This window comes from Euphorbia lathyris, chromosome 8, assembly GCF_963576675.1.
Source record: "Euphorbia lathyris chromosome 8, ddEupLath1.1, whole genome shotgun sequence".
Taxonomy (NCBI): Eukaryota; Viridiplantae; Streptophyta; class Magnoliopsida; order Malpighiales; family Euphorbiaceae; genus Euphorbia; species Euphorbia lathyris.
In genome coordinates this window covers 26,903,335-26,975,423 of record NC_088917.1, presented here as the reverse complement: position 1 = coordinate 26,975,423, position 72,089 = coordinate 26,903,335, and the positions used below count along the sequence as shown (strand labels likewise).

At 35.2% G+C, this 72,089-nt stretch overlaps 3 protein-coding genes across 4 annotated transcripts; 1 reads left to right on the top strand and 2 right to left on the bottom strand.

Moving 5' to 3' along the window:
- Positions 1-19,236: 19,236 nt before the first annotated feature.
- LOC136202329 (uncharacterized) lies at positions 19,237-24,114 on the top strand. The gene is made up of 8 exons (XM_065992884.1): positions 19,237-19,456; positions 19,535-19,721; positions 20,564-20,756; positions 21,045-21,248; positions 21,653-21,949; positions 22,037-23,173; positions 23,274-23,503; positions 23,657-24,114. Exons 1-6 carry the CDS (start codon positions 19,238-19,240, stop codon positions 23,007-23,009), a joined length of 2,073 nt encoding a protein of 690 aa, XP_065848956.1. The 5' UTR covers position 19,237; the 3' UTR covers positions 23,010-23,173; positions 23,274-23,503; positions 23,657-24,114.
- Positions 24,115-24,244: 130 nt separating this feature from the next.
- On the bottom strand, positions 24,245-29,468 carry LOC136202328 (beta-galactosidase-like). The gene is made up of 19 exons (XM_065992883.1): positions 29,244-29,468; positions 28,608-28,703; positions 28,398-28,510; positions 28,238-28,304; positions 28,053-28,142; positions 27,792-27,935; positions 27,588-27,676; positions 27,411-27,516; positions 27,232-27,316; positions 27,030-27,148; positions 26,767-26,928; positions 26,490-26,665; positions 26,285-26,394; positions 26,088-26,197; positions 25,865-25,975; positions 25,612-25,722; positions 25,302-25,507; positions 24,897-25,215; positions 24,245-24,738 (listed from the first exon to the last, which is right to left on the bottom strand). Exons 1-19 carry the CDS (start codon positions 29,403-29,405, stop codon positions 24,628-24,630), a joined length of 2,487 nt encoding a protein of 828 aa, XP_065848955.1. The 5' UTR covers positions 29,406-29,468; the 3' UTR covers positions 24,245-24,627.
- A 15,959-nt stretch (positions 29,469-45,427) lies between these two features.
- On the bottom strand, positions 45,428-50,977 carry LOC136202454 (beta-galactosidase-like). Of its 2 annotated transcripts, none has more exons than XM_065993085.1 (19): positions 50,685-50,977; positions 50,471-50,566; positions 50,255-50,367; positions 50,112-50,178; positions 49,925-50,026; positions 49,627-49,770; positions 48,980-49,068; positions 48,780-48,885; positions 48,600-48,687; positions 48,289-48,407; positions 48,028-48,189; positions 47,752-47,927; positions 47,448-47,557; positions 47,250-47,359; positions 47,044-47,154; positions 46,669-46,779; positions 46,381-46,586; positions 45,900-46,233; positions 45,428-45,828 (listed from the first exon to the last, which is right to left on the bottom strand). In XM_065993085.1, exons 1-19 carry the CDS (start codon positions 50,838-50,840, stop codon positions 45,718-45,720), a joined length of 2,511 nt encoding a protein of 836 aa, XP_065849157.1. In that variant the 5' UTR covers positions 50,841-50,977; the 3' UTR covers positions 45,428-45,717. The 2 variants fall into 2 exon arrangements, with proteins under 2 accessions (XP_065849157.1, XP_065849158.1); XM_065993086.1 differs by having other exon boundaries at positions 49,934-50,026.
- Between the last annotated feature and the right edge of the window lie 21,112 nt (positions 50,978-72,089).

The following is a 72,089-nucleotide window of genomic DNA, read 5'->3' as shown; positions in this document are numbered from 1 at the left end:
GGCGCTTGTCCCAGATGAGAAGCTGGTCAAGAAACTCTCCCAGTTTAAAGACGCCTCTGTTCAGGCGTACTATGATGAGCTAGCGAAACTTCAGTTCGGACCCATCCGAACAGTTTGCTGGGAATCCCTAAAAAGGCTAAAGCTCGAGGATCGTGTACGCACCCTCATGAAGTCTGGTCATTTTGAATGTTTCTTTGAAATGACAGAACCGGCCTATCGGGAACTAACACTCGAGTTCTTGGCCACCTTTAAGCACAACGCTGAGATAACCGAACCTGACGAAGAGGGAAAATTTAGCTTCAGGCTCATGGGTCACTCCTAAAGGCCTTCGCTTAACTTGTTCAACCAGATGCTTGGTGCTGCCGACGATGATGATCTAGAATCCGATAGCTATAAAGAGGCATTCACCACAACGCCTGATGTTTTCGACCCTGTGGCCTTTTGGGAATCACTCTCAGGACAGAAACATTATGACGGCAGTTCGACCAAGGCATCCAATATCGATGATTACGCTGTTCGGTATTTACACAAGTTGATCTCTGGTACAATCTTCGCCCGGAAAAACCAAGCCACCATGCCACATACAGATCTCACCGCGTTGTGGAGTATGGCAGTTGGACCGAGAATGAATTTGGGATTCTGGTTTGGAGAGTACATCCGCGCTTTTTCTAAGAAAAACTCGTCGGTCATCTATTGTGGAAGCATTGTCACCAGAATTGCGGAGTCAATCGGGGTTTTTAAACCTGAAGACCACTCTCGTCTCACGATTGTGAATCACCCTGACCCAATTGATCTCAAGAGCCTCCAAAAGATGTTATTCGGAAAAATTGTGAACGGGAAGTGGGTCTAGATGTCTGATTTTGTTACATCTCGGCAGACTGAGAGCCGGAAAAGGAAAAGCGAGCCTACTTTATCAGTGTCGTCAGATTCCGAGCAAGTCGAGAAGCCGAAAGACTTGGACTTTTATAAGAAATGTGCAAAGATGACCTGCGAGGATGTAATGGATCGATTCAATGCCCTGTTTGCCCAGAATCTGGCAAACCGCGAAATGATATTCGCCATGGAGCAAAAGTACGCATCGCAACAGGGCGAGATCGATATGCTCAAGAGCCTTTGCATTGAGGAGCATGCCAAAGAAAGTCCCTCTGATTTCTCTGTAAAAAGTCCGGTAAGACAAGTGCCCGAAACACCTGCCAGTGCCAATGTTAAGGTTAACGCTGCTGCCTCCTCGAAGGAGGAGGGTATTCCTGCCCCTGTGGATAGAGAGGTTAACTCCTCTCTTTCCCATCACGCCTGATCTGTCCCAATATTCGCTGTCCTAGCATCTGGTAACCTCTAAAACCCTTACTCTATCATGTTTTGGTCCGCCTATTTTGTAGTCACCTTATCTACAATCTGCTGCCGTAATTAATAACATTGAGGACAATGTTTTGTTTTCTTTTGGGGGTGGGGATTGTGTGCACCACAATTTATGCGGAAATAACATGATAAATGCTGTTAATCGGTTTGTTTAATTTAGTGATTTGATGTAGAACAAATATCCCTTGAGAATCCTTATGCATATCCTTGGTAATTATTGTCTGCTTCCATTGTTTTCTTTCCGCTTATGTTTGTTCCATCTAGAGAATTGCTTGGTGTTATGTAGGAATCATAGAGCAGACTGTGCATGCTATTTGGTGTTAGGTTGTGTTAATTGCTTGTTTGTACTTCGTGTTCTTTAATTCAGGAAGTTCCAAAATTTTTGAAATCTTTAATTCCTCTGTCAAAATTAGTAATCATGGCCTTACTGCAATTTTTCCCCGAAAATAGTGAGAACTTGAGCCTTATAATGCATCCATAGTATGCTTTGTTTTTTTTGAGTGGGCCAGCACTCACTATCTTTAGGGAGAATTTGCCTTGGTGCCCTGATGAAACGGTGATTGGTTCTGATTTTCATAGGAGGAAAAAGGCATTTAGTTATTCCCTCCGCTACACAAAAGGCACCTGTGCTATGCACCCCAATTATTAGGATAACCAAGTCGAGCCATTACCTGCTCTTTCTGAATAACCACGAATGATAGCCCTCTCCCTTCACTTATAACTCTAAAAAAACCCTGAGTTCTGTCTTATGTTTCGAATTGCCAATTGTTTAAAATAAAAATCATGTGCTTAAGTTATGCGAATATAGGCAATTGAGCAAACATCGCTCAAGGAAAAGATTGAATGAACTAGGGAATATAATGTGGGGAGGAAGGAACCTTTATTAATAGTCAAAAGAGTACTGGGTTATGAGGGAACAGGTTGTGTAGATAAAGTGTGTGTAAACTGCAATCATGATAGGCTGCGTATGTTAAATATAGTGCAAAAAGACAGAATTCATACACTGAAATAGCTTTTCACTGTCAAACCAGAGCCCAAGCCTAACATTACAACCTTTATAAAGTCCTTTGGACTATGACTGGAGGAACTTTGACCCTTTGATTCGGGACCAATAGGCAAACTCGCACCTTAAGGGTGTGGTGTCTGAGCTGAGGAGTGAAATCGCATTTGTTTTCCTATGGCAAAAAGATGCCATGCGAGAGTGAGTGAATTATTCCTTTCCTTAGTGAGGCATGTCTGGCTGTTGGTAACTCCTTGTGAAAGAGGAACTCTAAATTTTAAGATTTGAGGAATTTCTTGAGCAAAAAGGACACAACTTTTAAAACAAGCTTTTACTCTTCGATGAAACCTTAGCATGCATCTGTTCATCTCCTAATTGTTCCAAGCGTTCTGTGTTTCTTTACTCGTCTTTCTCATTCATTAAACTAATTTCATTCCTAACCCTTTTTCTGATTCCTTCTTACAATTTGTTGCTTGAGGACAAGCAAAGGTTCGATTTGGGGGTATTTGTTAGGCATGAAATTGACTAAGTTTAACAGATAATTTATAAGGGAATTCGGGTATTTTTATATCATTTTGTAAGGAATAAGGGCTAATTAATGTCCTTGTGCAGATAAGCAAAGAAAAATGCTAAACTCGCTGAAAACAGCTTGTTTCGCTAATGCCAACGAGGAGTGGAGCCCTACTTGTTTCCAGCGGTTAAACGCCGGATTATCTAATGACGGACAGCAACAGATCGTTGGTGGCAGTGAAAGGAAAGTGGCAGGATAGCAGGTGAAAGTGTGTGGCGATGGGATTGCCAAAAGTAGCAAGATGATTTGAAGTCTCACCCCCTTGAGTGTTCAAGGGTTAATCTAAAAGTTAATCATTTTAGTTTATTTTAATTGTAGTAAGTAGTTGACTTTGTTTGTAAAAAGGGTACGAAAGTTGTACCAGTTTTGAATAGTCTCTGTCTTTTCCCTTTAAATAGGAAAAGCAGAGAAGGTTTTAGGGATCAGATATTTTTTTAGTTTTAGTTTTTTGTGACAAGTAGAATAGAAGGAAGAAGAGAGCTCTCATGGAGTCTCAAGCTGTAACAAGAATCTTCTTCTGCTCACTGCTCGATATGAGTGAGTAGACATTTTGAACGGGCACGGCATGGCCGGCCCGGTGATGTAAGTTTTACAACGTTTTTATGAATATTTAGTATTTTGCCAATGTTGTGATCAATGAGGGTTTAACTTTCTTGCGTAAGCATGTATGTATGTGTTAGATGAATGTTAGGACACTGCTTTCATCTTCACCGATATCTCTATTGATCTCCCAACTTCGAAGCTGACAAGTTAGAAGGTTGTGTCAAGGGTTTTCTCATCTAGAAATGCAGTTTTGTTCTTAATGCTAGAAAGAACGTATCTTTAGGACGCTAAAGATGTTAGTAAATCTTAGGAGTTTGAGAACACACGACAGTTGACTCAAACTCACTTAAAAACTGATACTTTGGCTTCGTTGGCATTATCTTTTATTCATCGAATGTTGTAAGATGTAGCACACCGTGTTCGGTCATGTCAAGCCTGTTCTATTCCCTTAATCTTTGAAAAGTAACCTTATTTCCTTGATTTATTATTCTGCCTGAGTCATTAAACAACCAATATCAAACAAACAACCATAAAGGAAGGCACTTTTGTAACACACACTGTTTAGCAACGATTTCCCATATTTATTTGAATCACAATCCCTGTGGAGACGATACTCACTTATCACTTTATTACTTGTATCTAGTGCACTTGCTAGAGTCTGTTTAGAGGACACCAGTCAGGTTTGTCTTCTTCTCGCAGGTTTCATCTTCTTGTGCCAGTTTGTCTTTTAGCGAAAGAACAGTTGACCCATGCATCTCGAAATTGGCTTTTGCGTAATTCCAAGGTTTCTATTATTGGTGCAGACAGTTTTTGGAGCTTGTCTTTTAGCAAACGGATCATTCGCGCTGTCTTGAAGATTACTCAGCATGACTTTGATACCCACTGTCTTCGATTGTTGCTAATTCAGATACTGAGTTCTCTTTTACTCAGCTTTCATGGTCAGCTTCGTTCTGCAAGACATAGTTCTCAAGAAGACTCCTCTACTTTTAATACTGAGTTGCGTTCCATTCAGCTTTGTTGATTAGCTTGATCTTCAAGCTTTTGTTATGAAGATGACTTTTCTTTTATCACGCTGAGTTACACTCCACTCAGCTTGTGCTGTTTTCTTATGCTGTCTTCGTCCTGTCTTACTTTTTATTTCTATTTCAATTTATATTTTATACTCAACATTGAACAAACATATTAGTACAATTAAATCAAAGCACTTAAATTTAATTGTCCCTTAATCATGGATTAACTTAAATAATTTTGTCAAATCAAAATCATGTGGAAAGGTGTTTCAACAAGAACCTCTTCCTATAGTAGAATCTCATTCAGTTTAATTTGAAGATTTTTTCCCAGTCGAAGAAGTCCCCTTGCCCGATGAGGGCTTTCTGCGCCCCATCAAGTCGGTCGAATACTCGTCTCTTCCAGTAACCAAGATTCCCAAACACTGATTTGTTTCAGGCCTGAAGCTCTAGAGTAAGTGGGCCTAGACTATCCATGACACCTACGTTGGTCGATTAAGCAGCATCAAAAGATTCTCGAAACTTGGCATGTTTTAGTCATGCGGCTTAGAACCGAAATGGTTGAACCACTAGAGTAAGAGAATGATTCTTGAGGCATATTAGGAGTGGGCAATGATCCGAACGATGGTGTAGGAGATGTCTTATCATTGCTTCAGGGAATAGGCATCTCCAACTAGTGTTACAAAGTGCACGATCAAAGCGACAAGGAACCCTTATTTTCAGGTATGATCCTTTATACCATGTAAAACACATCCCCTAAAACCCCAAGCAATTAACTCCATACAATTAATCTAGTCCGAAAATAAAGTGACACAGTCCATTACCCATCTCGACCCATCCTGCTTCTCATCAACTGTTTTGTATAATTAAAATCCCCAATGATCAACCACGGGGTTGTAATGTCTTCCTGCAACTGTAGTAGTTCTTCCATAAATTTTCACTTAAATACCATTCGTGGACAAACATAGACAAAAATTACAGCAAATTTCATGTTATGTAAGGCACTACTAATACAACGCAAATGTGCATGAAGAAACTGTTGATTTACAGTTGTCACTGTGAGATTGAGACGATCATTATGCCAAAAGACCTAGATGCCCCCATAAAAGCCCTCAGGCTCAACATATCCACTTTAGGAAAATTAAGTTTTTAACACAGACTGAGTGCTCTCTCACTCGGAAGTCGGGTCTCCAACAGAACAAAAATGTTGGGATCATAAACCGCTAGAATATGTCGACTACTACGAAGAAACTCAGTCAGAAAATACCAACATGGTCAATCACCTGGACATGGTAGAATCTTTCCCAACTATCGCCCTTGTAGTATCGGGCTGCCTCGTTGATCCAAAAACCATCTGACTCCCTACAACCAGGCTGCTCAATAGAATATTAGGTTGAGAAACATCCGCTCTGCTCCATTTTGACTAGTTAAGCAAAATCGAATTGCCTCCAAATCAATCATTAGATCAGATGCCTCATTACATAGCTCCCAAAAAATGTTCTGATTTGTAATGTCACAAAGAGGCGTAGAGGAACTAGCCCATTTTCCACTCCATATCCGTATACCATACGTAGAAGTGAATATGCTAGAGATCAGTGCGTGGTTCTCCCTAGGCATAGGCCTTTGTCCTTTTCCTGGACTTACCAAGAACTCACCCTGTTAGAAACCACTCATGAGAAATATGGTACAGCTGCTTCTGTCACAGTCGCATCATCCACTCCCCCCATATACTTGCTTCTGTAGCTTGCTATTTTAACATCACTTTGGGACCATCATCCATGGATCGTACTCCACCTCCGACACCCCAACCGTCTCACTCGAAGATGCCGCATTAGCAACCCCAGTAACCTCAGCTACCCCCTATCATGCCATGGCTTCAGCACCAGCCTCTGATTCTCGCATAACAGTACTAGTAGAGAGAACGCTTGGAAAGATACATGCATCCTTTGAATGCTCGTATCGAGCATATTTGGTGCACGCCATATGTAAGCCTTCATATTCAATCCGATAGGTAGAGTTATTCGCATCAAATTCAGCAATCAAAGGTTTCATCAGGTCAATTTCAACACAAACATGGGCAAACCGCCCTTTGGTGGCTTTAATCGTGTTCTTGTCGACTTTAATCGTTTTGTCTATAGAGTTTGCAATGGCCATAACAAAGTCAACATTATACAATTGGACAAGAAATTCGGAAAGTGAACCCAAACCATCATAGATGCAATAGTTGCTGATTCTGCTTTGAACTCAGGTGACCAGGTTTTGACTGACAAATAGTGCCCCTAGATAGTCCACGGTCCACCCAAACCACACTCTCTTTATCATTTAAATCTTAAAACTGAACCAGATGGAACCCATATCCTATGTCCATGATATCAACATCCCATTTCGGTCTCCAAAGGTCCAAAGCACGTTTTTGTAAAGCAATGTAACGCAAATTTCATCCAAGGACCTTAGCAATCAAAGCATCTTTCCACAGGGCAACCCATTTATCCAAAACTTGAGGCGTCACAATGAAACTAGGTTTCAGCGGGTTGTCAAGAGAGATAGAAATTGCACCTTCTACGATAAGATGTTTATACACACGGGGTTCTTCGACGACAACATTCCCAATTAACGAATCACGGTAGGAGACAGTGTCGGTCGAATCCATAATGGTGTCCCCACCGCCATCATCCGGCGGTCTGAGGTGCCGTGTATGCATCCAAAGTTGCAACGATTTCTTTTTTTTAAAATCTTTATTTAATGACTTTTTGAACACACCGTGTTTTTTAATTACTCTATAAAAGTTATAATTGAATGCATCAAGATTTTTATTGACTTTTTAAAAGTTTTTTAACAAAATTATTAAACACCTCAAGACTTTTACGGAGTCCTTCAAGATCTGGATTGAATACCTCAAGACTTTTAAAGACTTTAAAAGTTTTTTAAAATCTTAATTGAATACGATATTTTAAGAGAAACACTTTCTTATTTTCAACTATATGTATGAACAAATTAGATCGCATTATATTTTTGAAGGTGAATATTGAAAACTTTTATCATACTCTTAAATTACAATTGATTAATTAAAAGAATAACACACAATTATATACTACTTCTTAGGAGACAATAGATACTAAGAAATAAATTTATATAATCAATTGGTTGATTATGTGTATTATTGAGTATTATAGAATATTTTTGTGAATAGTAGTAATTATTAAACATGATTATGGGATGTAATCTCTCTTGGAAGTGTTACTTTTAATCCTAAAATTAGGAGTCCTTAATTGTTCTAATCTAACTTTGTTTAAGATAATGATGGATCATTAAAGATGATTTGGAAGTAATATATGATTTGAGGTAAAGGCAATACATACCAAATTATTTTATAGATCTTGGTGGGCATTAATCATCATCATCATTGTGTTTATTGCTAATGACCCATTTTTTTTATTAATTAATTTTAATTTTATGATTTTATCTCTTCGAGAAAGATTTTTAAATTACTATAATATGTTTTCTTTTGTGTTATCCAATAAGAATCTGAAACGTTCTCAAAATCTACATTAGTCAATGCTTAAAGTTATTATTACCCAAATCATTAAAAATGTCTAAATTATATAAAATATTTGCAAATTGCATATAAAATAAATTGGTCATTATTATAAAAAAATTGTGACAACATACTACAATATAAAATAGATAAGTGATTTTTGGAAAAGTATTAATTTAGACTTTATCTATAAAATAATATTATAGATTTAACATTTAAAAAATGATAGTATCAATTTAGGTAATATAATATGATATGTCATTTATATTACTCTGTAAGTTCTATACATTATACGTGGAGAGAAATGAAAACTTAACAGAGTAATATAAATAATGTGCCATGTTGTGTTATTGAGATCTAAATTATTACCATTTTTTAAACGTAAAACATATGTTAATGCTATTTTATACGTGAAGTCTAAATTAATACTTCTCTAAAAACTATAAATCTATTTTGGTACCTTACGAAAAAATGGTCATTTAATTTGTATTAATATCATCTTGCGGTTTAGATTGTTAAATTATATTTGTAGTCCTCAACTTGTAGTCATTTTTACTTTAGTACTTGAACTTCAATTTTGCATATAAAAATACTTGAACTTACTAGTGTCTCATCATTTTGTTATTCTAAAGTAATTGCTGAAATACTTTAATGATATTATTGAGCAAACAAGACTTTTAAATAGGACATAACACAATCTAAAAGCAACGTTAAAATATATATAGAATATAGAGTCAGTTACGTGTAACAAAGAAACTGACTTGAACTAGTCTACTGAAAGTGGTTCCTATAAATTAGGAACTTATTAAAACAGATTAACAGAAATAAGTTGAGTCAACCCTAACATTGCATCTCCTAAACTGATATTATTCATAACCAGTTTACTTTTTTGCGAACTCCCAATTATTCTCACAGTCGTTCAAAGGCTTCCAACTTTAATGACTTAGTCATGATGTTTATCATTTGCCTTTCACTTCCATATTGAATAAGCTCAACAACTCTGTCTTTAGTACGATCTATGAGAAAGTAGAATTTTACATCAATATGCTTGCTCCTTTCATAAAGAACTGGATTTTTTTACAATTTGATAATTGAGTTGTTGTCACATAAAATTGTTGTACATGTGAGGTTGTGCTACTCCAAACTGCTATAAGATTCTTTTTGTTCACATATTCTAACACACACAGTAAACTGCAACAATAAAGTGGTAGAGAGTGTCACTACTGGCTGCTTATTAGGTTCCCATGAAACCGCTCTTCCATTCAAGAGGAACGCATATCTACTAGTGGTTCTTCTGTCATTATTGTCGCCGATGTAATAATTATCTATATACATAATTAACTCATTCTTACCTCCTCTCTTGTAGAATAAACCAAAACACTTGGTTCCTTTTAAATAAATTATGACCCTTTTTGTTGTACGCTTATGCTGCTATGAGGGATTAGCCATGAATACGCTTAATAGGCACACAACATATATGAGATCAAGTCTTCTGACAGTTATATACATGAGACTCTTGATGAGTTGTTTATACAGTGTTCCATCTACTATTACCCCTCAATCATTCTTTGATAGTTTAACACTATGAACTATTGGATTTTTGACAAAATTATATTCTTGAAGATTGAATATCTCAAGTAGCTTACCAGCATATTTCTTGTGTATGATAATTATTCCTTCATCCTTTTGACTTACTTCTACACACAGAAAGTATTTCATCTTCCCCAAATAAGTTATATCAAATTCTTTTTTCATGGAAGTTTTAAACTTTACAATCATGTCAAAATTATTACCATTAAAGATAAGACCGTCTACATAAAGACTGAAAATTAAAACTTTGTTACCCCTTTCTATTTTGACAAAGAGTGTATGCTCGTAGTTGCATTTCAAAAATCCCTCCTTGATGAAGTAGGCCTTAATTTTGTTGTACCAAGCACGTGGTGCTTGCTTCAAGCTGTAGAGTGCCTTATTCAACTTATACACTTTATTTTATTCTCCCAACTTGAAATATCCTTGAGAGGTTGATCAACATATATATCTTCCTTCATCTTTATTCGGTGTTTATCTCTTGGCTCTATTGCTTTGATTGTGTTTTTGAGAAACTTGTCTAGCTTTCCTGCCTCATCCATCTTGATAATCTTTACAGCCAGTTGTCTACCATCCTCAATGTCATGGCCTTCGTTCTTATGAAATTCATAATATATAGCATTATGCCTTCGGCCTGATGACTTCAGCTTTGGTGGATATTGGATGTGCTGCCTATTTGATTATATCTAGTACAATATCTCCTTCCTATGAGAACTTAGAGGAGTATAGTTTTGTTTTGTCTGGTATTTAGATCTCATATGCTCCTCTTTGCTCATGTCGTTCTTTAGCTCCATTGGATGATGAACTGGTCCCAACTTATCCTTTAACAACATATTCAAGCGATGGCCATCCCATTTGAAAAATTGTACGCTATTCATCAAATCTGGATATGTCTTCTGTCTACGCATAGTTAACCCTCTTGATAAATCTTTACTTCGACAATTACTTGTCATGGCTTCCACCACTCCATCAACATTTAGATGTTTAACATGGATGGTCGTTCACTGAAACCACTATACTCATTCTTTCAGAGACTCGCTTGGCTCTTGCACAAAACTCTTTCGACATCTGGTTAAACAATCTGATGGAACCTGAAAGCAACTGATCATACCACTAGGCCATAAAATCTTTGAATGTTGTGGGAAAAAGTCTGCACATGAAGGCATCAGTAGCTATCATCATTTGTATTTCCCTACAATTTCTTTTACATGTAAAGTAGGGTAAATCATACCGTTATAATATTTGAGCAATGGATATTTAAATCCACCCAGCATGGGCTGATTCACAATCTCCGGCATAAAGTAGAGTATCCACATTTGTGGTCTATGGTAGGCTTGATTCCTAGCCTTCATCCTTCATTGCATGTCGAATATCTTTTTTTGATGAGATTATAGACATCCTCTTTTAAGGAAGTTGCTTCATCCACTTTAGGTTTTGGTTCTGAACAATGATTTCTTTGCTCTAGAGATCTCGATTTAGTTGAATTACGATGATTAGCTTTATAACAATATATCAAAGACTTGGTGGAGTCATGATAAGCTCTTTGATGTCGCTTTGGGGACCTAGAGCCTTTTACCTGAGGTGACTGCTTAGGAGGTGTCGGTGAATGATAACTTCTTCGGTATATCAGACTAACAGTCTTTTTTTCGATCTACCTCTAACTATCTCAAGCTGAGATTCCTCTGAGGCCTCTCTCTTCCATGGACAGGTTCAGACGTTGTGATGTCTTGTAGAACAAGTTGTAGAACCATCCATGTATGCATGTCTATTCACCTCATCTGTCTCCTTGAGCTCCGCTCCCATAACTTCCATCTGCATTGCATGCTCTGCCATTAAAATAGTCATGAACTCTTGAACGAATCCCATATTATATATTGTTGGGGTTTAATGTCCTATAAACAATTGTTCCAGGATATAAACCTAATGTAAATGAATTGTTCTTTATGTCATTTGTTTTAATAAGATATGGTTTCATAACTGTATAAAGGCAACCTCTTTTAAAGAACTAAATAAGTCTAATAAAAGGAAATCCCTGAGTTTATTTAAAGTGATTATAAAGTGTTCATACAAGCATGAAGTGAGACAAAACATTATAATAAACTAATAAACTTAAAGCCACCCCAAGTCAAGTGATATGTTTTGAATAGGGATTGACATAACACTGTTGAGACTTGCATGTAACAATGTTTTCTGTCGAGACAAAGAGCTGATCTCACAAGTTTCAGATATGCAGATACCTGGACAGTTACATGGATCCAATGAAATGAGTTCATTAGGACTGGGGACCCGACTTAAGATAATAGGATGGGTAGATTTATCCTTGTCACCTGTTCATCTCATTGGTATTAATAGGTATAAGTAATCCTAAGACTCAAAGGAATGTTAATTAGTGATTATGGATTATGGAATGTGATACTTTGATCTTGTTGTAACACGATCCATAACAGGGATGACTTTGGGGTGTGTACGGCAGACGTTGGGTATCACAGGAAGTAATTGCAGGATAGTTATACATTGGATTGAGCATTTGTCACTCCTGATAAATGGGAGATGCGTCCAAGGATCGCTTGTGGAAGACTTAACTCTAAATCCTTGCAAGGTGATAGCTTAAGACTTGAAATGCAGATTTCACTTAACCTATCTAATTGGAGTTAACTCGGTCTGTACAAGTAAAACGAACGTCTCGCTATATATGACTTGACATTATCCATAGTCATAAGATTCTGTTCAAGGATGTAGTTGATGAAGGATCGAATTATATTGTAACTAATACAGAAAGGTTAACGACAAAATCAACCTGTCTTCTTATAGCTCTGGGGGAATGTTTCAGATCTGCTAATCATAGTTTGCGTACTCATTCCGTTATACAAAGATTAAATATAATTCTGAGAAAATTAATTTAATGGTTGTATACGGCTAGAAGCAATAAGAACCTAATGGGTCACACATAAGACTTGGAACCCAAAAGAGAAACATATGTTAATTAATTGACGGAAGCCCAACTGAGTCCACTAAGGCCCATTAGCATAGGGGGGCGATTTATGTGTTATAAACACATAAAGGAATTAATTTAATTTAAACAATTATAATTAGATTATGATTATGAATTAAATTAATTATAGGATAAATAAGTTAGGAGGTTTAATGAGATTAAATTGCTTCTATTATTATCATATCAATAAGTTATTATTATCTTTATATTTAAATATAATTATAGATAATAACAATAAGAGTTTTATTCTGAATTAAATTCTTATTCAGTAACTTAATTCTATCTGACTAGGGTTTAGATGGAAGAGGCTATATATACCCCCATTTATTGTAAATTTCGGTCAGCCCTAGCTATCCCGGAGAGAGTGAATTTCGACCCCCTACTGTAGTGGATCATCGTTCACCGCTTTGCTTTCGATCAATCGATTTTCATCTCTTCCTTTTACTCCTTGATCTTGTGTTGATTAATTAGAGGCAATCTACTTTGGTTGCTATTATACGGTTGAGTTCTAACTTTGTTTGAATTGTGTTTTTTGTTTTGTGCTCGTGAACTCGGAGTAAGAGTTGAGGGCACTTCGATTGCAACAGTAGATAGAACATCAAAAGGTATTTCCTTCTATCCCTCTTTATATGAAATAACGATTAACGTATCTTGGTTAAAGGAAATAGGTTAAAAAATTTATATTTCCGCTGCCAAACGTTTGCCTATTTTCCTTCATATATGAGGTCCATTGTCATTTCATCCATGAACCGACACTGCCAAACCTTTGCCTATTTTCCTTCATATATGAGGCTCCAATGTATTGTTACTAGCATCTACGAGGCCATGATTATGTGCGACCGAAGTACTTAGAATATCAGAGATTGACTGAAGAACTGACTGCACTATAAAACTATTTAAGTGAGACATGACACGAAGTAGGTTCCACATTCACTACATCGAATGATGTCTGTCAATCTACATAATGTGACGATCAAGTTGAACTGGAACCACAACAAAATGAGCAAATTGTCAGAGAGGGATCGAAGTCTGACATCTCTTCTCCGATGCTTAAGTCAATATTTTACTTAGAGAGTAAATAAACTTAAAAACATAATTCAGATGAATGTGATTATGTACCTTGTGCTCTTTGAGGAATGACTATTTATAGATAACTGAAATGTACTTACTATTAAGTAGCCTTCCCGGTGTAAACAATTGATTAGCTTTTACTCCGCGCGGCTTTCTATTTTATGTGTTTTACGACGTTAGGAATTAGGAACACATCTTTAGAATCTGGCATCGTGATTGGTCCACGTGTACATGTGATTACACTTTATACGTAAAGCTCCATTTTCATCCACGTGTCCGAACCTTAATTTCATATGATATACTGTATAATGTATAAATGACTTAATTAAGATGAGTGAAATTGGGAGAAATACTAATATTTATGAAATAAAGAAAGGGAGAGTAAGACAAATGGAGAAGTAGGTGGTTGTACATAGGTAGGAAATTAATTAATACTACTACTCCACATTAGGAGAATTGACTTTTGGTCAAATATTCATTTATTATAGTAATGATTCTGTAATCAAATAAACCTTAATTAATACACATTAATTATCAGGTCAATTTCTGCAGTCCCCAAAAAATTGATTACTAGACAACAGATTCGTCCTACTCCTACTTCTACTGCTTGGAAGAGTGCTTTCTTTAATACTCCATATCGTCTCCCGTGACCCTTATTTTCTTCTTCACTTCAACCTTGGATTTTGGATCCAAATAACTCCTTCCTCTTCATCACATAAATATAAGGGTTAATTTGTGGTTTCAAGTTTTGGTAAATAAATGTTTGTGGTTTGATTTCTAGTAAATAAATACCTATGGTATGCTCCGTTTTTCGAAAACGCGGAAACGATAAAGACACCGTCTATATGCTGACGTGGCCAAAGGTAATTTAGTCAATAAAAATTAATTTCAAATAAATTATTGTGGTTTGCGTGTTTTTTTTCGCAAATAGGTACATGTGGTTTGCATATTTTTGCAAATAGATACCTGTGGTTTGGATGTTTTTGCAAATAGGTATCCGTGGTATAACAAACCATAAACAAACGCTTAATTTAGGCAAATATTGTGGTTATTTGCCTAAATTAAACATTTGTTTATGGTTTGTTATACTACGAGTATTTGTCTAAATTAAGCTTTTGTTTATGGTTTGTTATACCAGGAGTACCTATTTACAAAAACATCCAAACCACGGGAACCTATTTGTAAAAATATCCAAACCACAGATACCTATTTGCAAAAAACACACAAACCACAATAATTTATTTGAAATTAACTCTTATTGACTAAATTACCATTGGCCACGTCAACATATAGACGGCGTCATCATCCGTTTCCGCGTTTTTTAAAAACGGAACATACCAAAGGTATTTATTTACTCGAAATCAAACCACAAGTATTTATTTGTTAAAACTTGAAACCACATGGGTTATATTTAAAATTAACCCTAAATATATATACTTCCACGGTATATCTTTTTCTAAAGAATAATAAATTTATCTTATATTTTATTTTATACTGTACCAATAATATATATAATCAATAATATTTATAGAATAACTATTTAGTTAAAACTCATGTACATTATAATATGTTTTATTTTTTAAAAATAAAGAGACTAACTACTACTGTAATATGCATAAATTCAAAGATTAATAAATTACTTACCTTTATTTCAATTTCTATGATAGATATTTAATCAAATGATAAGTTATACAAATTAAGTAGAAATAAAGTAACACAAACTAAGTAATGATACAATTCATTTTAATGAGACATACATTTCACTTTCATCCTGCAGAGTTAATTACACTTGTAATCCTTAAGTGTCATGAAAAAAATACAAATATCACAAAACTTATTTTTTAATAGCAAAAGTCCAACTTTAGTAATCCTTCCATCTAGATTCTCATAATAATAGTCATCAAAATGACATGTGAACGACATGTAAGCTAAATTGTGCACATGAATTAAAAAATGTATAGTTTGACATTGTTAGATTCTGTTAATGTGAGAAATCGAAAGAGAGTAATGAGTGAAATTTTGTACATAAAGTGTATATTTTTAATTCATATAGAAAAATATGGTTTGTGTCTTTTCCAACGACTTTTATTGTCGGAATCTGGATAAAAAGGACTAGAGAAAAAATTAAATGTAAAATTGGATGTTTTCATGTTAAGAAATTAAGTTTTATGATGTCAATGTTTCATTATCGATATTTGGAGGACCATGAGTGTAGTTAATCCGAGAAAAAATAGTTACATTCTCTCTTATATTTTCATGGTTGAAGCTTTAGCTATAAGAGAAGGGGTTAGTTACACTCATAGTCCTCCAAGTATTAGAAATGAAACATTAATGTCACAAAACTTAATTGCTTATCATCAAAAGCATTTGATTTTACATTTGATTTTTTTTGAAGTGATATTAAAAAGGTAATATGGTTGTAGTAGAAAAAAGAAAGAACATTTTTTAATTTGAAACCCTCTGTCATTTTTTTGTGTTCTTCCATATTATTTAAAAAGGGAGATTTCCATGATGGAGTGAGCATAATAAAAGATAGGAATTTCTTTGTAATTTTCCTTTTCTTCTATCGGAATAATAAAAGACAGTAGTGTTCATGTAAATTCTAATGATCACGGTGAATTTGGTCATTCACCGTTAGATATAGGCAAATTAAAATCTTAAGGTGAAGATTCAAATCATCCTAAAGCTTAGATTTAATCAGCCTACATCCTACGGTGAATGACTAAATTCAAGGGATCATCAGAATCCATCTGAAAAATACTGTAATAAAAGATAGGAATCGTTCCCAAAAGCTGTTTTGCTTTTTCTACCTCTCATTCTTTTGCTTACATGATTGAATTGAGAGCCACTATTTTTGCGATTGAACTTGCTTGGGAGAAAAATTGGCATCAACTTTGGGTTGAGTCAGACTCAATGTACGTTGTTAATCTGCTTAGACATCGTTCCATGGATGTTCCTTTGAGTATTTGTCAAGAATGGTTGCATTGTCTCAGCATTTGCTCTAGGATGAACATTCTTTTTTCACACATCTTTAGGGAAGGAAATATAGTTGCTGATGCACTGGCAAAGTTTGGAGTCTCTTCCTCAGTGATCAATTGGTGGCCTTCAGCTCCTACTTTTTACCACAGGTTTATCAATGATGACATTTGTAGTATTTCTCACTTACGTTTTTCTTGACTTTCCTAAACTTTTCTCCTCCCCCTTCTTTTTGTTTGTTCTCCTTCCTCTTCTCTTGTTCAGACACTCATTTTTCGTTTATTAATATATTGCGAGTTTGTCAGTTCTTGGGCCACGGGTGCTCACCTCACCCAAATTCTGTCTCGTCCCAATTTCTATAAAAAAAAAAAATTCATTGCCGGGTTAAGTATTAAAATTCCCTCTAAGCTTTTCATTAAATCTTAAATTATATCTATCAATAAAGTTTAATGATATACTGTACTCATATTTAGAAGGCCTAATACATAAATAACCCCCTGAACTTGTCCAAATGTTGTAACTGCCCCCCTCAACTTTCAATTGTAACAATTTACCTCTTAAACTTGTCCAATTGTAAAACATAACCCCAAATTGGGAATTTTTTTACCTCGTACTTGAAGCAACCATAAAAACGTTTTCCCGAATTCGTATCACACCAAAGATCTGATTATCACAATCCACGAGCGTTGCAGATTTTGCATTTCACGTGTTTCTTCAATTGCAGTCCATGTCAGCAATTTGGGGTTATGTTTTACAATTGGACAAGTTTGAGGGGTTATATTTTACAATTGGACAAGCTTGAGGGGTTATATTTTACAATTGGACAAGCTTGAGCGGTAAGTTGTTACAATTGAAAGTTGGAGGGGGCAGTTGCAATATTTGGACAAGTTCAAGGGGTTATCTGTGTATTAGGCCTATTTAGAATATCAAAATATGCTCCCTTTCTTCCCTTAAATTAGTATTAAATAATAAGAATAACTCCATATTTCATTGAGAAACTTATATTTATATACAAAAGTGGTTGCATGTGAAACTCCTGTTATTTATTCAGATTAGATTCTAATAAATTCAAACAAACTTGAAAAGTTGTAACAAAGTATAAAATGTTGTGTTTTATGGAAAATTATTAGGGGTTATGGACATTCATGTCAAATGGAGGATCCAAAACATATTTTGACATGTGTAATATGGACTCACACATTTTCAACATTATAATTTTTTGGCCTAATACATTATCAGCTCTCTGAATTTGTCCATAATAGTATAGATTGACTCCATAAACTTTGTAAGTGTCTCACCAGCTCATTGAACTTCGTTATTCTGTATCACCAACTCCCTGAATTTGTCCATAAAATTATATTAGCTCTCTGAACTTTATAAGTGTCTCACAAACTCCCTAAACTTGCTTGATCGGTAACACCTACATACAAAAATCATAATAATAACTCTCAATCCTCATCCATTCCATCTCTCAAACCTGCAACATTAACTCTTATAATAGGTTGAAAGGTAGGAGAAGAGAAAAAATTACCTCTCGGATAGATAAAGATGTATTTTTAGAATTTAGGTTTAATAGGTTTTTGTATTTAGTTGTTACGTAATAAGCAAGTTTAGGGAGTTGATGAGACACTTATAAAGTTTAAGGAGCTAATATACTTTTATGGACAAGTTCAGAGAAGTTGTTGATACAGAATAATCAAGTTCAAAGACCTGGTGGGACACTTGTAAAATTTAGAGAGCCAATCTAGTATTATAGACAAGTTCAAGGAGCTTGTGATGTACTAAGTCTAATTTTTTTAAGTGGGAGCACAATACATACTCGGTGAGAACCGATATGCTATTTATCTCACTAGCAACTCTACATGAGAGAACGAAACACAAAGAGTTTGACTACCACTTGTTGGAGAAATACTTATAAGATTACTTCACCATTGCTAGTATCTTCAGCAAACCAACTAGAAGATATATTTATAAAAGCTTTTCCACCTAATTTTTTTATATTAGTTTTAAGCAAGCATGGAGTTTTATCCATATATTTACAAAATTGATACCTTATAGGTATTTTTGTATTTGTAATTTTTTTTGCTATTTCCAAAAGTTTACTGTCAATTTTGTTTTAAGCCCCCAAATACATGAATATCATAATTAAATAGAAAATTACAACTAAGTCATATCACAAAAATTAATTCTTCATATGTCATTATTCTCTATATATTATGATTTTACACTATAATTTAAAAAATATGAACTCCAATTTATAAATCATAAACCCTAAAAAATATATTCTAGATTTCTGATTTATAAATTATAATCCTTAAAATATATTAAAAGTACTGATTTTACTAGTTTGAAATAATCCAAAATTATGACTTGACATAGTTGTAAATAGTTTTTTAAATATGAATTTCTGTGTAATTTTCCCTTGCTATTATGCCCAAGCCCAGAAGTCTAAATTGGATTCAGATCCGATAAATCGGGCTGAGATTAAGAAAGCCCAATGGTCTGAATTGGATCATACCAAGTGTTTGGCGGGAAAATTCGTAGGTATTACTGCCAATTGTGTCTCTGTACTCGCTGCTCTACTGCTACCATGGACATGCTACCTGAAATTAAAGATCTTTTCTCCAAACTTGCATTGTACCTTCAAACGACAACTTCTACTTCACCGTCCAATGATCAATTCGAAGAAGATGATTCTTATTCTATTGATCTCTCCATTTCTAAGCTCAATCAGTCTCTCAATCTCACTGGAGATGCTACTGGTGTTAGGGTTTTGGATACGGCTCTCTCCATCATGTGCTTTAAAGCGCCACAGGTTGGTTTTCTTCATTTTCTTAAAATTGAAGTAAACAAGTCTGTATTTATTTATTTATCTCTGTGGATTGCTTTGTAGGTTTTTGATTCTACGATTGAGTATATGATGAAGACGATTTTTAGTGTTTTGTCTTCTTCAATAATTTGTCAATCCTTGCGATTCGGAAAAGAGGAGTTTTTGCTGATTGGCAGTTCCATATCGAAGCGGAATTGCCTGGAATTTATTGAAGGTGTTAATGATATTATTGCAAAATTGGATGAACGTGGTGAGCTTCCCCATCTTATGTTTGTTTTCATGTTAAACCAATCACACATTTTCAATTTGATGAGTTGGTTTTAGAACTCCAATATTTGCAGTTATTCTTTTTGTAATCAGGAATCTTAGTGCAATCATGTTGACTAGCTAATAATGATTTGGTGGTCTCTATGAGAGAGAGAGAAGATTATTAAATATAATATAGAGATGTGGTTGTTTAGCAGTTATTGGATTTTTAAAACCACTGTAAAAACATCCGAGTCCCACTTTCAAGTTCAGTGATGGCTAGTAGCACAAAAAAATTAGTTTTTGATAAGTTTCCTGAAGACATTGATGTTGTAACTTATTCTCATCACCTGAGCCTTAGTTTTGTAGTTTTGTGTAATCACCATTGTAATCTTCAATATACATTGTAATAAAATTATATTTTGTTTGCTTCTTTCACAAACAATTGCTAACTCTAACAAAATTTAGACCTTTTTATCAGATACTGAGAATAATGACTGACAACCAGATACATGGTGTGCATTGAAACGGATGCTGAAGTTGTTTATCGCATTCATAAAGAATTAAGCTTGTCATTAGTTAAAATAAAGTTGACATTCATGAACCTTTTTTATGTCATCAAGATTATTTTTTATTTGCATAAACCTTGGTAGTGAAAAATCCCCACTGAAAAGGAAAGAATCAAATTTTGAAATTATAATTTGGTAATATCTCGAAATGAGCTTTGGTTATTCTTTTTGTTGGTCAGTTGCTGTCTACATTTGATATGAAATATTCTGATGCAAAAGTTGACATGAGTTTGTCACAATTTTTTATTTTATTTTAATCCTGTCTTAAATTTCACAGGGATGCCTTCTCATTCACTATCATGTGCTGTTACTCGAGTTGCAGTTTCAACATCCTCCTGTAATCTCTTGGTCCCTCCAATGTATTTTTTGGATGCTAAATCAACTGACACGAGAAGCATAAGTAGTATCCAAAAGCTCCTCAGCTATTTGCCTAGAGAATTCTCCTCTAATAACCATGAAATACCTCTGAGGTTTGCCATAGGTGGAGAGATTTTTATGTTATTTCTCAATCACTTCATAAAATAATCTGTATAATTGGTTTTCAGTGAAATATATGTGTTTGTAATTTTAAATTGCTTTTGGATATCATCATTCCTTACCCCACTAAAAGCATATTTGTCACATATGAAGGTTTGAAACTGTGTCCTGGCGGTTTCTTAGATAGCATTTTGTTAAGTCATCTCCCACATTCTCTCTTTTCCATCAATACTTTTTCTGTTCTTCTAACTTTTTTCAGTTGTTTGACTTCCTTTCTGCAGGTTGCTATCCTGGTATCTTGATCCACTAACCTTAAAAAATGATATTATGGTTATCTTGGAAGGCACCATGCAAAGACCTTTCCTTTCTTTGAGCAAGGAATTTTGTGAGAGGATGGAATGGCGCAACATTCTTATGTGCTTGGTGATTTCTCCAATCATGTTCATCCATACTAGAGCTTTATTACATAATTGGTTTTTGTTGACGTGAGTGCCGATTTCTTGTTTTTATAAAGGTTCACTTTCTAATGAATTCAATGCATAATTTATTTCATCTGAAATTTGTCTTGAAATTCTATGTTTATTATGCATTGTGCTTCTGGTAACATTTTCTGTGAATTTAACAATGCCTTCTCTGCTAAATGCAGTACTTAATTTGGTCGATATGACCTATAATGAACACTTGTTACTTCTATCTTTTTTTATCTCTCCATTATGACCATATTTTTGTGTTACCATGTGAGGCAGTTCTTGCTGCTGAATGTACCTTCTACTTTCATAGCTGATACAATGAAGCAACTAGAAATATTCCACAGAAAGATTTTATACAACACTTATAGGAATAATATCTAACGTTTATCAACTTTTTATTTTCTGTCAAACTGCAACAGAGGTCTAGGTTCTGTACTAGAGATTCTGAGCGAATTGGTTGCGGTCATACTAGATATAAATTCTAGACCTACATTCTGGGGCATATCAATTGAGTTGGGATCAAAGCTGCCACTTTATAGTGCATATTTCCCCTATCAGAACAGTGTGCAGAGGATCTTGGCTGGACCTCTGTCATCTTCAAGTTTTCTACATTTATCTCAGAAGATATGTGAATCAGTTACAGTGAGGGAGCAATTTGGTCAGTTTTCAAAGCCATCTGCAGTGAAAATCTCATCAATAGATTCCAAATCTCTCTGGTATTATGTTACTCCATTTTGATGAAAAAGGCCATATTACTATCTTTTTTACAATTCCTGAGACTTATTTGAGATGTTGCATATCAGGGCTTTGGCTATTTGCTTTCCAGATTGGTTCTATTTTGCTTCAGTTTTACTCTTCTGCAATAGCTCTTCTCAGAAATGTTTTCAGTTAAAGTGCGTGTCAGAAGTATACAGATGTGGACAAACAAGTGGCATGCAACAACCTTCTTCTGCTGCTGCAAGGTACATTGCTTGGATTCTAAGTCCCCATAGCAAATCTCATCAGGATATGCTGTTTGATGGTTTGACTAAAATATCGAAGAGTTGGGATCTAAAACAAATTGGTTCTGGTTCTTCTAGGAGAGGCCCGGCTAGCAATAGAAAGAAACTTAAGAAACTCAAATTGAATGAAACTGAGGATGATTTTAGTCTTACAAATGAGTATCAATCTCAAGTCTTTAGCGTTTGGCTCAGAGAATTTCAAGCTATCTTGAAGTCTGGGGTTGAATTAGTTAACGATTCATCTTCTAGTTCGCAGGATAGTATGCTTCTCAGGAGAGTTCCTTTAGGCATATTGATTGCCTTTCCTAATTATGTGAAGGAAGATGGATTTGAGCTGCTATTGCATTATGCTGCTACTGGTAAAATGCTTCATTTAACAAACAAGAATAATAGAATGGGGTATTCAAAACAAAATTTTGGAGAGCTAGAAAACATTGCTACAAATATTGAATGTACTAAAAAGGAAGCTGTAACAGTTATCTGTCTTGTCTTCTCTTTAACTGATATTGTTGAGAGGATGTCGACATCATTATTCAAGAATGGAAAAAATGAGATGGACATTTTTTGCGTGGTAAAGTTGAGGGTAAGCAGGTATTTAATAAAGTGTATCAAGAGGCTAATGCAGTCCATTACTGATGAAGATGGAGATGTCATGCCGACGGATCTCCATGATAAATTGGAGCATTGGAGGCATCAAGGGCAAGAAATGTTAAAACTTGACAAAGATCTAGATGACATCATTAAGGGTTTGAGTCATACATTAGTGTCATTGTGAGAGAGTTTTGTTAAGGACATAGGGTTCCTGATGATGTTCATTTTCTCCATTTCAAATGTTTTTAGTCTCAACGAGTTTGGGCCTAGGGTTTTGCTCAATGCTTTGTCTTTCGTGGAGCTAGGGTCTTGAATATGTTCTCTCTGATGTACCTTAAAGTGTCACAGGTCTGTTCTCTTCAAACTCTCATCTTGCAGCATTTCTCTTGGTTGGGAAAATAGTATTGAAAATCTTGCTTTTAGGTTGATTTGTGGGGTCTTCTTTCAGGTTTTGGTTTTGTGATGGAATATTTGACAAGGATGACGCATTGTCTTCTTCAAAGCATTGTAAGACATTGAACTTCTAGAAAGAAGAGGTTTGGGAATATTACCATGGTTTTTGCATTTTACAGTGGAATTGCTTGAGACTTAATGAAGCTGTTAATGATGTTATTTCAAAAAATTGATGAACATGATGACTTCACCTTCACTAATATGCATTAGTGCTGATGTTCAAAGGTAACCTTTTTTCATACTAAGTGAAGACGGTATTTTCCAATCCTCATTTTGTTGGTTTCAGATGATGATTACGAGTTACTATTATACTCTCTTTTTTCTAATAAAATGTTATAGAAGGTACTTATTTGCTATTATGTGTTGTTCTGGTGCTAGTGTTACAGTTTGTTGGTCGATTCTCTAATGCTACCGTGGTGGATTCTCTCGATTGCATGTTTTCTACAAGTAATCCACGACAAGAATTGTGGTGTTCATAATGGTAACGGGTAAATGGATGTTGAAGGGATTTGCTTGCATCACCAACTTGGTCATCAACAATTTGTATGGTAAGACAAAGTACTGCATTTTGTTCCCTCAGTATAGATTGGCTTTCAGAGGAATGCTTGGGTCTCCTTGTTATCAGAAGGAACATGGATTCCAAGTTTTGTTGCTTTAAGCTGCAAATTGTAGGATGCTACACCTGGTGACTGACTGCTAGGACAGAAAAGAGCAAGAACAAAAAAAATTGGAGAGCCAGAACATAATGCTTTCAGAAGTATCAAGTACACTACAATGGAGAATGTTTGCTTCCTTAATTGAGAATGAAGAAGATTAGACTTTATATTCTTTGGGATGTGAAATTAAGGTGAACAGGTGATTGTGAAGGACATAAAGTAGTATCATTATGGATAGGCTTCTTGTTGATGCACTGGATCTTTTGAATTTGTCTTCTTGGATTGTTATCCAAGCATGTAAACGCAAAAGAAAATGAAAACTATTATTTTTCTGTGTTTTGTTTTTTCATTATAATTGCTTTACAAGGAATGAGTTTGAACATGCTATCCTGTAACTTTTTTCTACAGATATGCCTGCCGTATATTGCTAGTGTGAAGACTTCAATACTTAATCTAACCTATAACAATGGTGGCTTTTTAGCAGCTTCCTGCACAAACAATTTTTGTATAACTTGTCTAACAAATTGCGATATCTTTGGTGGCTGAAACTCCAGATTGACTGACTGACCCCTGTCTTTGACACACGGAACAAGATTCTCATTGGCTAGTAAAAGACATGAAGTTCCGTCCTTGTTGTAAGTTTTCTTTCCGCTGGATGCAATTTCAGCTCTTCAATATGATTTTCCTGGATTTTTAGCTGCACTGAACCTCGACTGAAAGCTTCTTTAGGCTTCCTGGACATGGATCCCCCCCAAAACTTGCAGGCCCAACAGCTACATCACATGATGGCTTCCCAAGACAGAACTGCAAGAGATTTGTAAGTTCACTAGATTCAGTTTATAAAGTTAAAACTATAAGATAGTTACAAAATTGTGGAAAACATGAATAGGCTAGCAGCATAGAACTAACTGTTTGAACTTAAAGACTTCCCATAAATCATTCCTTAGCTAGCAAACACTTACCTTCTGGAAAGGTTCCCACGAACGTTGAGCATGGCACTTCCCCTGTTTGAAGGTACCGCATCTCCCCAGAGGCCATCCATAGCTAGCAAACACAATCTTAGATATTTTCTGGCCTGCTGGGCACCACAAGTGGGCTTTGGGTGTGACCAGGGCTAATCCCTTCCCGTTTCCTAGCTCTGGCTGATCATCATATATATCATCACAAACACTTCCTAAACTCCTTTTAACCACAGAAACTCCAGTAGGATCGCCACCCACTTCTTCAAACACAACTAGAAGATTCCCTGTAGGGTTCAACCATGCTCGTGGGACATGATACCTGCATAAGTTAATATCATTATAGCAAATGTTGCTTAAAATATGGAGAGAAACAAAGACATATATAAACGATACAAGTTTTCTCACCATTGTTGAGAGGGCCTTCCACATTGACTTTGACATTTATGATCGGTGAAATATCCTGCATAATCACAATCTCCACATTTTCCTTGGGCTATGTGTTCAGGCCAATGCCGCCCTATGCTTCGACCATTTACCCATACCTCACCTTTTCCCATGCCACCCATATATAAAGCTACTGGGTCATTGCCTGGTGGTGCATTAAATGTAGTCTGAAATATATTTTTCATCATTATAATTTTGTATGCAATATATTCCTTGCCAATCTTAGAATAGAAAGTGAGCAGAAGTATTTGTGAATTAGAATAATTTTTACCTTGTACCATGTTAGTGGTTGTTTTTTAGCCAGTTGTGGTCCTCCTACCCAACTGACTGCTGAAGACCCAGCAGATGTAAATAGGCGTAAATCTTCACCCTTCATACCAATCTGATCAATGACATACACTCAATTTCTTAAGTTTGTAGGTTATGAGTTTTGATTCGATAGATCTTTTACTTGTTTATCACTAGTATTGTATGCGTTGCTATTAATAGAATCAATAGATAGAGAAAAGCTGTGGATCACAAACCTTGTAAGACCATTTCCATTTTGACATGTCTACTGTCCCTTGATTCAGTCCTTGCAAAGTGACTGGACCCAGAACCCCAACATTATAGTCATCGAAATGGATACCGATATTCTGAGATATATCAGGCAAACCAGGAAGAAAACATAAGTTAGAAAATCCTAGTTTTAGCTTTAATTATTGTCAAAGTGCTATAATAGAACATTAGGGAAGTGAGAGAACTAACCGCCAGACCAACAGAAACACTCAACAGAGCAATCTTGTTAGAGCCAGCTAACAACTTCACACCCTGGCTAAATCTAACTTGAGGACGCTCCAATGATCCATACACAGTTCCTGTCACAGGGCTGAACTGATTAGAACACAAATACAGTTTAACCAAAATGTCGATAGAAATAAAAATCACACTCTAGTTCTGTCTACCTGCTCGTTGACCATTGATGAAAACATGCAAAACATGCCCAGCCGAATTAACTGTTAGAATGGGATTTTTCCCACTCTTCAGAAATCCTTCATTAGCATTTATGTCTACACTGAAACACCGATACAGTATTCAAGTCAGCTAGAAAGAATAAATCACATCACCCTCACTCTTTGATCATTGATTAAATTAACCGATAATACTCACTTTGTTAAGTACCACAAATAGTCTGATTTGTCCCCAGTAATCCACTTTTGTTCCCATAACCCATCTTTAGTAAAAGTACCAGCAACATAACCAGTTGGGACTTCATCAATATGAGACTGCCATTGAAGTCCACTAAAAACAGGCATCATAGACATCTGTGTGCTTTGGGCACCAATCTGTACAAAGAACAAAATTACCAGAAAACATTCAAAATTAAAGTGCTAAAAAATCACATATTGCATAAACATTAGGACCTCACTCAGAAAATGCAACTTACTCTCGCAGTGTTGTAAACTGCAGTCTTGCAATCGGGGAGAATACTGATAGACCAACGAGGTAGCCAGTACTTGGTATTCCTGAAAGTAACTTGAATAGCATTTTGTGTGTCATAGTTGGCTAAGAAGGCTGCACATGCTGTATTTGTCTGGAAAACATGAGCCTGAAAAAAATTGTGGAAATTAGTAACAACATAAAAGAAAAAGTAAAGACGAAAAATAACGAAAACATGTTCATAAAATTGCATAAAGATGTTTGCTTTACCTCTTGACTTTTCCCTAATGGTGTTACTGTGGGATCTACAGCAACTAGAGCAGGTTCACTTAGCTTGATAGCTTTATGCAAATCTTTCAAATGTCCATACTTCGGGTTGTTTGGTAATCCTGGAAAAACAAGGGATTAACCAAACAATTAATTGTGCACTAATATAGAATTAGAGGCTAAATGTTTAGTTAATGACGGATACCATATTCGTCAAGAGGAGCATCATAATCATAGCTAGTGACCATGAAAAGCCCCGAGGTTCTGCCAAAATTTGTTCCCCCATGGAACTGCAGACGAGAAAAACGGGGAAAACAAGTTTGTCAAAGTTTGTAAAAAATTAAACAAGGTGAATAGATATATAGCTTTGAAGTTACAAATTACCATATAGTAATTTGCAAATGAACCACCAGCTGCTATAAACCTTGCAACTGAAAATGCTGTATCTTCTGGTGGCCTGTAAGGAACTGCACCACCATATTCTGTGAACCTGATAGGCAGCACAAACGAAAATGTTAGAACATGTTCAATTTTAGCAGGTATAATGATTGTAATACTAACCAGCCAGTCCAATTTTCCGTCCACATTTTCGGTTTATTTTTGCCTTTTGGTATGAAACCTTCACAGTAAAACCCATTGCAGGTACTAATCTGAACATCATCAATGAAATCACACATTTTTCAGCCTTGGTTATAAGGGAAAAGAAAAGTTAAGACCTTTTTTTTTCCCCTTCCGGGTATTGATTTAAAAGGAAAAATGACTTACTGTAGGCTCAGGGGCATCTTCTTGCTTACACATAACCCATGGAACTCCAGTATTAAGACCTACTGCCATAGAAGCTGCCCATTGTGTATAAGCTTTTCCTGGTGCACCAATTGACCATTCTACTGGTCCATATTCATTTTCAATCTGTTGAAATTGTTACAAAAAAAAGTCAACTACAAACAAACCATTTCTCATTGAAACAAACAAAAACAAAAACAAAACATTGTTAACAGAATGAGTTAACTTAATTTCCTAGATTACCTGAGAGAGAATTATAGGACCTAGGGGTTGAAACAATCTTTCTCCCTTCATTATTTCGACAATTTTCTCCGTGAAAGTTTGCATTGCGGCCTTCATTAAAATAAATATAATATTTAGATAAACATATGAATTTGATTTTTGTGATTATTAGAGAATAATATTTGATAAAAAATTCAAGTAACTACCTTGAAAGGGCCATTATCTGTTCTAAATTGAATCCCTTTAACGTATTTAAGCCACATAGGGAATCCTCTGTACCAGAAAAAGAAAACAAAGCATAAGTTAAACTAAAAGAAAAAAGAAAACTTGGGTCCTTTTCAATTTTAGTAATTTATGTTTAGATACCCATAGTTCCATTCTGCACAAACATAAGGTCCAATCCTCAGATGAACATAGAGGCCTGCTTCTTGTACTAGCTTGATGAACTTCACTATATCATACCTATCCTCAAAATAATACTTCAAAAAAAAAAAAAAAAAAAAAACTAATAATTAATATATATATAAGAAAAATCATATATTTAAAATAGGAATTTTTAAGTCAAAGGATAATTACTTGTCCTTGAGAAGATTCATGTCCATTCCAAAATACATAAGTTTGTATAACATCCAATCCTGCTTCTTTTGCTTTCTGAATGAGACCTGGCCACATCTATATCCACCCACAACAACAAAAATTATAATTTAAACTAATTTCCATAAAAATAAATAAATTATCCATCAATTTAGTAATTTGGCATTTTGTGCCACCAAGAATCAAGAAAAAAAATTTAAACTTTTTCTGCTGCTTAGTTCATAATTTGGCAATCATCATATCAATTCCCCATCTCCAGTAGTTAGGAAAGATTAGTTAATAATTAATATCCTATAACTATTAATTTGGTGTAATCACAACCAGCAGCTCAATCATACAAAAGTCAAAACTCAGGATTAGCCAACAACTAAACAAAATAATAATGCTAACTTTACAATTAATAAACCTTATGGGAAAGAAATGCCAAACTGATGGTTCAAACATAGTTATCAAGAACTTCATCTTTCAATGATTTGTAAGAGAAATTCTACAGGATCCCCGAAGCAATACACCGGACCAAACATACTTTTTAACACCAATCATCTCCCACGAAGTGATATGCATCATTCTTTTGATTGTCGAAAAAAGAAATGATTAGTGAAAGAATAATTATAATACCTCAGGAGTGCTTCTTGGGTAGTGAATGGATCCCGAAATAAGAATTCTTCTTTGGCCATTGATTATAATGGCTTTATGATCATAACTTACAGAAGCTATAGCAGAAGAACTAAAAATTAGTATTAGAAAAATTGAAAAATGCCCTCTTAACATTTTCCACATTGGTGACTCTTAAATCCAAAGTGGATTTATATTATATATAGTTTTTTTTCTCTTGTTTGTTTGTATGGATATGGCAGAGTGACCAACTCCTTTTATAGGAGGCATTAGTTACGTATAGACAACTCTTAATCACTTCCTTTTGAAGATTAGTTTTTTTTTTTTTTTTTGTTATTGATGGAGACTTGATGATTTGAATAATCTAAATTTTAGGAATTTTGGAGTTGAATCAATCCTTACCTCATATTTCCATAATAATAATAATTAAAAAAGAAAATCCTTACCTCATATTCCTTATCCAATGAGTGAATTTTATGGGATGATTATGCTATTTTTAGTTGCAGTATGCAATAAAAAGATTTTAATCGTCAACTTACGTATAGTTTAAGTAGGAAACGTTGAAGCTGCTAATTTAAGTCAGTTCGTTTGGACATATTATCTCTAGAATCTGCAGTAGTGTGTTTACTAAGATAATTCGTTACATGTTTTTTATCTTCAACAAAGTCATCATTTTTTGGGGTTTTATAGAATCTTCTAATTTACAGAATATCATTTTGTTTGATTCAATAAGCAATAACTTTATGACATTACATCTGTTATAATTTCTTTGGATTTAAGGGTTTAATTGAACTTCCAATTTGGTTTGTAGGGTTAATTTATCTGAGGATAAACTTCTGATACAATTTCACTCAATAAATTGGCATTTAGAGTCGATTAGTTCGAAATTCATGTGTTATCGGAAACATCCAACACTTGTTAAAAAAAGTACTCTTACCGTCCCATGAATATATGCAAAAATATATCTACACAATGAATAAGAAAACATTAAATATTATTTATATTTTCCTTGTGTATTCTTACTATCGAGTTACGGCTCTTATAAAAAAAGAGTTATGCATTCTTAAAAAAAAAGTTGTGCATATTTCATGGGATGTGAAAAAATATGTTCTTTTATATATTCGTGGAACAAAGAAAGTACTAATTATATGCTGACACATGTCATTTTGGGTTAGTTTAATCTTAAAACTAAGTTGTAGGACCAAATTAATTAAAATTGAGTCTATAAATCAAGTTTGTAGACTAATTTGATCCTTTATGTAGTTTTCATTTCTAATTGAATGATTGAAGTTTATTCAATATGTTCTATAAATATAGAAAAGATAAGGCGTAAATGTGCTCCTAACATTTTTAGAAAGTGTATGTATACTCTTAACGTAAAAAATGGTGCAATTTTAATCCTAAGTAATAAAACCCATAAACCGATACTGTTTAAGTAGGAGGCACATGAGTGTAGACGCACCTTAGACCGTCGATGGTTCTGCACCTATCCACCTTTCCATCTTTATTTGTGCAAGTTTAATCCATATGGGATGAATTTATTTTTTGCATTTCAAGTAGTCAAAGGCTGACTTGGCCACTCTTTAGACGCAGTTAAAATCGGTGTGTATAAAATTTTATCATTTCTTATGTTAGAAATATATCTACACGTTAGAGATAAATTAAAATTTTATTCCATAAAATATAAAAGTTTATTTAATATAAAACAATTCTAAGATTTTAAAATGATGTTTCTTAGTTATGCTTCGAAAATGGAAATAAAAATATATATTTTCCATTATTCTTTGTCCATGCAATTCGTATTTTATATAGTCTATATAAACTGTAATGGGTTGGATACAAATACTCTAAGAACAAGTTAATCGTTATTAATTATATCATGCTTTCAATAATCAAATCAGTATATCATCATATCAATATAAATATTAGCTTTTGTAACTCAGATATGTATATATAAATAAATAAATATTCCAACAATAAAACAAGCTCAAATAAATAAATAAAAATAAAAAGATAACCTTACCAATATTATAAATAAAAATAAAACAAACTCAAATAAATAAAAAAGAATAAAAAGATAACATTATCAATATATATCTATATATTAGGTTGATTAAGAAAATATTCCAACACGCAAAGAATCTGAAATTTAGTCTAATAAATTTTTTTTGGTAGTTGGAGGCTTGGAGCAGTATTAATTAAATACCACCTAATTAATAATCTACTTCTTAGTCAATCTTTTTTTTTTTTTCAAAAAGTAACTTGAGACTTTTGGTCATTTCAATTTAAGTGTATTGAGATTTTGTATTTATTTTAACATATTAAGTTATTTTCTTTTATTTATTTTTGTCACGTTAAGCTCTCTCATGATTAGAAAAATTTACTTTAAATATAAAATTCAATTGGTAATTAATATATCGTTACTCATTTCATTTGCTTTTGAAATTTTTATTTAACATTTCAAAAATATTATTTTTATATAAATATAAATATTTTAATGGGAAAAATATAAATGTATGGTTATTGAGGAATAGAATATGACATTTAAAAGTCACAATTGTGGATGAGTGTTAATTAATTAAGTAGGAGGCTGTGTGAAATTAAAAATTTTATATCCCAAACCAATCCTTTTATTTGAAGTTGTAATCATTTAACAAAAGTCAAGCTGCCGCAGCCAATATTCTTAGCTTGCACACTGTTAATTTTTTCTGTTATTTCCTTTTTCTTTAATATCGGATTGAATCTAAATTCGAGTCGAGAATATCGGATTGGATCACTGGATTGAAGCAGTTATGACTAGAACGCTGAATGAAGGGTCCGTTGACCCTCCGACTTGAGGAAACTAATGAAAAAATTAAATTTATAGACAAATTTCGTTATTAAACATAAACATTCTGTTATAATTCCGTTAGTTCCAAAATCTGTAACAAATTTGACATTACACAGAAATGGACGAAATTCTCCGTCCTGATGTTTAATCCGCAAAATTATCTGTTTTTTTTGTTAATTTTTTGTCCATTGACTCCAAATATTTGATTCTAGTTCCACTGATGCGCCGAAACAACCTCTTATTAGACATAATTTCATATGTCACTAACGAGAACTACATATATTCTTGAAACAATATACCCTACTAATTAATTAATACAATTTATATGTATTTATTTCTTAGCATCAGTCATCTCATAGTATGATCCATCTTTTGATAATTAAGTATATTATCGAGTTGGCGAAACTAGAGCCATATATTCAGAAGATCAATAGACAAAAACTTAGTAAAAAAACATAGATCTTTTTGGGGTTAAAAATCAAGATGGAAATATTTGTGCCAATTCCGCTAGAGACATCAAATTTGTTAAAGATTTTTAAAACAACAAAATTACCGATGAAGACAGAAATTTCCGTTTGTAAACGTAATTTTTAAAATTTGTTCCCTAAATTGGGGTCAACAGACCCTTTGTGACCTTATAGTTCCGCCCCTACGACATGTTTCCCATATGCTCTTCCCTCTTCCATAAGATTTGAACTTGAGATCTATTTCTCAAAGGAAAAGAGCTCCTAATTACATAACCATAACAATTATAACAGCTTCAGAAGCAATATATTTAGGATTAATATCATTATTATTATTATTATTAAATATTTATTATTATTCATTGTCTTCTACTAATTAATACTGAAAATTATTAGTATTATTAAAAATTATTAGTATTTATTTCTTCTTTCTTTCTTGTAGAATAATTGTATACATTAATGGAAATATAAATTAATATAAAATAATTAAAGGAAGAAAGAAAAAGATAGAAAGGATATGCACTTGGTGTTGGTGACAGTTACATTTAAGGTTTTAGATATGTATAGAGTAAATTACATTCATGGTCCCTGAACTTTGCACAGTTCTTGAACTTCAAAATCAAACATCATAGTCCCTCAATTTTGTAGTATACTACTAATATAATAACCCCTTTTACTGTTTATGTTTATAAAAAAACCCCTTTTACTGTTAAACAAAACGACGAATAATCATCTCAAAATAATAAATTCCAAAAACAAAAGTGGTTTAGAATAATATTTTTCATGGAATCACGGTTTTCTATTTTCAAATCACAAATTTTGTCTCTCTAAACAATCGTAACCAAACAAACTGGAATAATCTCAAAATACAAATAAAAAATAAAAAATTAAAGTTGTTCAAAATATCATTTCTATTCCTTTTATAATGGAGGTTATTGGAGTAGTCATTAAAAAAGGGATAATTATGGTAGTAAAATGTAAACTTAGGGATCATAATGTTTTGTTCTGCAGTTCAGGAGGCATAATAAAAAATAATAAAAATAAGTATAAAGTTTAGGGGTCATAAGTGTAATTTAGCCGATATGTATATGAAAAGGTATAATGATAAAAATAGGAAATGTGAGCGTAATCTTGTAATCTATTATTAAGCAAAAACAAAAATAGTAGGAAGGGAAATACCCTTTCCCCTACGCAATTTCTTCAATTTAGGGGTTGCAAGTTATGCTAAATCACTAAACAACCCATCACTTTCTGTTATCTTTCAAGTTTCAACTTCACTTACAATACAATTTTTTACATTTGGCTCATCAACTTCATTTCAAAAGCTATCCAGAAATAGTGGATAACTCAACTCATCCACTTTTTGATTTTATTACAATAAATAATCCATTAGTTTATGAGAATGAACAAAACTGAACTAAAAAAACCGAAAAGTCAAACCGGTCCAAACTAAACCAAAGCTAACTGATTTATTATTCAGTTGATTTGATTTGTATTTTTCATGTATTTCGGTTTTGGTTCGGTTTGATTTTGTTTGGTTTTAAATCAAATAAAACCGAACCGAACTTAACAAACTATTTCGATCTAAAAGAAATTTAAATTTATTTGAAAATTCAATTACTAATTAGTCATATATTTAGATATGTTATGATTGTTAAGATATATTGATATTATTATTTAGTATTATCATGGTTGTAAAAGGATATTAATTTTATTATGGTTATAAAATGACTAAATAATAATTTAATATTTAATATTTATTATAATTGTAATGTAATGTAATGTTAGTGTTATTATGATTGTAATATGAAATTAATATTAGTATTAGGTTGTAATAACTTAAGGTCAACAATTTGGTAGTCTTTTTAGAATCATAATAACACTAACATTACATTATGGACAAACTTACTTTAATTTGTTTGCAAACAATAATATTTATATGGACCTTGCTCGAATCAAATGAATTTACTCAGTTACCGTTAGATTTAAGCATAGATTTAATGGTGATTGATTAAATTCATTTGGTCAATCAGGTCCATATAAACACTACTATAGGAAAAAACCCCAAAAAATATAGGACTTCGTATACTTAGGAGATAGTTGCATCTATTAGAGAGCCCTAATTAGTATGACGGTTAATGAGCCAAGTTGTTCATGAACAACTTAATGTTCGACTCGATAAAAGTTTGATTGTGTTTGGCTCATAAATGAGCTGAGCTTGATCACGATTTTGAGACTTGGTTTGCAAACGAGCTAAGTTTAAGCAGGGTGAAACTCAGCTTGAAGCTCGCCAATAGACTCGGTTATATGTTCGTGAACAAGTTTGATTGCATTACTCATAGACAAACTCAATTACAAAGCTCATGAACAAACTTTAGTTTTGTAGGTTTTAAAATCAAAACTACGTAGTTTTGTATTATTAATATTTTTATGTCTAATAATTAGTTATTAACTAGATGTATTTGAATTTAGTAATAAGTTAGGTGAACTCGTTCGTGAACACAATAGATGAATTGCATGAGCAAGTTGTTTATTTGTTCACGAGTTTTGCTTGTGAATTTACCCTGTGAATATAATCACAAACTGCTCCCGATCAAAACTCGTGAATAAAATGAAGGAGCTACTCACGAAGAAATAATTTCCTTAATGAGTCGAGCTTAAACAAGATTTTGAGCTCGAGCTAGTTAATTTTCAACTGTACCGAAGATGAATTGGTCAAAGCTCGCTTCGGCTCCATTACATCCATGCTAATTATAGTGGGATCGTGATATTCTAAGTAGGGTGACTTCTGGAAGGTGACGGGACCGGATTAATCATTATCTAAGCCGAATCTTTGTGTCTTTATTCGAATCTCAAATATTCACTTTCGTCGTTAGAAACCCCTCGGAGAACCCCATTTGCTCCATGCCTCTAACTAACTCTAAGTCAATACTCAACCAGTCTAATCAAAGTGCTGGAGAACATTTTGAAAGGAGAACCTCCTTTGTTGAAAGCCTCCAACTAACTCCATTCAATCTCGATAAACTTTTGCATAAGTATAAAGATCCTTGTCCCCTTTAAACGTAGGAAAAATAGCATGTTTGAACTTTTTGTCCAATGGTTTGTCTCACTATATGCTCGAAAAAAGGAGAATCTAACCTTTATAGTAAGGGTTGATTCGTAGGGACTTTATATTCCTCTGGCACATGCCTGACTGTTTGTTTGTACGAAGTCTAGTCCTATTCTATACTGCGAAAGAGATCTTGAGTTCCACCATATCGTGAGTTCATCCTAGAAAGGAAGCTTGTAAAAGCACTCGAGTCTTCTCGACTTGGAACTCTCGTAATTCTGCTTAAGAGCTATTCTCCTGTCTTATTAGTAGGAGGAACATAGGATGTCCATGTAGTTATCAAAGGGACTTGAGATGTTGAAGGAAGTACGAAGGTGTTGGTTGTCGTTGCATTAGTAATGAATCCAAACACCTTAAAAGTGGCACCTAGAGAACTCATGATGATTTCTCAAGTCCACTTCCATCGCACCAATACTGACGTAGGTGAAAAAATATCACCCGAGGATCCGATAGTCTTCCTAGAAGATCCGGTCCGATGCTCATCCAATGTTCCTGCAAGACGGGGATTGACTTGATCTTGGCAAGGGACTCTCTGATGCTCAAATCAGTTCTAATCTAAGAGAAGTTGTAAAGCAATAACAATATTGAACAATATTACGTAAAAATGGTAGTATATGTAACATATACCTTTTGAGGGAGTGAGACCTTTTATATAGAGGTGGAGAGTCATATTTAAATAGGAACAAATGGACTCTAATCTATTTAGGAAAGAATCCTAAAAGAGGCGGGACTCTGTGTATTTAGGAGATAATTGCGTCTATCAAAGAGCTTTAATTAAGTTTGAGATACTCGTATCAGGAAGGAATGTACTTCTAGAATGACGAACCAAATATATGATCTTGATAGATATGATTCGGTTAATCATAATCTAATTTCAAATATTCACTTCCTCATTAGAGAGTATGTTTAAAATTGAATCAATTTAGGGCCTGTTTGGCTACTTATTGTTTGATGTTTCTGTTTACTGTTTGCTGGTTGCTGTTACAGTTTGCTGTCTGCCTTTGGAAAATGATGTTTTTACAAAAAACAGAGATTCTCTGCTTTTATAAAAAGCTACTTTTCAGCTGTAAAAGGCAAACAGGGGTGTCTAACCAACCACCTAAAACTCCGCATTTTAAAGTGAAAAGGCAAACAGGAGGTGAAAAGTAGGTAAACAAACACCATCTTAATGTGCAAACTAAACTGAATCAATTTAATTCGGTTTGGAGGGTAATTAGCACCGATAGTCACAAAAGTTTAATTTGTCGTAATAAAATCACTTAAGTTTGTTTTTATTCCAATAAAGTCACTTTGGACGTTTTCCGATCATTTTCCATTGGAGTTGATTACGTAACATCTAATTATATATCTCAATGCCATGTGACATAATAAAAAAAAAATTAACCACAAACTCACCCAAGTAAATAATGATTGCCAATTCAAGTTTTAACCACAAATTAACCCAAGTAAATAAGGATTGTCAATTAAAATTTTAACCATAAATTAACTCACGTGTCATATCATTCGTAAATTAAAATGTGCAATTATAATTTTTTTTAATATGCCGGATAGCGCTGATGTGACATTGAGATGTCGCGTCAGTAATTTCTTCGAAAAGATGTCTGAAAACGTTTAAAAGTGACTTTATTGGAACAAAAACAAACTCAAGTGATTTTATTAAGAAAAATTGAACTTTTATGATCTTTTGATGATATTGTCAAAACTTTAGTGACCTCCGTACTAATTACCTCAGTTTGGACTAAACCGAATCAAAATGTATTTTGGTTAAAAATATCCTTTTATTTGATTCGATTTTTGAACCGGACCGATCTATATTCACCCATCATTTTAAAGCTTAGATTTTAACAATAACTTGGATTTAACTAATCAGGTGAAAATCATTGTCATATTGTAAGACTATTCAACCGATTGCCCTGCAATAAATGCCTTAAAAAGTGAATTGGTTAGAGAATTAAAAACCAGTTCCAACAATCTTTTGGTGGCTCCTCAAATCACTAAGAGCATCTTTAAGAGACTCTTAGTGCACTCTCTAAAAATAATATAAATAATTGACTCTTAGTGATTTGAGAGTGACTAAGACATTTCATCTCCAACAATACTCCTTATTTATTATTTTATCATTAAAATTATTATTTGTTGTTATATTTACCAATAGTGTAAGGTGAGAGACTCCTTAATAATAAATTATTAATAAAAAATGAATTAAGCGGCACTAAGAGGTGGAGAGATGCTCTCTATTAATAGAGATGATAAAGAGACTCTTAGGGGGCGTTTGGTTCAAACTTCGGAATCAGAATTGAACTTGGAATCGGAATGCTATGGAATCAGAATCGGAATGGATATTTATTTATTTTGTTTGGTTTAATCCGAAATCGGAATACAATTAATTTTAGAATACTAAAAATAAAATAAAAAATTAAATTATTTGCATTATAATAATAAATAAGAATCATGGTGAGGTAACTGCCATTTTCATTTTATATAGTAACTGCTGCTTGACTTGAAAAACGTGGGAATTTTTGTTTTTTAGTAAAATAATGTAAGGTAACTAAATTTTAATTTTTTTCATTGGAATCAAACTCCATTGACATGGTTTGGAGAGGGGAATGAGTTAATGGGAATTTCCCATTCCATAACTAATTGTGAGTAACCAAACATAAGCAATTGGAATATTTCTTTTTCATTCCCATTCCATGGTGTCTTTTTACCTAAACAAACACCTCAGTGATTTGAGGAGCCATTAAGAGACTGTTGGAGCTGATTTTTCATTCTCCCTCCTCAAATTTTAACTTAAGAGCCAACTTAAGAGGCTGTTGGAGATGCTTTAAGATCCCTTTCATCCTCTCTATTAATAGAGAGTATCTATCTACCTCTTAGTGTCTCCTAACTTCGTTTTTTATTAATAATTTATTATTAAAAAGTCTCTCCTTTTACTATTTGTAAATATAACAATCATTAATAATTTTAATTATAAAATAATAAATAAGTAGTGAATATAAGGAGTATTATTGGAGATGATTTATCTTAGTCACTTTTAAATCGCTAAGAGTCAATTATTTATATTATTTTTAGAAAGTACATTAAAAGTCTCTTGAAGATGTTCTTAGATACTATTTAGTCCTGGAAGTTTCATACATGCACTAATTAGTCTTTTATTGGTGTAAATTTTTGAAAGAAATTTCATACATACACATCGATTTCAAGAAAAAATTGTGAAAAACCTGATGACAAAAAGAAATAGTGAGAACTAGATAATGTATTTTAATAATTAAGTAAACAATTATTTAGTCTTATTAAACATGGAACTTAGATAAGCATCCCAATCAAAAATTTGATGTCATCATATTGAGATAAATATGAATTCTTTAAAGTTAGGTTGCATCAACAATTTCATCTAAAATGATAATTATTTATTAATTTAATGGATAACTTGACAATTAAATTGGCAAGGGAAGGTTTGCCCCCAATACACCCTTGTGGTGGGACCCCTCCCCGAACCCTCGCTCAGCGGGGACGCGTAATGCGACCGGGCCGCCCTTTTTTTTTTAATGGATAACTTGACATTTATGTTGAAATTATAGTGCAAAGACGTGCCAATTTAAATTGATTTGACAAAATATTCTACTAAACCGAATGCCCAAAATTGATACCTAATAAATCTCATTTTGGATCAATTTGGTCATACAAATCTAATTGACCTTTATCCCATCATATTGTGATAATATGTGATTTAAGGATCTTTAATTCCATCTCATGAATTCAGGTGCAGTAGAATTAGTGCGGTAAATTAGTCAAGCCGTTCATAAGCAATTCAACGTTCGACTTGATAAAAGTTTCATCATAAACGAGTCGAGTTTGAATACGGCAAAACTCGATATGAAAGCTCGCGAACATGTACGGTTATATGTTTATGAACAAACTCGGTTATAATGTTCATAAACACGTTCTTAAGCAAGATTGATTTTATTACTTTTTTAATAATGATATTTTTGTAAAAAGAGAAATGTAAAACAACGTATTATTGTGTAAACTTTAGTTTTACAGATTTTAAAATTATGTAGTTTTGTATTAAAGAAATATCAAATGATAATTAATGAGTTTTTCGGAAGCAAAGTTCATAAATAAAATTAAGGAGCTTCTTGCGAGCAAAGCTCATTAATAGGCTCTCGAGTAGTTCACCTCATAAATAAAATTAGGCAAAAAGAATAGTTGAGCCCCTAAATTTTACCTATTCTAAGGATCAAGTCCTTAATCAATTATTTTTCCATATTTAGCACTTGATCATTCATTCTGTTATGGGTTTGGTCCTTATTGAACTTTTCCATCGAGTTTGGACGACACGTATTGTTAGGGCGATTTCCACCTATTAACGTGGACAAATAAAATAAGAGTTTATTGACTATGATAGAAAAAGAGTAAAAAGTAAAAAGAAATTACAGAAATCAATTTCTAGTAGGTTCTTTCAAGCTAGATCTTCTCTTCTCCTACTTTGTGATTTTCAACATTAGAATCGTCAAATCGATCTTATCTTTCCCCAAACTTGATGAAAAAGTTAAATAAGAGTCAGATCCATAACAAAATCAATGATAAGGGGTCAATGTGGAAAAATAATTGATCAAGGATTTATCTTTAAAACAAGTAAAGTTTAAGGACTTAATTATACTTTTTGCCATAAAGTTAAGGAACTTCTTGCGAGCAAAGCTCATGAATAATCTCGTGAGAAGTTCACGAACAAAATCAAAACTCAACTCGCTTATAAGTTATCAGTTATAACCCGTAGAATAGAATTGCAAATAGCTTTAAAGAATAGAGTATATGCTTACATAATTTTAGCAACAACAACAACAACAACAAAGCCTTAGTCCCGAAATGATTCGGGGTCGGCTAACATGAACCATCATATAAAACCGTGAAAATCAAGTCGTGTCAGCGACACAGATTCGCTCCCTCCACTCCGTCCTATCCACTACCATATTTTCCTCAATTCCCAATAAACTCATATCACTCTCGATCACCCTCCTCCAAGTTTGCTTAGGTCTTCCCCTACCCCTCACCACTACATCCCTTTGCCACTCTTCGGTTCTCCTAACCGGCGCATCAAGCGCTCTACGTCTCACATGGCCAAACCACCTTAGTCGGTTTTCTCTCATTTTATTCTCAATAGATGTAACCCCTACTTTTGTCCTAATTATTTCATTACGCACCCGGTCCTTTCTCATGTGACCACACATCCATCTCAACATACGCATCTCCGCCACCGACATCTTATGGATGTGGCAGTGTTTCACTGCCCAACACTCCGTACCATATAACAATGCTGGTCTAATTGCCGTCCGGTAGAATTTTCCCTTCAATCTATTAGGCATGCCGGGATCACAAAGGAAACCCGTAGCACTCTTCCACTTCGACCAACCAGCTTTAATCCTATGGGCAACATCTCCATCTACTTCTCCATCCGTTTGGATAATAGATCCTAAATACCGGAAGCAATCCGAGGCCTGAACAACTCTCCCATCTAGGGTGATTGTCCCTGCCTCCCTACTCCTACGGCCGCTAAACTTACACTCCAAATATTCTGTCTTACTTCGACTCAACTTAAAGCCTCTAGATTCTAGAGTTTGCCTCCATAGTTCCAACTTCATCTCCACTCCTTCTTTCGTCTCATCAACCAACACAATATCATCTGCAAACAGCATGCACCATGGTATACCATCTTGAAGTGAACTTGTTAGTTCATCCATAACGATGGCAAAAAGAAATGGGCTTAGTGCGGAACCTTGATGCACTCCAATCGTAATAGGAAACTCTTCAGTTTTCCCAACACTAGTACGTACACTCGTGCATACTCCCTCATACATGTCCTTTATGATGTCAATATATTTCCGCGAAATGCCTTTCCTTATCAAGGCCCACCAAAGTACTTCCCTTGGTACCTTATCATATGCTTTCTCCAAGTCAATGAAAACCATATGCAAGTCTTTCTTCTTATTTCGATAGTGCTCCATTAATTGTCTCATTAGATGGATGGCTTCCATAGTTGATCTTCCCGGCATAAAGCCAAACTGGTTTTCCGAGATCTTCACCGTCCTCCTTAGCCTTTGTTCAATCACTCGCTCCCAAAGTTTCATAGTGTGACTCATTAATTTGATTCCCCGATAGTTGGCACAATCTTGGACATCGCCTTTGTTCTTATACAAAGAGATTAAGGTACTTTTCCTCCATTCTGATGGCATCTTATTGTTTCTCCAAATTTTGTTGAAGAACGTCGTCAACCATTCGATTCCTCTTTCTCCCAAACATCTCCAAATCTCAATAGGGATGCCATCAGGTCCTACTGCTTTCTTCAACTTCATCTTACTTAATGCCATTTTGACTTCACCCTTTTGAATTCTCCGCAGGCATTCATGATTTATCATATCGTGATGGATACTTATATCTCCAACATCTTGTTGGCGATCTCCATTAAATAAGTCATCAAAATAGGACCTCCATCGTTCCTTGATATCCTTATCTCCAACTAGGACTTTCTGATCCACATCCTTCACACATTTAACTTTTCCGAGATCTCGCGTCTTCCTATCTCTCATCCGAGCAATTCTATATATGTCTCTTTCCCCTTCTTTCGTATCCAATCTTGTATACAGATCCCGATTCACCTTTGCTCTAGCATCTCGTATGACCTTCTTTACTTCCCTTTTAGCCTCTTTGTATTTTTCGTAGTTCTCGTCACTCCTACATTTCCCCAATAGTTTATAGGATTCTCTCTTACTCTTTACTGCTTGTCGTACTTCTTCTGTCCACCAAGATGTGTCCTTACCCGGTGGCATGCTACCTTTAGATTCCCCTAGAACTTCCTTCGCTACTTCCCTTATACTATGCTCCATCTTATTCCATATTGAATCTATATCTGAATTCATATTGCAAGTCCAAATATCTTTTTTGGTCATCTCATCCACAAATTTTTGTTGATTCTCCCCTTGCAATTTCCACCACTTAATCTTAGTCTCTACTTGAGGTGTTTGTTTTCTTATACATTTCCTACTTCGAAAATCTAGCACCACTACTCTATGTTGGGTTGTCGTACTCTCACCAGGGATCACCTTACAATCAATATAACTCTTTCTCCAAGCACTCCTTACTAAGAAGAAGTCAATTTGGCTCGCATTACCGCCACTCCGATAAGTCACTAAGTGGGATGTTCTCTTCATAAACCATGTGTTCATGATACTCAAGTCATAGGCTGATGCGAATTCCAAAATATCATTTCCTGCTTCATTCTTATCTCCAAAACCATACCCTCCATGAACACTCTCAAACCCATCTCGCCTAGAACCCACGTGTCCATTGAGATCACCCCCTAGTACCATTTTTTCATCCCTAGGAACCTGTTGCACCACTTCCTCTAAGTCATCCCAAAAAGTTTGTCTTATAGACACATCTAATCCTATTTGTGGCGCATATGCACTAATGACATTCACAACCTCATCCCCTATCACTAGCTTAACACTCATAATTCTATCGCTCTTCCTAGACACCGCTACTACCTCATCAATATACTCCCTATCAATAAGAATACCTACTCCATTTCTACCCTTATCCTTTCCTGAGTACCAAAGCTTATAACCCCAAGGAGCTATCTCTCTAGCCTTGGCTCCAACCCACTTGGTTTCTTGTAGGCATAATATATTTATTCTCCTCCTCTTCATAACATCTACAATTTCAGCTAATCTTCCTGTCAAAGAACCTATGTTCCATGTCCCAAAGCGTAACCTACTACCCTTACCCCTACCCCTACCGTGGACTAGCTTATTTACCCGCAACCCTTGCATATTTGACACCACCCCCGGGTCCTGGGGTGGCGCGCCGCTTCGGGGCGACGACCTAGCAACCCTTGCACATTTATCACTACACCCGGGTCTAGGAAGTGCAGCGCGTCGCTGAGTAGGGAACGCCCCAACGGTATTTATATTATGGTTCATGTCATAAGATGTGGCTAAGTTTTACGCTGGCCGCCACAAACCTACCGCAACCCTCCTCCTTTGTCCGGGCTTGGGACCGGCTGTAAAGGCCACCAAGTGACCCTTACATAATTTTAGCAAATCTTTTTAAAATATGAACATTTTTTTTTTATTGCGGTTAAAATTGAAAATAGAAATAAAATTTTCAAAAAAGAAAATAAATACTATATAAAGTTTGTATGAATGGTGTTCTCATTAGTCATTAGAAGATGTGACAGTGAAGTTAGGTTTGCCGTTTGGGAAGACAATTGAAAGCATTAATTTCAGTAAAACGACATTCATTTTGTAAACCATAAGCTTTACTTGCTTGTCATTATGGTTTATACTAGGCCTCACTGTATACCTTGTAGATTTTTTAACTCGGAGTTAGATTAACACCGAATCAAATTGAACAGTTGACTTATATATTATATATAATTCTGGAGATTTTTCAAATTCTTATGAGTAAATATGTTAAAATTTTTAAAACAAAGACGAATATTCAAATAAAAAAATACAGCATCGGATTGAACCATTAACTTTTTTTAAGACCGAATCAAATTGTATAGTTGACATTTATTATATACAATTCTAGGTCCTCCTCCCAATATGCTCAAACTGAATTTGGATGTTGCTATCTTCACCATCCTGACAGGACCGGGTTTGGTTTCGTTATTCGTGACTCCAATGGTCATTTTGTAGCTGCAAAAAATGGTATTCTACTCGAAAATTTAGACCCTCTTGTGGCGGAGGTTCTTAGTGAAGGTTCTTAGTTATAGGGATTGTCGAATTAGATTCACAATGCTTAGTATTGGCTCTCCAAAAAAATCAAATGATCAACTTCCCGTTTGGTCTTATTATCGGTGAATATAGTTCTATTATTCAGAATATTGTTAATTGTTCTATTTTGTTTGTGAAACGATCAGCGAATCATGTTGTCCATTACTGGCTAGAGCTGGTGCCGATTCCATGTCTAATTGTGGGGAATTCCTGTTGTTTTTCAAATAAAAAAAAAATACAATTATAGAGATTTTCAATTCCATAGATTGTGTGGGGGAATTGTTGTATTGACAAGCCTTGTAATGGGGAGAGTGGACTTATGTAATGGGGGAAAGAATGGGTGAGTGCGTCAAGGCATTCCGGGGCAGTGATGAATGAGACGTTGTAACCCCTGGGCCTTGACTCGGCGTAAAAAACACTATAGGTTAGCCTCCCCGAGGCTTGACACTAGGATAGGCCTAGGATCTTCCCACCTCCCCCCTACTGCTACTGATAGGATACTGAGGGTGTAATATTGGTGTTGTAAGATTAATAAAATCAACCGACATTATTCATATATCGTGTCCCTTTCTGTGTTGCTATCGCTTGCTGTTATGTATGATTGATGTGGGTTGCCTGTGTGGTATTAACGTGAATGCTTGTCCTTTTACCTTATCTGGTTTACTACTTGTCCCTAACTCGTATATATGTGCCTATTGCAGATATTGTGAGGCATAACTCTTGGCTGACTTATTTCAAGGGAGGAAAAGTAAGCATCACACGGTGTCGAACCCCAAATTTATACTTCATTTTACGTTTGTTGTTCTCGTGCAGAATGCAATATTTTTCAACAATGATGAAAGAGAAAACAAGCTAAAAGCACTTCTGTTGGCCATTGTTGGTAGATTTTAGGTGATTTTTCAACCAAAATAGTTGTCAACAGATATTTTTCAATACTAACCAAACATATAAATATATAAACTACAAAAAGTCTACCAAACGAATATTGGTACAGAAATAGAAAACAATACTATAAAAACTGAATTAATATTCCCTTCAAATTAGAATTTTACAAAGGAAAATAAGCAATACAAATAGTTGAAATCCCAGTAAAAAGTTACAAGTATGAATATCTAAGGCCTAAAACAAAGCCTAAGTTGTATGGATGTGTATTTGACCAATAAAACATTGGCTATCTATTATTTACATGATAATCAGGCATTATTCACATTCTTCATTAGGCTTCGCCCATAACTTTTTTAACTTTGATGCATATATATGCTTGAATTCTGATGAATCATATGTAATTTGGCTTGATTTAAGAGCAAACAGCCTCCACAGATAGCTTTTTAGAGGCATCAGGGCAGGGGTCTGCTCCAAATACTTCAGCAGCCACTGTCACTGAACAAGCCTGCTTCCCTACACATTTCTGCAATTCCAATTCAAAGGTCACATTTTGATCCTTTTATCCAACAAATCTATAGAAAAAAATTATAGTACCTTCTCAAAAGCATTGTAGGACTTATGGGCGTGGCAAGTTCCTTGGCGAAAGCTTCCACAAGTACCTTGAGGCATACCGAAGCTAGCAAATTTAATCTTTGAGATCTTTTGGCCAGAAGGACACCATAAATGAGCTTTTGCTTGGAGATGATCAAACTTCCCCAAACTTATCAATTGCCAGTTCTTCAAAGCAGGTTGTCCTTCAAATATATCAGCACAAACACTTGCTGTACTTCTTTTCACCAAACTTATTCCATTTGGATCTCCTCCCCATTCTTCCAACACTACCAATAGATTCCCGCTCGCTTTCACCCATGATCGCGGAACATGGTACCTGACATTAGCATTTTTAAACAAATCTCAGCAAAAACTAGAAAAAAGTGGTCAGCTTTAGCCATTCTGTCCTAAAGGGGTGGTGTCAGGGTGGAAGGATTTGAACAAGAAACGGTCTTAAAGGATGTCGATGGGGCTAAGTTCTTACCATCTCTGAGAAGGCTCTCCGCAATTGCTTCTGCACTTTTTATCGTCATAAGTTCCGGCATAGTTACACTGTCCACAACTTCCACGAGCTGTATATGCAGGCATATGACGCCCTATGCTTTGACCATTTATCCATACTTGACCTTTTCCCATGCTACTCATGTCTAAAGCTAATGGTTCATTGCCTTCTGGTGCATCAAAAGTTGTCTGCAAAGAATCTTAACATTTAATCAAAAGAAACAACATAGGATAGTAGAAGGAAGTAGTTAGAGATCGAGATGACTCTTACCTTGTACCATGTCAAAGGTTGTTTCTTAGCCAGAAGTGATCCTTCCATCCATTCAACAGATGAACTCCCAGTAACTGTGTGAAGGCTTAATGATTCACCTTGCAGACCAATCTGTTTAGACAAGTTGTAAATAAGTTGCTCTAACTTCTTAAAACAAGATGGAATATCCGAGTAAAAAGATACGGATTGAACTGTTGACTTTTTATTTAGGACCGAACCAAATTTTACCATTGACTTTCATTATATACAATTCTAGAGATTTCCAAATCTCCGAATTGAACTGAACCGATCTCACTCTTATATTAAACTTGACTAATTTAACCAAGTACTGCATTTTTCCAAAAAAAAAAGCAAACAGATGGAGTAGGGATAAACCTTGTAAGACCATTTCCATCCTGAAAGATCTTTTGTTCCATCGTTCAAACCTTTCAATGTAACAGGGCCTAGAACTCCAGCATTCCATCGTTCAAAGTGGACGCCAACGTTCTGATATCACCCCAAAACAGAACAGAAAACAAGTTCAACAATCAAAATTGAGAACTTTCTGTAAAAAATGACAGTGGAAAAGCTACAGAACTAACCTGGAGACCAACAGCAACACTCAACAAAGAAATCTTGTTAACACCAGCATTCAACTTCACATTCTGGCTAAATGATAACTTGGGATTTTCTAATGATCCATATGCAATACCTGAAAATAAGATTCAACTCATAAATCTTAGTATAACAGAAAATAGAAAGCCAAGTTTGATACTTTCTAAGACTAAGACAAAGTAAACCTGCTAGTTGACCATTGATGAAAACATGCAATGAATGGCCTGCTGAATTAACTGTGAGAACTGGACTATCTCCATTCTTCAAAAACCCTTCATCAGATTCTATGTTAACACTGAAAAAACAAGACAATTTTCAAGTGAGTTTGTCAACAATCTGTAACTTCCCTATGCAACTTAAGGGGGGGATAATGGGTCAATTTCGCCCTTGAAGTCGGTTTCTTTAGCATATGATTGGTGGCGTTTTAACCTGAGTCGAAGGGCTAAATTGATACTTTATCCCCAATGAGAGGAGGAATGGTTTACTTACTTTGTCATGTACCACAAATAGTCCGTAGCATCTCGTGTTATATTTATTTGCTCCCACAATCCATCAAGTGTAGTTGTATCATCTGTATAACCAGTGGCAGCTTCTTCAATATATGATTCCCAAGAAAGTGCAGTGCCAACTGGTGTCATTTTCATCTGTGTGCTTTGTGCACCAAGCTGCAAAGAAAACCCCGAAAACGTTATATTAAAGCTCATCTTTCTAAATCCTTTTACATTGAAGCCGAACTTGTTCATCGTAGGCTGCTTCTAATCTTACCCTCGCGGTGTTAAAAACTGCGGTCTTGCAATCAGGAAGTATGCTGATAGACCAAGGTGGAAGGTCATATTGCCCGTTTCCAAAGTTTACTTTCACAGAATATTTTGTATCATAATTTGCCAGGAATGCTGCACATGATGACTTTGCTTGGAACACGTGAGCCTGAAAGAAAGAAAGTCATAAACTTGAAAACTAAAATAAAAAAAGTAGATTACATAATTTACACATACTATCATTAGCACTACCCGAAACTCGACTTACCTCTTGATGACTCCCAAGTGTTTTTACAGTAGGATCTACAGAGACTAATGCAGGTTCACATAGCTTGATGGCTTCATGCAAATCTCTCAAGTGTCCCCATTTTGGATCCCTTGTTAGGCCTTACATAAATAACAAGTATACTCATCAGATCACCATTCGATCGCAAATTAGGCAAGATATTAATCAATTAATCGAGTTTATGCCCGAAAGATTATCAATTATTTCCAGCTGAGTTGTAATTCACTTTGTATATGATATTTCTAATAGTAGGTAGAGGCATTAATGAATAAAAGTAATGATCATAAGCATACCATATTCATCAATTGGGGCATCATAATCATAGCTAGTAGCAATAAAGGGACCACCAGCAGTCCGGCCGAAATTAGTTCCTCCATGATACTGCAGGACAAAAGAGCACAAAATTAGCAAACTACCCCTTTTTTTCTGGATGGTGACAAGATGCATAGATTAGCTTTGAAAGGTAAAATTACCATATAATAGTTCATGAATGAACCACCATTTTGTATAAACCTTGCAACTGAAAATGCCAAGTCTTCTGCCGGCCTGTAAGGGACTGAACCACCGAATTCTGTGTACCTGATGGAAACATAAAAACAATGAACAAAAGAGATAATTAGTATCACAAAACACTTCCTATTTAGCCTATGTAGTTGTTCTTGGTTTTACTTACCAGCCAGTCCAGTTTTCTGTCCACATTTTGGGTTTGGAAACCGAGTTTGGTTTGAAGTTTTCGCAGTAGAATCCATTGCAGGAGTTGATCTGCACATAAAGTTTAAAGAATTATGTATCATCAATGAAAAAGGAAGCATGCTCATTATTTTGTTGATGAAAAAGTTAATACATTATTGAGAAAAAGACAAATATAAGGGGTTGATAGGTCTCAAAAGAATAAATTGGGGGAAAAAAGAAGAGAAAGAAAGAAAACAAGGAGCAAAAGGTACACAAAAAATATAAAAAAACCATAAATCTTTCATTTAAGAGCCACCTAAATAGACAAGAAACTATTTATGAACCCCACCAAGAAAGGAGGGTCAAGGACCCCAACTTGAATGAAACAAACATACTAACAATATGGTATATGAAATTAAAGTGAAAGTGAAAGAAAGCAATTGAAAATTGTGCAAGAAAAAAAGAAAGTAAAGAAGGCATCTTTAACAACCCGGTCGTGACAGGATGGCACTGGGCTAGAAGGTCCGGGTAAAGAATACTAAATCACACATCGGAAATAGAACATATAGACGCGTTTTAAAGGTGTGAATTTCAAAGAATAAAACTTGGAGCAACAGACACTATCTAGGTGTTAAAATAATGACTTACAATAGGATCAGGGGCATCATCTTGCTTGCACATAACCCATGGGACCCCAGTTGCAAGACCCACAGCCATATCAGCTGCCCATTTTGTATAAGCTTTTCCTGGTGCACCAATTTCCCATTCAACTGGTCCAAATTCATTTTCTATCTGTTCAATTCAAAAACAAACAAGCACAAAAGAAGATACTTTTACTAACTTCCACTCATCAATTTCCCCAATTACTTGTAAATTTCAACTAGAATAAATAAACAGTTACAAACCCTATTCTCTATCCATTTAAAGAAACAGAGATGTGGCAAACCTTTGGTACCTGAGATAGAATAATTGGGCCTCCTTGAGTTTCAAACAACTTTTCTGATTTCATCATGCTGACTATCTTTTCTGTGAACTTTTCCATTGCCGCCTTCATTATCATTAATAAAAACAATAATAAATTATCAAATTTTAATTAGTTAAAATAAAGACAATGACAAATTCCAAACACCAACCTTGAAAGGGCCGTTGTCAGTTCTGAATTCAATGCCTGGAACATATTTTAGCCAAACAGGAAACCCCCTGAAACAGAGCAAAAACAGAGCTAAAAGCCTGAACTTTAATCATAACTTACTTTGATTAAATATATGAATATTACCCAAAGTTCCACTCAGCACAAACATAAGGTCCAATTCTCAGATGAACATAAAGTCCAGCTTGCTGAACCAGTTTGATGAACTTCACCAGATCATATCTATCTTCAAAGTAGTACTTTTTTTTGGCAGAAAAGGGGGAAAAGAAAAACAGAATGAGTTACAAATCCCAGATTATGATATGTAAATTGTGAATTAGAGAAGTAAATAAAATTCTATACTTTTCCAGGAGAAGGTTCATGCCCATTCCAGAAAACATAAGTTTGAATAACATCTAAACCTCCATCTTTGGCTTTCTGGATAAGATCAGGCCACATCTACATATCCACCACAAACCCAAAATCAGAAAACACAGCTCTCACAAGTAGCAGAAAGAAGAAAAGGACAAAATTGAAAAATAAAAAAATCCGTGAACCACATTGGAGATTTTAATACCTGAGGAGTGCTTCTTGGATAGTGAATAGACCCAGAAATCAGAATCCTTCTCTGCCCATTTATTGTAATTGCTTTATGGTCATAAGATACTGAAGCTATCACAACACTAATAACCCATGAAGAAAGAAACAACAGAAAGAACAATTTTAAACCCATAACTAAATTCAAAAATCCTCCACAAAGTAATGCCCTTTTTTTCAGTTTTGTCTTGCACCCATATGAACTATAATGGATGAGAGTGGGAGGAAGGAAGGGGAGGAGAGAGAGAGAGAGAAAGATTTGAATTTTATTTTCTTTAGTTAAAGGGGGTTTCTTTTTTTTGATTCTTTTAAGAAACTTAGGGAGGAAAGAAACAAACTTTGGGAAGAGTTTTATAGTGAAAGCAAAGGAAAGTAAGTAAAATGGATAGGTTGAGTTTTGATTTTGGTTTAGTTAAGTTGCAGAGAAGGTGGGGAGATGAACAACTGCTTTTATAACAAATATTTGAAGGAGAGTGAGTGAGGGAGTGAATAGTGAGTAATACTATTTAATTGAAGTGGGGTTCACTTTTCTTCTTTTGGGATTGGAGGAGATGTTACTCATCCTCCTATTTTCATACTATCCAAATAAATAAATAAATAACAAATTTTTTTTATTTTGAAAAAGAAATTACAAGTATATTAATATCATATTTTTAGTTAGGCAAAAAAAAATATTATTAGGTCTCTCGATCTTTCATTTTTTGGTTCATTAAACTCTTGGTTTTTTATTTTTATTTGGATAGATTAAACTCTTAATCATTTATTTTTGGTCTCATTAAGCTCTTGATGATCAAATTAGTAAGTTGTGAATATAAAATTCGGTTAACAAACTGTTATTCATTGTACATGCATTCAAAATTTGTATTTTTTAACTGTTTAAAATCAGTTTATGTGTAATGTATTTATAGGAAAATTGTACAAACCTTAATTCAAACTTTAAAAAGTATATTTTTTAATAATTTCAAATACAAATGAAGTTAATAACGTATTTGTAATGAATTAGATATTAACAACTTTCTAATTTGGTCATCAAGGGTTTAATGAGACCAGGAATAAATGATCAGGAGCTTAATCTATTCAAATAAAAGATCAAGAGCTTAATGAACCAAAAATGAAAAATCAGGGACCTAATGATGCTTTTTACTTTTTAGCTATTGAAAATGATAAGTGAAGGAATTAATTATATAAATAATGCTTTTTTCTTAAAAAAAACACCAATAATGCAATTATAGCCATTAACAAGCCGAATCAAGAACGAGTTTGGGTAGACTCATTATTAGTTTATTAATGTCTCGAGCTAAGTCTTGTCGAGTCAAGCTTTTACCGAACTTTATCGAGGTTTAATCAAATTTATTATACATGCATAGAAAACAAAAATGAAACGACTACAACATACTTTGCATGAGTTTAAACCATTAAAAAAGACAATCATCTATAATGGTCGGGCTCTGAAAATATTAGATGCTAATGGTGGTATGAGAAGATAAACTCACAGTTCACAGATGACTTTGTTATCGGTGTGGTTGCATAGGAACGGTAGCTGATACAACTAACGTTATGAATGATAAAGTATATAGAGAGAAGTTGAGGAGGGAGACATGTGAGTTGTGACTAGTTCAGAGTAGAGGTGGATCTAGTCCAAAGTCTAAGGGATCCCCTATCCCTCCCCCGGTTGTTGCTCCACCCTTGAACATCAGTGGATTCAACATTGGTAGTCCCCTTAAATTTTTTATACGAGTGTATTTTTAGTATTATTTTTAATATTTTAAAATGATCGAGTTGATTTAGATGTATGCTTTACTATAAGAAGTCATGAGTTCAAAATTTGAAGGTTTTTTTATAATTTGATTTTTATTTTCTAAATAGTTTTATTATCAATGTTAATTACTTTCTATATGTTGGTCCTTAATAAGATAGAATATTTCTAAAGGGGGTTGAATAGAACTATTGAGTAATTTTAAAGCTTTAAAAACTTTTCCGTTCTAAGTCAATATAGCATAAAGGATAGCTTCAAAGTCAAAAGCAATTTCAACTACTGAACTGATTGGCAATTCAATCTATTGAAACACATTCAGCTTCTGAGAATTTTCTTCTCCGAGGATAACTCCTATCAGAGGTTCTGAATTGATGTAATCCAAATGACAAATAATATATTTAGAGTATTAAGACGTAATATAAATTTAGAGCATATAGTTCAGTAAAAGTAAAAGGAAATATTAAGGAAAAAAATAATTAGCAAATTTATACTGGTTCAGCTTCTTGCCTACGTCCAGTCCTCAAGATACATTCTCTTGAGCTTTAATCCACTGTTGATCTCTTTCATATGTAGAGAACAAGTCATTCAAAGAAATATCTAAGTTTGATTGAAGTATCATCCTTTACTCAACACTTACTCTATTTCTCTCTTGCTACTTAAAACCGAAGTAACAAAACTACCGAATACAATCGAAAGATTACAGAGTATTTTCAGATAGAAAATTTGTATGAACTACTCTCTCTCTCTCTCTCTCTCTCACGCACACACACATAGATTAATTACACAAGTATGGAATTCACTTGTGTTTTGCAATTGCTCTGTTTTTCTTGTATATCTATTTTTAGTTGTGTTCGTGCTAATTGCTCTATGTGAATTTGAGTTGGAGCTTGCATTATATAGGCAATTCTTCAAACTACCCTTTTGAATTCAGAAGATGTCCGTTGAAAAGATTTATTCGCAATTCTTCTCCTAGATTCTGGTCTGACTGGTGCATTGCCATTTCTGGAAAGTAATCGCTTGAATAAGAAGACTGTTGAGAATTTTGTCCTCAATTCTTCTCTAGGGTTTGGACTATGCTGGAGAGTTTCTATATTCATGTATGGAGAGAGATGGGTTGTTGCAAAGATGTCACTTTCTGTACAGAACCAGAATGGTAAGTATGGGAAGACAACACCGTTGTCTCTTCTGGCTCGTTTGGGCTTTAGTTCTATCTGAGCCTTTATTTGGTGAAATATATTGCTTCTAATTTTTTTAATGAGATAGAGGCATCCTAATTGCCTTAATACTATTTTACACTAATAAAAATTGTTAGTTCATAAGGCAAATCTTTAATTCTGAATTTTAATCTATAGAGTGATCTTGTTCCTATAATGTTATTTTTATTATAACCAAAACTTAATCAAAATTGGGTTTGAACACTATACACTCTTTATTTTCTTAAACCTTTTGAATAAAAAAAATTCAAAATCAAATTTCTACTTGAGACTCAAGCAATTTAATTTATGAAAAATTTAAGAAATAAAAAGATAAAAGTCCTTCCGAAAAAATAAAACAAAAGTTGTATAATGTTTATAAAATTAATGTTGCATTTATAAAACATTAAATATGTATACTACTTTTAGATAAAACACTTTTTATGTTTTAACCTCCAACCCACCAAAACAACTGAGTCTTAGGGTGACGGAGACTAAATTTTTTTTTCCCAACTCGTTGACTTTAGAAAATTGTCCCAAACTACATACATTTAACTCTCACATTGACCACAAAGCTAAATTTAGTCTCCCAACATATAGGTTCGTGGTTAAGAGTTAGAGTCGGGACTATTCACTAATTTTGTTTTTTTATCCATGTCAATAATTATTTTATTTTGAATTAAAAATCAATAAAAATATATAAAGTAATTAAAAAATCACCAAGCCTATTCTCAAGCTTTTGAGTCAGTCCTATGGAAGTTTATTAAATGTCTCGAGTGGATCCCGAGCTAGATCTAAATTTGAGCTCGAACCGAGATTTGACCAAACCAAACTTGAATAGTTTCCAAACTACATTGGCTTGTTAGCACATATAGATATAACAATGTTATAGGAGGGGAGAGTAGCCACCCATTAAAACAGTCAGATTAAGAGTCATATGCTTGAACTAGAGAATGGGATAACCAGTACACTAACTGTTTAAATAAAGATACTTGCAATCAAATAGATCCTAAATAAATAAATAAAAAATATTATTTTTATATTATAATTAAGGTGGAGGAGTCATTGTACTTTGATATATAACTTCCTTCCTTATCAGGAAAAGACTATAAAATTTACTTAAAGTATAAATGTAGCTAAAAAGAGTCATCCTTAATTCCTTGTTTAATCTTAACCCTAAATTGACCTTTTGAACTAAAAATTTAGGGATTGGTTCATGATATAATAAGTTTGTATTTTCTTAATTTCATCCTAGAAGAAATGGAAGAGAATAATGTTGTAAGTTTATGTAAAATTAGACAATGAATTTGTTCAGTAACCATTAAATCTAGCAGTTGTGAATCTAAACTTTGCAATAATTTTGATCTCCACCACATAATTTTAATAAGCTTAAATCTAATGGTGATTGACCAAATTCATTTGGTTAGTCAATGACCAGGTGAAAATTACTGTGTTCTTTAATTATATGTTTTTTGTTTAGTTGTTGATATTTACTGTATTTGTATTTTATTATTATTGATAGCTGTTAGATATTAATTAATTTTCTTTATTTTAACACTAACTCAACACAAAATCTACTTTTTTTTCATCGATAATTGATAAGATAGTATAGATACAGCGACAGCGCCCCCCTTCCCCTTTCTTCTTCTTCACCAAATTCACCTCTTTCTTCTTCACCAAATTCATCAAAGTAATACATCACCTCCTTCTCTTGCTATCCACGAAAAGTTCAGAAAATCTTGAAAGCATCTTGTAGATCAGTGGTTGTTTAATTTCCCCTCTCAACTTGTTGTTCTCCGTCTTCTTACTATTTTGGAGTTCCTTCTTTTTCGGGTTATTGTTATATAGTTGAAGGAAGAAGGAAGTTTGTCATCCTTCTTACTACTCCCACCGTTTCTATTTTTTTCTAGTTTTTTTCTTTTATTTTCTTTCTTTCGTTAAGTTAATTTTAGTTGGATCTCATATATTTTACCAAATTTCGTAATCCGTTTGAACTGCATCTGTTCTTTATAATCTTCGTTTTTGTAATATTTTTTTATTTAGCAAGAGCAGGATAATTATCTTATTCGTAGATTGCAAAAAAAGACTCATATCTGATGGTTCAGAATTAGGGATGGCAACGGGTAGGGTACCCGCGGGTAATGTCATTCCTAAACCCTTACCCTTTTATTTTTTAATTACCCGTACCCGTCCCATTACCCTAACGGGTATACTTTTTGCATCCCATACCCTTCCCATTTAATTCGCGGGTACCCGCGGGTACCCTTACCCGTTAAGAATCAAGAAATAAAAGAAATATTACAAATTTAACAAACTATAAATTTAATAAATCACCAATCTAAAAATTGAATAAATTGAACCTTAATTAATAAGAATAAAGTAGCTTAATGATATCACTCAATTGTTGAAAAATAAATGGTTGGGGTTTAAATTTCATGTCTTACATCTAAAAAACAATGATATTTATTAATATAATTTTTTTTTATGACGGGTAACGGGTATCGGGTACCCTAGGGGGTATTCCCATACCCGTCCCATTACCCTAAGGGGTAATGGTTTTGATCTCATACCCGTCCCATACCCTTTTATACAGGGTACGGGTAGTCCCATTAGGGTCGGGTAGCGCCGGGTATCCACGTGTACACTACCCGTTGCCATCCCTATTCAGAATGACTCAGATGATGAAGATAGGACTATAGTTGCTCCTTTACGAATTTAGAATGACAGGAAATATTCATCTGTTGTTTATACTAGTCACATCTTTGATTTCTTTTGATTTTTATAATGTTTTCTTGCAAAGATCCAGTATTAAACATATTTTCTACCTATGTGAAATTTTATTCTTTTCTATTTTCATTTATAATTTTCTTACTTAATGAAATATTCATTAGCATTTTTATATATAAAAAAAAACTCACTCTCACTTTTTGTTTATGGTCTAAAAGCAAACATACAAAAAAAATCCTATAAAAAGAGAATTAAACGGAGACTATATAAAAAAAAGTTATATGATGGCAATTTATTTATGTAATTATTCAATTTAAATAATGTGATATATTCAATAAAACGTATATTGATGAATTATATTTCACACTCATGTATTTTGACTAATTTTAGGGAGAATAGAAACAGAGAATCTTAACTTATATCTTATCCATTGACTTGACACTCCGATATGACGTGGCAGGTCACTTGGCTTAGCTAGCAATATTCAGAGACCGTCAGCATATTTCAGTTTCATACGTGAGAAAATCAATTTAGCTTTTTAATTTTACATTTGATATTAAATTAATTCAAAATGACAAATCCTATAAAATAATTACCAATCACATACTCAGGGGTGTAGGCTGGGGGCTGGGAGGTCCGGGCCCTCTGGTCGCCGGAACCACCTTAATCCCGGATAGTTTCGGTCTTTTTGTCTCAATTTTTTTTTATCAGGATGTTGAATTAGCCCCCCAAAATGGTAAAAAAAATTTTATCAGGATGTTGAATTAGTCCACAAAATAGCCCATTATGTGTTAGGTTTGTTCAAAATTTAAAAAATTTCAATACTCTGGACCTATTAGGTAGGCTCTAAATCCAAATTTCTAATTTTTTGGGGCCTGTTATGCCTCTATAACTCCAAATTTCTAATTTTTTTTGATCTATTAGCCCTCTATAAATTCAAATTTCTAATTTTTTTGGCATGTTAGGCCTCTCTAAATCCAAATTTCTAATTTTTTTGGGCTGTTAGACCTCCTAAAATCCGAATTTCTATTTTTTTGGCATGTTAGACATACTCAAATCCAAATTATTATTTTTTTAGCCTCGTAGGCCCTCTGAAATCAATTTTTAAATTTTTTTTACCTGTTCACCCCTCCATAAATCCAATTTTGTTTACATGTTAGGACTATTAAACGAAATCTAGCTTAATTTTGAGAAATTGTACATTAATATTTAAAAATTGGTTCTTGGCCGTTCAAATTATAACACGCATATATATAAAAAAAAATAAGCAAGTTTAATTTAGCAAATTTTTTTTTTTTTTTACAAACGCACGTGTAAAATCGACCCCCAAACAAGTGATTATGTATTCGCCACTACACATACTGATAGGTGTCAAATTGAATTAATTTAACCCTACATGTCAAATGATCAAAGCTTAAATTGATATATAAATTTAAGGGGTGTTTGGTTATTTAATTTTCTCCCCTTATTTACCTTTCATTTGAAAATGAAGAGTTTTTTTATGTTTTATTACACTTTTTGTTTGCATTTTATAGCTCAAAAATAACTTTTTATAAAAATATAGAATATTTGCTTTTTGAAAAAAGCAATCTTTTCAAATAGTAAACCGCAAATCGTAACATCAAACAGCATGGTAAACAAGATGAGTAATAAATTAAGCTCAATAGCTAATTTAAAGCGCAAAATTTGATCCTTCATTCAAATTTTAGTAGTACAAATAGTAATTTTTCAATTGAAAAGAAGAATATAGTAAAGATGTGAAATTGAAGGTTGGGATGTGTGAAATTAGTTATTGTGAAAAAGAAGCATTATTTGTTAATAATTAGTGAATGAAGATTTAACATTGAAACTTGTAAACTAATCACAAGTACTTAATTAATTAATTAATTAATTGATGAGTTTACATTTTAATCTTTATTCATAAGCATAAGCATAAGCATTCTTCAGACAAAGCTTTTAATGATGCTTTCTTCAATCCTTCAACTTGCCTATTTTTTAATTTCGAATATTACTGTTCATTTTTCATAATTCAATTAATATTGTAGCATTTTTCAAATTTAGTTCAATCCTATGTACAACCTCTTGAAAAATATAATAAAAATGTTATTCAAGATGTTGACTTAATTTAATTATCACATTTCCTTCAAAAATCACATAATTGGTATATAATGATTTTGTGTACACGTGAAAGTTTATGTTTTTTACTATTCTCCAAAATCAAATAAAATAAAAATAAATGCATTCCTATAAATTAGGCTTTATATTAATGAAGAAAATGTTAAAGAACTTTGATTGCAGGAAACTTGACAACATCTAAACCCGATTATATTTGTATCTAAACATTTGTTTCAGCTTTTTAGATGAGCGTTTAACGTTTCACTCCAAACTACAAAAAATATAGCGTTTGGTTAGATTTATATAACTGCAGCGTTTAACATTTTCTTAGGATACTGCAACGTTTTTGAGCTTTTCACGAAACCTTTTTTTTAGAGTTTTTCATGAACAGCTGTTTGTAGTTATTAATTGTTGACAAAATTATCCTTCTTATTTTATAATTTATTTATTGATTAATTTAAAACATGTCTATATTAGACATTTAAATACTAACAACAACTGTTCAATATAATTTTATCAAACATTAACAATTAAACAGCTAACAACAACATCAAACAGTTAACAACAACCGTAACAACTATTAGGTAAAGGTATGTCCCTCTTATTTAGATAAGATTAGAAAATATCCTATTATTAATGGTGTTAACAAGCTCTTAATTTTTAAGTTGTAACTATATTAACGGTGTTAACAAGTTCGTCTAGACTGGTTAAGCTTCTCCTAAACGCTCATACGTACTTATTTTTATTTTATTTATTTGTTTGTTTTTTTTTTTGAACAGATTTATTTGTTTGTTTATTCGGCCAATTTCCGTCAGTTTTTTCTAATTTTAATTAGTATCAGCAAGTTTTAGTTACTTTATATCAAATTGCTCATATGTTCAATTTTTTCAAGTCAGTTTTAGTCAATTTCACATAATTTCAATCACTTAATATCAAATTGTTTTTACATGACCTATTTTCTTATTTCTTTATTTTTTGTTTCGGACAATTTCAATCAATTTCATCCAAAGGTAAAGTTCCTGCGAAATTCGTCATCCAATCCGCGGCTTTGTTACCCTCTCGAAGGGTGTGAACCACTTTGACATCCCAATTTTGATTCAGAAGCGACTTGCATTTGTCAATTAACCAAGCATACCTGTGGTTCGAAGCTTTATTGTCTGACATCATTCTGACCACTAGGAGTGAATCGAGCTCAAAAATAACCTTTTTGAGCCCTTTTCGCCAAGCAAGCACCATCCCGTAGTATAACCCCCAAGCTTCCGCAAGGTCCGCCGTGCAGTGGCCAATATTGCAGCAGAAACCCCCCTGCCAATCTCCATTGTTGTCCCTGATTAGCCCACCTGCTGCTGCCAAACCCGGGTTCCCCTTGCTTGCTCCATCACAATTAATTTTGAACCAGTTCTCGCCCGGTGGAATCCAACTCGTGCGCCTGTTCTGTGCATTTCCCGTGCCCGTGGGCTGACATTTTCTATTGTTCGTTAGCTCTTTTACTTGACTGATAATAATCTCATGTTTCCGTCAGTTATCTAAATTCTCTCCTTTGAAGATCATCTCATTCCGCCATTTCCATATCCACCAGCACGTGGTCGAGAACACGGTGCACCAATCGAAATCCTTCCACTGCATCGAGCCTCTCAGATTCCTAGTTAACCAGCTTTGAACATCTCTAGAGAAGAAAGCAAGATGCCATTCCGGAGGAATAAAAAAAAACCACACGCTTCTCGCCATCGGACAGTCCCTGATAACATGTTCCAAGGTTTCATCTTCTGGACAAAGTGGGACACTTTGCGATGGCTGCAATATGTCTACGACATCTATTTGCATTTGTTAGGATAGCTTCGTGATTAACTAGCCATAGGAAACTGCGTATTCTTTCCGTAGCTTCGATTTTCCATATCTTTGCCCAATTCATATCCGCCTCCCTTATCTGCTGACCCGTCTCCTCCAAGACGGTTAGCTGGTAAGCCGTGCTGACTGTGTATTCCCTAGAGGCCGATTCCCGTTAGAACCATCCATCCATACCCATGTTGTCCTCAAACAGAACATAAGCCGCTAGCTATAATAGACAGTTTCAATAGTCTCTAACCTTCTTCTGTAGATCCTCATTCGGAACAGTGTCAATAGCCATAGAAATTAGAGTCGTGTTTTCCATCCACACGTCGAACCAAAAGGATACTTCTTCGCCTGTAATAAATGTTCGTCCGATTCCTTTTGCGAGGATTTTTGCCCCGGACACCAAGCCTTGCCAAATACGGCTGCTCCCCTGCTTACCACGAAAGGTATCCATCCCGTCTCTATTTGTTGCATACTTTCCTTTAACCGCCCTAACCCAAAGAGTAGACGGTTCAATTAAGAAACGCCAGTTTAGTTTTGCAATCAGCGCAAGATTGGATTTTCTAGCCCGACGGATCCCCAATCCTCCTCTCTGACGGCTCTGACAGACTTTGTCCCATTTGACAAGGCTAATCCTGCTACTGTCATCCCTGATTCCCTAAAGGAACCTCCGATTGATCTTATCCAGCGCATTGTAAGTGCTAACAGGAAGGAGATTGGTTTGCATGGTGTATGTTGGAAGGGCTGCCAAAACCGACTTCACTAGAGTAGTTCTTCCTGCAAAAGAAAGGGTCTTTTCTTTCCAACCCGAAAGTCTATCCTTTACTCTATCCATTACATGTTTCAAACTTTAAGTGTTTACTCTTTCATGAATAACATGGACCCCAAGATAAATGCCCAGAGAAGTAGTTCTCTTGATTCCTAGCTCCGCAACAACTTCATTAATGTCATGTATGTTGGAATTTGAGGAGAAAAAGACACTTGATTTGTCCAAGCTCACCTTCTGTCCTGAGCAGTCACAAAAATAATTTAGTATTCGCTTTAGAACTCTTGCCTGGTTGCTAGAAGCTTCCACCATGAGAATGATATCATCTGCAAAAAAAGCAATGTGAGAGTAAAGGTCCATTTTTGGACAGAATAACCGGTTTCCATGAATTATCTGCTACAGCATCCAAAATCAGGTGGCTAAGTCTTTCTAGACAGAGCACAAAAATATACGGAGATAGGGGGTCCCTGTATGATGCCGCGGGAAGGTCTGAACTTCTCACATTTTTCTCCCTACCATAGAACAGTCATATCTGGAGAGGACACACAATTCATGATCGTGCCAACTATTTGAGAGGGTAAGCCTAAATTTCACATTGTGTCATGGATGAAAAACCAGCTAAGTCTATCATACGCCTTCTCGAGGTCTACTTTGACAATCATCGCCCCGGTGTGGCCCTTTTTCATTTTGAAAGAGTGTACCGTTTTCTGGAGAAGAATAACATTATCGGAGATTTGCCTCCCCGGAACAAAGCTGCTCTGCATGGGGCCAACTAGACTCGGGAGCAGAGACTTTAATCTGTTCACAATATATTTTGTCATTAGCTTGTATGTTACATTGCACAGGCTGATTGGCCTAAACTGAGAGAAGAATTCTGACTGATTAATCTTTGGGATTAAAGTGATAAAAGTTTGATTGACCTCCTCTTTAAAGATTCTCTTATTCAGGGCTCGCAGGATGTACTGGCTTGTTTTTACCCCAACTGTACTCCAAAAATTCTGATAAAAACCCGCTTGAAAGCCGTCAGGGCCAGGCGCTTTCCAGGGAGCCATAGACGAGAGAGCTTTAAAGACTTCACTTGTATTGTATGGGCTATTCAGGGCTGCACGGGCCTGGTCAGGGATACCAGGGAAAACATACTGAGATTCCAATCGTACCCGAATAGGCATGTCCTCAAAATAGAGGTTTTTGAAGAAATTCGCAGCCATAGCTCGTAGAGTGTTGCTGTCCCAAACCCACACTCCCTCCAAGTTTCGTATTCCCTCGACTTTATTCCGCTTTCTTCGGATAATAGTTGATGTGTGGAAAAAAGATGTGTTTCTATCCCCCTCACTCAACCATTGAACCCTTGACTTCTGAGCCCATAAACATTCTTCTTGTTTCAGAATGATCTGAAGCTCCTCGAGCAACTTGCTTTCCAATTTAATCAGCCTTTGGGTGCATCTGCTTGCAAGGGCTCTTTGAACACCATTCAACTTAGCATAAACCTGATTTTTCCTTCTGAAAATGTTTCCAAACGAGTGCCTGTTCCAGTTTGTTAATTGGCTCTCTATCATTCATAAATTTTGTCTGAATGTACCGTCTTGTTCCCACCAATCACTGATCAAGCCTCGAAGCTCCATTGATTCCACCCAAGACTTCAAAAACCGAAACGGCACCTGAGGGGTTCGGGAATGTTGGTTTAAACTGATGAGGATTGGAGAATGATCAGATTTAATTCTTTGCAGGTGTCGTATGGTGGCGTCAGGGAAGCGGTGCCTCCAATTAATTGTGCAAAGGCCCCTATCAAGACGACATGCTACCCGTGTTCTTGGCGTGCATCCTCTAAACCAAGTGAATCTCGGCCCCACATAACCCATATCAATCAGACCAAGCTCAGATATCCAGTTTTCAAAAGCGGCGTATCTATCAAACATTTGCGCTCCTCCTCCTTGTTTTTCCGAAGGGTTACGGATACAATTGAAATCCCCACAAAGTAGCCAGGGGTAATCAACAGTTTCATTAATCCTTCTCATTGCTTCAAAGAACATGCATGCAGAGGTGAGAAGAAAAGAGAGATTCTTGAACATACCTTGTTGCAGGGTAAGCAGAACATGTATGAATTGAGGGTCCCTTTCTTTTACTTCCATGAATTGAGGGTCCCTTTCTTTTACTTCCAGCTTAACTTGACTTTCATCCCAAAACAGCCAAATCCCACCGCTGAACCCTTCTGCTTCAACTACAGTGAAGTTTGGTAATTGGATCTGTCGTCCAATTTCACTAGCCCTGCTGCTCGAGACTCTCGGTTCTAAAAGACAAAGGATGGTTGGCTTGTGCATTCTAACAATGTGGCGAAGAGCTCTATGAAAATCGGCACCGCCAGCACCAAAACAATTCCATGACATTATCTTCATAGCAGAAAAGTGTGAGAGGACAAAGCACACCCAGTAAAACACAAAGAAGCTACTGTAGAGGAGGGCTACCTCCTCCTTCTGTCTCTCCTCCTTTCAATCTCTCTCTATCTCGAAGCATTAGGCTCAATTTATCCGTTCGGTGAGTGCTCGTCTCTTGTCTAGGCCTGTTTAAATCAATGGGCTTTAAAATTGATCCTGTTCCCTGATCAGTTCTAACTCGCTTTCCCCGGGAGCTGTTCGGTTCATCCCGTGATGTCTGAGCATTTACAACTTCAATCTCCATGTTACCTTCCTGGTTGATATCATCCAATACTGCAAACGGGTTTGTATCACAGCTGCCGCTATATGAAAGCCTTGCTCCTAGGACTGCTCCCTTGCTCCCAGACCCTCTTCTAACTGTCACTTCATTTATTGTTTTATTACCCTGTTTACCCACCACCCTTTGGTGTTATCCAAAGCCGGTGAATTCTAAGGCTTGCTCTTATTCTGCTTTTTTAGAGTTTTCAAATGGGTTCTGAAGATGTTGATTCCCTGGTCCTTCCATGCCTACCTTGTTTCCACTAAACTCTCGATTCCTAGGTGTGAATTTCCGTTTGGGGACTATCATCCATGGCCCATACTCCTCTGCAGGCTTAGGTTGACTAGTTCTTTGATCTATATTATGCGACTGTTCCATGTTAACTCCTGCTTCCACCACGTTATCCTCCTCCTATTCAAGAACCATATTAGTTGTCACAGGCGACGTGATGGAGGGTATTGCACTAGGCCAGCTACAATCTCCTTTCAAATGCCCATACCTCCCACAGTTTGTGCAGGCTATATGTAAACCATCAAATTCAACCCTCTGGATATCACCATCTAGTTCAAATTGGGCTATGAGCGGTTGTTGTAGATTAATTTCGACACAGACACGAGCAAAACGACCCCTAATTTTGAGGGCTATATTTTCATCGACTCTAATCGGCTTCCCAATTGTTTCTGCCAAGCCAAGAAGAACATCTACATCATAGTACAATAGAGGTAGTTGAGGAAATCTTACCCAAACCAAGGACTTTACGGGTTGAAGTTTGCTTCCCAAGTTCTGACAGTAAGGTAATGGCCTTGCACCAGCCACGGTCCATCATTGATAACATGATCACGATCCATGTCATTGTCAAATTGCACTAGGTGGAACCCCTCTCCAAGATCCATCATGTTGAAGCCTGCAATTGGATTCCAAAGCCCGATTGTTCTCTTCTGAAGTGCTACATATCCCAAGTTTCTGCCCAATAACTTAATTATCAAAGCTTTCTCCCATGGCTTGCTTAGCTGTTTCTTCAATTCAGGATCAATCGTGACTCGTGGGCGGAGGGGATTTGAGATTGGAATTTCGATTTGGAGGAGACCTGCTGCGCGAAGGTCCGTGCGCACTCGTGGGGGTGAGGATGCCAAACGGGCTTCAGCGATGTCTTTCCAGGACCGCCTGGGGGCCTCGCCTTCAGTTTCGGTACGGTGGCTATGGATGTCCGGTGGAACAGGGATCGGTGGTCGGAAAGGATGAGGGATCGGCGCCGTCATGGAGCCCTAAAGGAAATCGCAGGCGGAGGGAAAAAAATCGCAAGCGGACATTTTCTTGCAATTTCTATAATAATATGTCGTGGGAAAACAAGATGTATACAAAACAAACTTGAACAAGTGGTCCCTCAAATATAATATATTTCAGATATATCACTATTGTGTCCTATAATTCAAAAACTCTTTGTATTGTTGACATCTTTTCTTTCCATTATAACATGTAAACATCGTTCTAGAAATATATAGTTTAAAAGTTTGCAAATAAATATCTACAAATGTGTTGAAATGTGTTTCATTAGCAAATAATAGTTTTTAAATAACACGTTTGTAATTGACTACGTGTTAATTAATTGATCAGAACATATTTACCATAAAAGCGTTTAGCTCCGTTGCAAATTGAATTGATTAACTAGGAACTGCTATTTTTTTTGTTTTTGTTTTTAACACGAACGATAAAGATATATAAAGGACCAAATGAGAGTTACAGTGAAGGAGAAATTTTCCATGAACCAGCAATACAGCAAGTTCCAATCTAAAACAAAAAGAGGATCATTCAGGGCTTTTGAAGCTAAACTATTAGCCGCCCAATTACAATCTCTGATAACAAACAAAAAAATACATTTACAAAAACAATAGTAGAGATGAAGAATGTCTTGCACAATCGCTGAGCAAGAGGTAGAAATATGATAATTCACGCCTGTTGATCAGCCACAGACAGTTACTTTCAACTTCAATAAGATCAGTTTTTGGTAAAACTAATAATACCTATCTATCAAAAGGCTTAAAAAACAAGCCATTAACAATTAGTACTAGTAATACTTACAATAATTTAAAGTGTAAATTGTAATTGAAGTTTGTTGATAAATTAACTAATGATGAATGATGACATATACATATTCCTCTATTTTCTCTTCTAGGAAAAACATAATAAATAAATAAATCAGTACTTTTTTTTATTCAACCCAACGCCGACCTTTAATTAATAAGTTTGTTAATCAGCATTTAGTCTATTCTAATTAAAATGGTGTATTCATTAAAATGATTGGAAAATTATTTCAACCACTTAGAAATATCTATACAATTTCAATTTTCAAATGAAACCTAAATACCTTATTTATTTATTTGTCATTGTTCTGCAATTTTCATTTTATATAGGATGACATGAAGATAAGGGGAATCCACCACTGACATTTGTATTTTTTTTAAAAATCCAGATATTAATTTTGAAGTTTCATAGCTTTGCTCCCTTCATCAATGAAGGTTTAGGGTTTACTGGTTCTATAATTAAGGATGAAAAATGTTTTTAAATTTAATATATATATATTTTTTAATTCCGTTTTAAAGCAAAACGACGTCGTTTTACTTAATTAGAACTACGTCGTTTTGTTTACAACAAAAATAAAAAAATAAAAAGTAAATTTAAATGTAAAACTAAATAGGTCCTAAAACAAACCATCGGTCTCTCTTACTCTCTTTAATCTCTTTACTTTTTCCTCAATTCCTCTTTTTTCTTAAACCTAATTTGAAATCCTTAATCCTATCTAAGATTAAATCAAAATCGGCAGCCAATCCCTTCATAGTCGGATAGTTGATCGTTGGTCCGGTACTCCATCTCTGATCTTTGTCTCTCTGCTTTGGTATTTTTTTACTCCTACTTGAATTTTGATTTTATATTTCTGCTACTATTTTACTTGAACTTGAGCTTTGATTTCTAGTTTTTATTAATTATTATTTTTTAGATAAAAATTATTTTAGTTGTATTGTTTGCCCCTATGAAGGAGAAATCCTGGATTCGCCCCTGATGAAGATAAATGCATTATTTATTCATCTATAATTTAGTTTTTAATATATCTGTTTATTGGAAAGTTCTAATTAAGTTAGGTTTATGTCTTTTTATGAATTATGAGACTAATTATTATGCAAAATCATAAAAACACATTACAAAAAGAGATAAGTGCAAAGCTAGAAAGCAAAATTAAATAAAATAATCAGAGTATATGCCACAAATTTGCATCTGATTGAGTCTTTTTAATATTTAAATGGGCTTTAAAGTGATTTTTTTTTTCTTATTTTGGATATAAAGAAAAAGAAGATAATATTGGGGAAGAAATAATCATAATTCATTATGAAGTAGTGTGCTTAAATTTAATTAATTATACCGCAGTTTTAGTCTCTCTCGAAAACGCGATACGCCGACGCCGTGCTACCTCGGTCAGTGTCGTCGCCGTGAGTCGTTGCCGGTGAGAGGGTCCTTTCCGTCGACCGGTAAAGGTAGTCTCTGTTGATCAGTGAGTCTGGGTGTTGTCGTTTCGCGTCTTTGATGTTTTGTGGTCGGGTTCCGTTTTCAACCTAAAACAGAGCCGGGTTTTCTTGCCGCGGGCGGGAGAGAAGGAGTCACAGGGAGAGCGCGGCGGAGGTGAGGGGGCCGTACTCTTGTGGGCTGGGGCCGGCGGTTGTGGAAGCTGTGTATTTGGCACCGGGGCTGTGGTTTTCGGTTGCGATTTGGGGGTTTCTGAGTTAGCAAGCTTTTGGGGTTTTCTTTGCACTGTGTTCAATTGGGACAGGTTGTAGTTCGTGGTGATATCGGAAATGGAAGGGGAATTAGAGAGGCTCAGAATTGAAGGAGATGAGGGGGGGCTTCTTGACTTGCTTACACCGCCTGCTCCAGAAGTGGTGATTGATGCGGGGCTTCGTTTCTTGGGAAGGTTTGTGGCGGACAGACCGCTCAACTTCTTGAGCATGAGAAACAGGCTGGCGGTTCTATGGAGACCAGTGAGAGGGGTTAAAATTCAAGAGGTAAGCTCTAACCTTTACTCTTTTGAATTTTTTCATCCGATGGATAGAGATAGGGTGATTGTTGGAGGTCCTTGGTCATTTGACAATTATATATTGATTATGAATGTCTGGAATTTGGGTGTTCATATAGATGAGGTGAATTTATTGAATTACTCTATTTGGGTGCAAATTTATGGACTTCCTGTGGGGACTATGTCTGAATTAGTTGGCAAACAATTAGGAAATTTCCTTGGGACCTTTGAGGAGTATGATATAAATAATAATTTTGGTATCCATAGACAGTTTATGCGTATCAGAGTCAGTCTAGACAGTGAACGTCCGTTGAAAAGGTTTAAAAAACTGAGGAGCACTGGAAATGTGTGGGCTTTAACAACTTTCAAATATGAGCGTTTAGGGATTTTCTGCTATGTGTGTGGTTGCCTGGGTCATACAGAACGCTTTTGTGAGAGAGTTTTCAATATGCAGGGGGGTGAGATTCAGAGAGAGTGGGGGGAATGGCTTAAAGCCCCAGTAAGAAGAGGTGGAGACAATAGTGGGGCAAAATGGTTAAGGGATAGCAATGGGGGAGGGGGTCTGAGGGGGTTCGGAGGTGGTAGGGGAGGAGGGTCGGGAGCTATGAGTGATATAACTAATACGGGGAGAGGGATGAGAGTGAGGGGGTTGAATAAGCAAGTGAGGGAGGGGGAGAGGGAAGTCATGATCTGTCCATTCACAGGGCCTTTCTTTAAGCCTATAGCGAATGATGAGGGAAAAGAGATGGGGGACGAGGAGGAGGGAGATAAGGGGGAAGACACTGAGATGGAACTAAATGATGTTAGAAAGAGAAGAAGGGAGGATAAGGGGAAGGGGAGGGAGGTGAAGGGAGAGGATAGGCAGGAGGGGGAAGTCTCTGTTCTCACTTGATCAAAGTCGGTGAGCCGCTACGCGTCAACCCTTTAGCGAAATGCGGCAAAAGGAAGGAAAATCCATGGACCGACCGAAAAAAGGCGCAAAACCGCTTTTATAGTGGCTACAGCTTCTCCTGCTACTCCTTAGAAGTTTCGGGTCCCTATGACTTACCTGAAAAGGATAAGGGGAGTTCTACATAAAATGGTTCGGCGAGCCCTAAAGTACAGGGCCGCCGGGGGGAATGAGTTGTTTAAGTTGGAACTGTCGTGGTCTGGGAAACCACCGGGCAGTTCGCTCCTTAAAGGAGCTTGTTTCTTCCCAAAGCCCTAATATTGTATTTTTGATGGAAACACTAGTAGAGGACCAGAGAGTAAGTTTGATTAAACAACAGTTAAAGTTTGAGGGAGCATTCCCTGTCAGTAGAAGAGGCCGTAGTGGAGGTTTAGTTTTGTTATGGAAAGCAGGGACTCAGGTGGTGATCAAAAGTTTCTCTGATCATCATATTGAGGCAATTATCACTAATTCGTCTCAGGGTGATTGGAGATTTGTGGGCTTTTATGGTTTTGCTGATCGTAGTAGGCAAGGAAAGTCGTGGGAATTATTGAGGAGATTGGCCAGAGATTCTTTTATCCCGTGGATTGTGATTGGAGATTTTAATTGTATTCTGAACTCTGATGAAAAGGATGGTGGAGCAGCTTACCCTAACCTCTTAATGCAGGAGTTTGCCAAAACGATTAAGGAGTGTGGTTTGAGCGAATTGGATCTGAATGGTAACCCGTATACTTGGGAAAGAGGTAGGGGTTCTGAGCTTTGGGTTAGAGAAAAACTGGATAGGGGTTTTGCTTCAGCTGAGTGGCTGAATCGATTTGACAATTACCATCTCAAAACTTGTATGACAGGGTTTTCAGACCACCTTCCGTTCTCTCTTCATCTGGAAAGGGAGAGAAGTAGAGGAAGAGGAAAGAGATTCCATTTTGAGGAGGTTTGGCTTAAAGAACAGGAGTTCAAGAATTTGGTTAGAGGTCACTGGAGAAGTCAGAGGTGCAAACCAGTTCAGGAGAAATTGGAGGAGTGTGTTCAGAAAATGGCAGTGTGGGGAAAGAGCTTCAATATGCGGTTCAAAAGCCAAATTAGGAAATGGAGGATCCAAATGGAAAGATTACATGGTAGTAGAAACAGGGATTCCATTGCCGCTTATTTCCTTGCCAAAAGAAAACTTAATGACACCCTGGAAGCTGAAGAGAGTTATTGGAGGCAGAGGGCTAAGGTTTTTTGGCTGACAGAAGGGGACAGAAATACACAGTTTTTCCATGCTAGTGTCAAAACTAGACGTCAACAGAATTCAATTGCCTCTTTGACAGATGAAAATGGGGATGTGATTGAAAACCAAGCCGAATTAATGGGCCTTGCACAGAGATATTTTCAGGATGTTTTCTCTGCTTCGAATTTGAGTAGGGTTGACACTGTGTAGGTAATTGACACGTGCATCAACCCCGCCATGAACGATTCACTTGTTGCTCCTTTCGATCCGAAAGAATTTAAACAAGCTCTATTTTCTATGAGCCTTAACAAATCCCCTGGCCCTGATGGGCTAAATCCGGGCTTTTTTCAAGCCTTTTGGGACACATTGGGAGCAGACGTGGGAGCAGCCTGCGCAAAATGGCTTCGAGAGGGGGAATTTCCAAGTGGGATAAACGACACCACAATTGTTCTGATACCAAAGGTAGACAATCCTAGAATGCTGAAGGATTTTCGCCCTATCGCCCTGTGCAATGTCATCTATAAGATAATTGCTAAGGCCTTATGATGGGTGTCGAATCCACCAAAGTTAATTATAACTTCACTTAGCCAAAAATAAATTGTAAAAGAGCAAGTAAAGGTCGTACCCAAAGGACTAATACTGATCTAATCACAAATATAACCAAGCAATTAACAAAAAATAAATAAGGGGGATTGAAATTGTTGATTAATGAATAAATAAAAATTGCAGAATCAAATTGAAATTGAATGTAAAATTATATGTTGGAATTTCAGTTAAGGGAGATTCCGCAGGCCAAACAATTATTTCCCATCGATCATTGACGGTGAGACATTATCTTAATTGACATGATCTGGATTGGTTATAGTCGTTCCTTATTCATTCCCGACCTAATCCTTCCTTAATTGTAAAGCAAATCCTAGAGCGCCTAAAGATAAGCTCCTATTCAATCAGACAGTTCTAGCTTAGCGCTTAGAATTTAATCCGTCGAAAGCATTAGGAATTAGAAGGACCCAATCTAAGTTAACCGAATTCTTAGCGATTCCGATTTAAACCAAATTACATGTTCATGCGCTTAATCGTTGTTAAGATATTCAGATGATTACAAATCCTATTTCCTAACGTTGTTCAATGAATGAAAAAGCAAAAGTCTGGCCAAACCTTCACCTGAACCTCCAATGATGGTCTGATTTTATAGATTAACAAACATGCAAACAACTCATATAAATTCAGATTTCTAAATTAAAGAGTAACAATCTCACGATAGAAAATAATGCTCGCCTTTGATTAATCCCTTAACCGAATAAAGTGTTTAGCTACACATAGTCATGAATTCGACTATGATAACCATTAAAGATAAAAATAAATAAAGCTAACTAAGAATCCAAAAAGAGAGAAAAAAAACCTAAAAAGAACTTCTCCCCCAAGGTGTAAATTCTCATCTATTTATAGAGAAAACCCCCTCCTAAAAGTTGGGTAACAAAATAATATCTATCTAAATCATCAACCTCTTTTACAAATTTCAAATCCCTGATTTTCTGCCTTCTATTTCGAGTTGGAAAAGGTCCTAGTCAATTTGAACATCAGAAGATTCGGAGGTCCTTAGTCTTGGGCAAGACTAACTCCAATTTCGCTTCAGCTCCTTTAATTCAGCACCAAATTCCTTTCTGGTCCAAAGTTTCTCCAATTAAGCCCAATTCTGCTCCTTTTAATCATTTGAGTGATGTGGAGGCAAATCAAACCAAAACAAGCAATAATACCCAAAATAACACCAAATTAATTAAATAACCTAGCACTAAAGTGGACATTTGAACGTTGAATTGGAGACTTATCAAATACCCCACACTTACCCAATGCTTGTCCCCAAGCATATCAGATCATGTCATCAGCTCTTTACTCTTATGATTTCGTGTTTACCAACCTTTCTCGACCCCCTCTTATAATGTAAATATTATCAGCCATCAATTCTCAAAGCCAAGATATTATTCATGTTTAAACACACAACGTAACTACTTGAAGAATCTCAACAATTAAGCTTTTGACCATGTACATAAGGTATGAATTAAAATCAACAACACCCTCACGGAAGCCACTCATTGCACTCAA

Bases quoted from the DNA above. Each gene is read 5' to 3' on its own strand.
- LOC136202328 (XM_065992883.1), bottom strand. From the start codon at position 29,405: ATGTGGAAAATGTTAAGAGGGCATTTTTCAATTTTTCTAATACTAATT. The intron at 28,704-29,243 runs GTATTATAATTA...GGGTGGATATAG, and splicing joins ACCCAAGAAGCACTCCTGAG to ATGTGGCCAGGTCTCATTCA. The intron at 28,511-28,607 runs GTAATTATCCTT...TTTTTTTTGAAG, and splicing joins ATGAATCTTCTCAAGGACAA to TATTATTTTGAGGATAGGTA.
- LOC136202329 (XM_065992884.1), top strand. From the start codon at position 19,238: ATGCTACCTGAAATTAAAGATCTTTTCTCCAAACTTGCATTGTACCTT. The intron at 19,722-20,563 runs GTGAGCTTCCCC...TAAATTTCACAG, and splicing joins TGCAAAATTGGATGAACGTG to GGATGCCTTCTCATTCACTA. The intron at 21,950-22,036 runs GTATTATGTTAC...GTTGCATATCAG, and splicing joins ATAGATTCCAAATCTCTCTG to GGCTTTGGCTATTTGCTTTC.
- LOC136202454 (XM_065993085.1), bottom strand. From the start codon at position 50,840: ATGGGTTTAAAATTGTTCTTTCTGTTGTTTCTTTCTTCATGGGTTATT. The intron at 50,368-50,470 runs GTATAGAATTTT...GCCAAAAAAAAG, and splicing joins ATGAACCTTCTCCTGGAAAA to TACTACTTTGAAGATAGATA. The intron at 47,155-47,249 runs GTTAGTTCTGTA...GGGTGATATCAG, and splicing joins GTGTTGCTGTTGGTCTCCAG to AACGTTGGCGTCCACTTTGA.